At 47.2% G+C, this 72,089-nt stretch overlaps 1 protein-coding gene across 2 annotated transcripts; it reads left to right on the top strand.

The window, feature by feature from the left end:
- Nucleotides 1–31,448: 31,448 nt before the first annotated feature.
- LOC144592856 (desmocollin-1-like) lies at nucleotides 31,449–69,723 on the top strand. 2 transcript variants are annotated; one of them, XM_078398024.1, is made up of 16 exons: nucleotides 31,449–31,799; nucleotides 39,304–39,397; nucleotides 43,247–43,452; nucleotides 46,484–46,600; nucleotides 48,986–49,141; nucleotides 49,779–49,923; nucleotides 51,487–51,659; nucleotides 53,938–54,072; nucleotides 54,679–54,864; nucleotides 56,441–56,688; nucleotides 57,211–57,353; nucleotides 58,108–58,341; nucleotides 58,928–59,152; nucleotides 61,075–61,205; nucleotides 62,350–62,649; nucleotides 65,537–69,723. In XM_078398024.1, exons 1-16 carry the CDS (start codon nucleotides 31,752–31,754, stop codon nucleotides 65,726–65,728), a joined length of 2,733 nt encoding a protein of 910 aa, XP_078254150.1. In that variant the 5' UTR covers nucleotides 31,449–31,751; the 3' UTR covers nucleotides 65,729–69,723. The 2 variants fall into 2 exon arrangements, with proteins under 2 accessions (XP_078254150.1, XP_078254151.1); XM_078398025.1 differs by lacking the exon at nucleotides 58,108–58,341.
- The last annotated feature ends 2,366 nt before the right edge of the window (nucleotides 69,724–72,089 follow it).

Raw genomic sequence — 72,089 nt, 5'->3', positions numbered from 1 at the left:
ACCGATCCATGTTCTTCAGAGATGCTGCCTGACCTGCTGAGTTCCTCCAGCACTTTATGTCTTTTTTTTAATCAACCAGCATCTGCAGAAGTTTGTATCTCCACCTATATTCCTTCCTCTGGCTTCCCATTTCATACTTCATTGGAGACCCTGAAACTATCTTTGATCAGACTTTACTGGCTTTATCTTATCATTATTCACGTTATTCCCTTGATCACATATCTGTACACTGTGGATGGCTTGATTATAATCATGTATTGTCTTTCTGCATTCTGGTTAGCACGTAACAAAAGCTTTTCACTGTACCTTGGAACATGTGACAATAAACTAATGAACGAACGAACGAACAAACTAACTAACTAACTAACTAACCAACTAACTAACTAACAAACAAACTAACTAACTAACTAACTAACTAATTCCTCTATCTACACCGTATCTTCACCCAGGATGAGGTGTTCCATACTAGGGCATCGGATATGTCCTTATTCTTTAGGAAATGGGGGTTCCCTTCTTCCATTATAGATGAGGCTCTCACTAGGGTCTCCTCAATATCCTGCAGCTCCACTCTTGCTCCCCCTCCCCCCATTCGTAACAAGGATAGAGTCCCCCTTGTCCTCACCTTCCACCCCATCAGCCGTCACATACAACAAATTTCCTCCAACATTTCTGCCACCTCCAACGGGATCCCAACACTGGCCACATCTTTCCATCTCCACCCATTTCTGCTTTCTGCAGAGACCGTTCCCTCCAAAAACTCCTTGGTCCACTCGTCCCTTCCTACCCAAACCACCCCCTCCCCAGGTACTTTCCCCTGCAACCGCAGGATATGCAACACCTGTCCCTTTACCTCCCCCCCTCGACTCCATCCAAGGACTCAAAGTCTTTCCAGGTGAGGCAAAGGTTCACCTGCACCTTCTCCAACCTCATCTATGGTATCCACTGTTCCAGGTGTCAACTTCTCTACATCGGCAAGACCAAGCGCAGGCTTGGTGATCGTTTCACTGAACACCTCCGCTCAGTCTGTCTCAACCAACCTGATCTCCCGGTGGCTCAGCAATTCAACTCCCCCTCCCATTCCCAATCTGACCTTTCTGTCCTGGGCCGCCTCCATTGTCAGAGCAAATTGGAGGAACAGCCCTCATATTTCACTGGGGCAATTTACACCCCAGCGGTATGAAAATTGACTTCTCCCACTTCAGGTAGTCCCTGCTTCCCCTCTCTATCCCCTCCCCTTCCCAGTTCTCCCACTAGTCTTCCTGTTTCCGACTACATCCTTTCTTTGTCCCGCCCCCTCACCCTCACCCTCCATCAGTCTGAAGAAGGGTCTCGAACTGAAATGTCACCCATTCCTTCTCTCCTGAGATGCTGCCTGACCCGCCGAGTTACTCCAGCATTTTGTGTCTACCTTCGATTTAAACCAGCATCTGCAGTTTTTTTTCCTCCTTATCTACAAACCTGTGCATCTTTGGAGTGCGAGAGGAAACCGGAGCACCCGGAGTAAACCTACATGGTCACAGGGAGAACGTACAAACTCTGTACAGACAGCACCCGTTGTCAGGATCGAACCCGGATCTCTGGCGCTGTGAGGCAGCAACTCTACGGCTGTGCCGCCCATGTCGTCTGAAGTGTCAACAGGCCACAGTTGACATAAATGGCTGCAGAAGGGGTCGTGAAGCAAAACGTCACCTATTCCTTGGAGTTACTCCAGCACTTTGTGCCTATCTTCAGTTTGACATATGCTTGCTGCCTCGACACTGATCCATTCTGTCCCATTCAGCTCATGTGCCCATTCTGCTTCCGTGATTACACACAGCGCACAACCTATAGAGAATTGTTCAGACCTGTGAGAAACGAGGTGTTGCTTCATCGGCATCCTTCCCCCTTTCCGTGCATGGAACAGAGTTATGGAAAGGTTTTTGCCTTTTGCTCTGCGATTAGTGTTAATTTGTTTACTTAAAATCACGAGTGTTTAATTGTCTTGTGGGGCATGAAATTCTGGGACGTGAAGTTCTTACTTGCTGCAGCTTTGCGCACATTAAAAACAACAATACGGCAAATAAATATACAAGAAATCACTGTTCCCGATATTCTGGTTATGTGATACGCGATATTCTGGGTAATGTGATAGTGCAAACCAAAGTACAGAATACAACTGTAGTAGTTCAAATTGTTGAAACAAGGAACTGCAGATGCTGCTTTAGAAAAGAGGACACGAAGTACTGGATTAACTCAGCGGGTCAGGCAGCATCTGTGGAGAACAAGGATAGGTGATGTTTTGGGTCCCCATGCATGGGGCTGCTATCAGGCAACTGAACCGAGTATGGAACGAGCTGCCGGAGGAGGTAGTTGAGGCAGGGACTATCGCAACGTTTAAGAAACTATTAGACAGGTACATGGATAGGACAGGTTTGGAGGTATATGGGCCAAACGTAGACTAGTGTAGATCGGACATGCTAGTCAGTGTGGACAAGTTGGGCCAAAGGGCTTGTTTCCACACTGCGTGACTTTATGACTCTACCAACACCAGTATGTTTTTTTTAATTTTTTTTTTAAAAATATTTTTATTAAAAGTACGGTAAATTACAATAATACAACAGATATATCTTAATACATTTTTTATACCGCTTCATTTTTTTGAGCTTTAAGAAAAAGATAGAAGTAAAGAAGTAAGGAAAGAAAGTGCGCAAGAGTCGTGAAGTGCAAGAGAGTGTTGGGAAAAGAAAGCCCCTTGGAAAAGAAGTAGAGAAGGAAGTAAAGTAAGAAAGTAGACCCTAGAAAAGAAAGAAAAAAAAAAAAAAAAAAGGGGTAGAAACAATCGCTCTATTATAACATTAAACTCCGCAGGAAGGGGACTACCAACCAAGTCTGTTTTGTTGTTTTACCTCCCGTTACCAGGTCCTGATACCATTTATTTATTTATTTCTTTGTAAAATTACTATTGCACCTCATGCTTGTAATAGGTCCAAAAACGTAGACCACGTCTTTTGGAATTGGTCTGCTTTACCTGCTAAGAGGAATCTCATCTCTTCCAAATGTAGTGTTTCAAACACATTTGATATCCACATTTTTATTGTTGGTGTGGGCACATTTTTCCAGAATTTCAGTATGAGCTTTTTTCCCATTATTAGCCCGTAATTAAATAAATTCTTCTGAAACACATTTAATTCAGGGTTACCTTCCGATATTCCAAAAATGATCCATTCTGGTTTTGGTACCAGTTTTATTTTGATTAATTTTGAAAAAATATCAAATATTTCATACCAGAATTTTTGGATTTTTGTACAAAAAACAAAAGAATGCGCTATAGTAGCTTCTTGACACAGACATTTATCACAAATTGGTGAAACATTCGGGAAGATTTTATTTAATTTAGTTTTTGAATAATATAATCTATGTAATGTTTTGAATTGGATGAGCGTATGTCGTACGTTGATCGAACATTTATGCACCTGTAGTAAATGATTATCCCAACTCTCTTTTGAAATTTTTATAGCTAAATCTTGTTCCCAGTCTCTTCTAATTCCATCTGTTGTGGGTATTGCTATGTTTAAAATGATATTATATAAATACGATATTAGATTAGCTGATTCCGCCTTTGTCTTCATTGCTTCATCCAGTAAGTCGGAAGGCATATTATAATAATCTTTTGTATATTTTTTCAGATAATCACGAATTTGAAGATATTTAAAATATTGGTTATTTTTCAAATTATATTTCAGTTGTATTTGTTGAAATGATAGTAATTTTCCCAATTCATACAAATCTTCGAGCGATTTGATTCCCATTCTTTCCCATTGTATAAATGATTTGTCTATAATTGATGGTTTAAACGATGGATTATTGACTATTGGTATTAAAAGAGATAAGTTTCTTAATTTTAGATTCTGTTTTATTTGTTTCCATGTTCTAATTGTGCTATGTATAATTGGATTTTTATTATAATTTTTATTATTCAGATTTATTGGTGAGAGGATAGTCGCTCCTATATTACTCGGGGAGCAGTCCCCTTTTTCCATTAAGATCCAAGCTGCCTGATGGGCAGAATTGTCCAGCAGGTGAATCATATTTTTAATATTTACTGCCCAATTATAATACATAAAGTTAGGGAGCGCTAGACCCCCCAACTCTTTTCGTTTATTAAGGTGTGCTATTTGTATTCTATGGGATTTATAATCCCATATAAAATTTGTAATGTCTGAGTCCAATTTTTTGAAAAACCTTTTAGGGAGATATATAGGTATTGATTGAAATAGGTATAGGATTTGTGGTAAGAAAATCATTTTTATAGCATTTATTCTGCCTATTAAGGACATCGGAAGTGTTTTCCAGAATTTAATCAAATTATTTAATTTCTTAAGTAAGGGATTATAATTGGCTTTAAACATATCCTGGTAATTTCTAGTAATTTCAATTCCCAAATATTTGAATTTTTCTGTAGCTATTTTAAAAGGGAATTTCCGGAGGTGTGTTGAGTCTTTTGGATTTATCGACATAATTTCACTTTTGTTCCAATTTATTCTATATCCTGAAAAGGATCCAAAATCCTCAATTAAATTTAATATGTTTGGTATACTAATTTGTGGTTTTGTGATGTACAGTAGTACATCATCGGCATATAGGGATATTTTGTTATTCGTATATTTTGTGTTATAACCATAAATATCCGAGTGTGTTCTTATTTTTTCAGCAAGGGGTTCAATTACCAAAGCGAATAACAACGGTGATAATGAGCATCCTTGTCTATTGCCCCTTGATAGTTCAAATTTCGAGGATAATATATTATTCGTTAATATTCTAGCCGTAGGTTTGTTATATAATAATTTTATCCATGCGATAAAGTTCTCTCCCAATTGAAATTTTTGCAATACTTTAATCATATAATCCCATTCTACTTGATCAAACGCTTTTTCTGCATCCAGTGAGATGATAGAGATAACTCTTGGTCATGAGGTTTATGTGAGTGCATTATGTTAAGCAAACGTCTCAAATTATTGAATGAGTGTCTCTTAGATATAAATCCTGTTTGATCCTCATTTATTAGTCTACTAACGTACCTGCTTAGTCTACTGGCTAGTGTTTTCGCTATTATTTTTTGATCCGTATTTAACAAAGCAATAGCTCTATATGATCCTGGTTCTTCTATATTTTTATCTTTTTTAAGTATTAATATAATCGTTGATTCTGCTAGTGTTTCAGGTAAGCTTTGCTCTTTAAAAGCATATGTATACATTTTCTGTAATCGTGGAATAACTATGTCGTAAAATGCTTTATAAAATTCATTGCTGAATCCGTCTGGTCCTGGTGTTTTTCCATTCTTTCGTGTTTTTATTGTGTCTTCTATCTCCTCAACACCAGTATGTAAAGGTGGGTGTTTCGTACAAACAATATGTAGAGACAAGGAACTGCAGATGCTGGTTAATACTCAAAAGGACACAAAGTGCTGGAGTAACTCAGCGGGTCACTCAGCATCTCTGGAGTACAAGGATAGGTGATGTTTCAGGTCAGGACCCTTTGTCAGACTGACTAGAGGAGGGGGGGGGGGGGGGGGGGGAGCTGGAAGAGTGGTGAGGGCGGGACAGAGCCCAGCAAGTGATAGGTGGAGATGGACACAAATGCTGGAGTAACTCAGTGGGTCAGGCAGCATCTCTGGGGAAAAGGAATAGGTGACGTTTCGAGTCAAGACCATTCATCAGACTGGTGGATAGGTGGATACAGGTGAGGGGGGGGGGGAGGAGTTGAATAGCAGTGTCAAGAAGGGTTCCAACCTAAAATGTCACCTATCCATGTTCTCCATGGATGCTGCCTGACATGCTGAGTTACTCCAGCACTGTGTGTCCTTTTTGGCACAGACATTGTGGGCACAGACATTGTTCTATGCTCTATGCTATGTTGAAATGGGAAGATATTTTTGGGGGATTCAGCAATAATTGTGTGTCAGGGTGTGGCGGTAATTACAATATGCTTTCACCATCATTTTATTTTGAAACTGGACACACCCTTTAACTAACTAATTTCTGCACAAAAATTACTTCAATCGCTTCAGAGCAGGTTTTTGCATTAAATCTACTAACATTAAGTTGTTCATGTAAATGATTTACCTTTTTTTAGTTTAGAGATACAGTGCGGATTTTTCCATCTCAAACCTATTCTCCTGCCTTCTCCCCCTTACAAATAAGAAATAGATCAGATTGTGTATAAGCAACATCTCTGGAAGACATGGTGACATTTTGGGTTAGATTAAAGAAGGGTCCCAACCCGATGTCTTCTCTCCACGTCTTTTAGAGATGTTGCCTGACCTGCTGAGTTGCTTCAGCATTTTGTGTCTATCTCGATTGGAAAAGTTGCCTGACCATTCCCTCTACAGACGCTGCCTGACTCGCTGAGTTCCTCCAGCACTTTGTGTTTTGTTCTAGGTCCCAGAATCTGCAGTTCCATGTGCCTATATCTTGTTTAGTTTTAGTTTAGAGATACAGCATGGGAAATAGGCCTTTTGACCCTCTGAATCCGTGCCGACCAGCAATCCCCGCACACTAACACAGTCTTGCACACACTCGGGACAATTTACAATTTTACCAAGCCTACAGAACTGTGCGTCTTGGGAGTGTGGGAGGAAACCAGAACACCCGGAGAAAACCCACGCAGGTCATGGGGAGAATGACCAAGTTCCGTACAAATAGCGCCCGTAGTCAGGGTCGAACCCGGATGTCTGGCGCTGTACGGCAGCAATTCTCCCGCTGCGCTACCAAGTCGCCGCCTGTTCTGGTGTTTGTATTGGTTTAATATTTGTAAAGTATACTGAGATACAGAGGGGTATGAGGCAATTAAAGGCAAATGGGATTGGTTGGCATAGGGATTGTATCCGTATGGTATAAAGCTTGGATAGAGTGGATGTGGAGGGGATGTTTCCACTAGTGGGAGAGTCTAGGACCAGAGGCCACAGCCTCAGAATAAAAGGACGTACCTTTAGAAAGGAGATGAGGAGGAATTTCTTTAGTCAGAGGGTGGTGAATCTGTTGAATTCATTGCCATAGACGGCTGTGGAAGCCAATAGGCATTTTTAAGACGGAGATTGACAGATTATTGATTAGTTCGGGTGTCAGGGGTTCTGGGGAGAAGGCAGGAGAATGGGGCTGGGAGGGAAAGATAGAACAGCCATGAATGAATTGATGGGCCGAATGACCTAATTCTGCACCAAGAACTTATGAATTTATGAACATAAATCTGAATCTCTGAATATCTGCACATTTACATTGAATTCAGACTGCTTGTAGAAACTTAAGTATAATTATCTAAATCCAGTTTCGACAATTTTGAAAGGCATCTCCACCCTAAAAACTCTTTATGCCCTGAATCTAAATTAATCACCATCCTAAATTCACAATAGGACAATCTATTGTCCTAAAATAATATTTAGACTCAAAGTCATATTTTGAAAATATTTGAATTTTTTAAGAAAATGACGGATGAATTAACAGTGTCGTGAAACTCTTGGATAGTTCAGTGTAGTTTTTACACGATATTTTTAGCAACTGAAAGTCACATTCCACATAATGAGATGAATGAGACTCGTATTTGGAATGCTGACTTCTGACATTGCAAACTTGAGCTAGATTACCGGAAAGTCTCGACTGACCTGTTAAAAGCTCGTCTTATGGCGAGTCCGAAAACTTGTTGGTTGTAGAAGAAGTTTATTGCAGCCGCAATATTCGAATACAGAGTTAAACAACAAGGTAAAGGACAACCATCAAAAACTTACTGTCTTCTTCGAAGACTTCGCCGAACTGAACATTTCGGGCGCCAAAAGCGCACATGACCACACTGGCCAATCAGCGATGTCGCTCTCTGGACCAATCCCCATGGTCGCGTTCACACGTGACCTCGCTGGCCAATCTGAGGGTTCGACGACCCGGACCATTCTCTATGGTCGCTACATGACCCCCCCCAGAACCCGAGGTACGGAACCTAGCAGGGAGCCGGATTTCGCGACCATAACGAGTACGGAGAGGGGCAGCCTGAACCACAGGAGCCGGGGGTTCCGGACTTGGAGGAACTGCCGGAACGGGGGGTCCTGGAGGAACTGCCGGAACGGGGGGTCCTAGAGGAACTGCTGGAATGAGGGGTCCTGGACTGAGCGGAACTAACGGAGGTCGGCCTCTCCTAGGGGTTTGGCCGACCAGGACTGGTTGATCCGGATCCAAGTGTGCAGGTTTGAGCCGGGACACCGAGACGAGCTCACTCTTGCCGCACATGTCTAAGGTGAAGGTAGCCGTTCCCTTACGCAAAACCCGGAACGGCCCTTGATAGACCCTCTGCAACGGGGCGCGATGGGAATCTTTTCGCAGAAACACAAACTCACAGTCCTTCAGGGAAGGCGGTTCATGTACCATGGGACACCCATGACGTGAAGTCGGAACTGGAGCCAGGGAACCCACCCGTGCCCGGAGAGATGCTAAAACTGATGGGACTGTAGGCAGCTGGTCTGAAGGGTCCGGAAACAAATCTCCGGGTACTCGAAGTGTCGAGCCAAATACTAGCTCCGCGGACGACGCACCGAGATCTAGCTTAGGAGCAGTCCGGATGCCCAGAAGAACCCAGGGGAGCTGGTCTACCCAGTCCGGGCCTTCAAGCCTTGCACTGAGGGACGCCTTAAGTTGACGGTGGAACCTTTCTACAAGTCCATTTGCCTGGGGGTGATATGCAGTAGTGGGTTGTAACTTGGAACCGTACAGTTCTGCGAGCGCGGCCCAGAGGGACGAAGTGAACTGCGGCCCCCTGTCAGTGGTAATAACTGCCGGGACCCCGAAACGAGCTACCCAATGGAGGGCCAAAGTCCTGGCACAAGACGCTGACGAAATATCAGACAATGGGAAAGCCTCTGGCCACCGGGTGAACCGATCCACCACCGTGAGGAGGTGGGTGTAGCCCCGGGAGGAAGGCAAAGGCCCGACTAAATCCACGTGGATGTGGAAAAAAACGAACTGCTGGTACCTCGAACTCCTGTACGGGGGGCGGGACATGGCGCTGGACTTTATCGGTCTGACAGGGAACGCAGGAACGCGCCCAACCCGCTACCTGTTTCCGTAGGCCATGCCAGACAAACCGAGCTGCTACCAAAGCAGAGGTGGAGCGGATGGACGGGTGCGCCAGCCCGTGAATGGCATCAAAAACCCGGCGCTGAAGGGAGGGTGGTACTACCGGCCTGGGACGGGGAAGAGAAACATCACACCAGACTTTCGTGCCTTCCGACCCACAGGCTACCTGAGCAAACTTCAATCCCGAAGTGGTGGACTGGTATGCCGAAGCGGTATCCGCTAGAAGCTGTGCCTCCGCAAGCTCCTGGGGATCCACCTCGCAGTCCACCGCCGAAATAGGGGAAAAAGCAGGTCGAGACAGGGCGTCAGCAACGGCATTAAGCTTACCCGCGACATGACGGACATCGGTGGTAAATTCGGAGATAGCAGTCAGGTGCCGCTGCTGGCGGGCCGACCATGGGTCAGACAATTTGAAAAATGCAAATGTTAATGGTTTGTGGTCCGTAAAGGCCACAAATGGGCGGCCCTCAAGGAAATACCTGAAATGACGAACAGCTAAATAGAGGGCCAGAAGCTCTCGGTCAAATGCGCTATACTTCAGCTCAGCCGAATTTAGTTGCCGGCTGAAAAACGCCAAGGGCTGCCAACGGCCACCGACCTGATGCTCCAAGACCCCGCCCACCGCCACGTCAGAGGCGTCAACCGTCAGGGCCGTGGGGGCGGAGGGGCTCGGGTGGACCAACATGGTGGCGTCTGCTAATGCTGCCTTAGCTGCTGTAAAAGCCGACTCTGCGGTCGGGGACCATATCAACTCTACCGGATTCCCTGCAAGGCACTGGAAGAGCGGGCGCATGACCCGCGCAGCTGCCGGAATGAACCTATGGTAGAAGTTAACCATGCCTACGAACTCCTGTAGTCCTTTTACTGTGGTGGGCCTGGGAAATGCCCGGATAGCCTCCACCTTCTCGGGCAAAGGGGAGGCGCCGGCAGGGGTAATTCTGTGCCCTAGAAAATCAAGAGAAGGAAGGCCGAATTGACACTTGGAGGGTTGGATAATGAGCCCGTCGTCTTGGAGCCGCTGGAACACAGTCCGCAAGTGGACCTGGTGTTCCTGCACTGAGGGGCTGGCGACCAGGATGTCGTCTAAGTAAATAAACAAAAAGGGTAAGCCCCGACCCACACGGTCCATCAGTCGTTGGAAAGCCTGTGCCGCGTTCTTTAAACCGAAAGGCATACGCAACCATTCAAACAACCCGAACGGAGTAATCGTGGCGGTTTTCTGTATGTCCTCCGGACGCACCGGAATCTGGTGGTATCCTCGCACCAAATCGATTTTGGAGAACACCACCGCTCCTTCCAGCCCAGACGAAAAGTCCTGTAGGTGCGGTATGGGGTAGCGATCAGCCGTGGTGACAGTATTGAGACGCCGATAATCGCCACATGGTCTCCACCCCCCAGATGCCTTGGAGACCATATGCAACGGCGAGGCCCACGGGCTGTCGGACTGACGGACAATCCCCATTTCCTCCATCTTCCTAAATTCCGCCCGTGCCACCACCAGTTTGTCTGGCGGTAGTCTCCTGGCCCGAGCGAAAACGGGAGGGCCCTCGGTGCGGATGTGATGGACCACGCCGTGCTTGGCCGAAGGCGTGTCAAAACGTTGAATGAGCAGCTCTGGAAACTCCGCCAGTATCTCAGCATACGAGTCAGGGGCCGCGACGACGGCCTGGACAGTAGGGCTGGGCGGGGAGGCGATTGTCGGAGCGACGGGCTCCTTGCCGGCGGAGGGTCGGAGGTCGTTACCGCAGACATCAGGGACCAGTGAAAAAGCCCAGAGAAAATCTGCGCCCAGGATCGCTTGTCTGACGTCTGCTATGATGAATGGCCATTCGTACGTGCGGAGGCCTAACACAAGGGACATCTTCCGTATCCCGAAAGTGCGAATGGGGCTGCCATTAACCGCGATGAGGGTGGGACCTGTCTTACCCGTTCTGGTTTCGAGGTCGGTCGGCGGCACTATACTGACGATGGCTCCCGTGTCCACCAAAAATTCTGTGTCCGTGAATCGATCGTGGACGTAGAGGCGTCGGTTCTGGCCAATCGTAACTGCCCCTATGTACGATCGGCCGAGGCATTTCCCGCGAAGGTACAAGGTGAGCGGCAGTTGCGGGATTCGCTACCCCATCGTAGGTGATAATAGCACCAGCCGCGCTTGTGCGGATCTTTTTGGCGGGCTTTCGGAGAACTGGCGGGAGACGCGGCGTCATCTTGCTGTCGCTGTGGCGTGGTCACTGATGTCGAGACCTTGTTGATCGAACCGCTTGCCTTGTTTTTAGCCGCTATGAGTGCGTCCGCTTTCGCTGCATATGCTTCGGGGTCCTTAAAAGAACAATCCGTGAGCAGCAGTCGGACATCCTCAGGAAGCTTCTCTCGGAATGCCTGTTCGAACATAAGGCAATCCGTATGCTCACCGGCTAGCATCATCATTTCGGCCATGAGAACGGACGGCCGTCGATCTCCGAGGTCCGGTAGGTGCAGAAGTCTTGCAGCGCAATCATGCCTATTAAACCCGAAGGTTCGCAGTAACACTTTCTTCATGGCCTCGTACTTGTTTTCCGCAGGCGGATTAACGATGAACCGCATCACGCGTGTGGTCGTCTCCGGTGATAGAGCGCTGACGAGGTAGTAGTACATCGTCGAGTCGTCCGATATCTTCTTAATATGAAATTGAGCTTCGGTGTGGACAAACCAAGATTGCGGTGAATGTGTCCAAAACAACGGAAGGTGAACGCTTACCGCGCTTAACTCCGGTGTGCCAGGCGCGGCAATCAACAACGAGGCGTCGTGTCCCTGCATAGTCGGTGATCGTGCAGATCACGTCGGGGTCACCAATATGGCGAGTCCGAAAACTTGTTGGTTGTAGAAGAAGTTTATTGCAGCCGCAATATTCGAATACAGAGTTAAACAACAAGGTAAAGGACAACCATCAAAAACTTACTGTCTTCTTCGAAGACTTCGCCGAACTGAACATTTCGGGCGCCAAAAGCGCACATGACCACGCTGGCCAATCAGCGATGTCGCTCTCTGGACCAATCCCCATGGTTGCGTTCACACGTGACCTCGCTGGCCAATCTGAGGGTTCGACGACCTGGACCATTCTCTATGGTCGCTACAGTCTCACCCCGGCCATGCTGCCTCGGCAAGGCCACCAGCATAATCAAGGATCACTCTCACCCTGGTCACTTCCTCTTCTCCCCTCTCCCATCAGGCAAGAGGTACAGAAGTGTGAAAACACACACCTCCAGATTCAGGGACTTTCTTCCCAGCTGTAATCAGGCAACTGAACCATCCTCTCACCAACTAGAGAGCAGTCCTGACCTCCCATCTACCTCATTGGAGACCTTTGAACTATCTTTAATCGGACTTTATCGATCTTTATCTTGTACTTAACATCATGCCCTTTATCTTTTCACTGTATAGGGAGAGCTATAGGCTATAGGGAGCTACAGGGAGAGGTTGAATAGACTGGGACTCTTCCTTTGAGCGCAGGAGGATGAACGGTGATCTTAGTGAGGTGTACAAAATCATGAGAGGAATAGATCGGGTAGATGCACAGAGTGTCTTGCCCAGAGTAGGCGGAACGAGGATCAGAGGACATAGATTTAAGGTGACCACAAAATGCTGGAGTGACTCAGTGGGACAGGCAGGAGTTGCTGCCTGACCCGCTGAGTTACTCCAGCATTTTGTGTCTTCCTTCGATTTAAACCAGCATTTGCAGTTCTTTCCTATAGGTTTAAGGTGGATACGGATAGGACAGGGATACGGGCCAAATGTTGGCAGATGGGACTAGTGTAGCTGGGACATTTTGGACGGTGTGGGCAAGTTGGGGCGAAGAGCCTGTTTCCAAGCCGTATTACTCTACAGCTCTATGGCTGTACCTCAGTACATGTGATAACAAACTAAGCTGAACTTAACTAAACTAAACTAGGTTTTTTTCTTACTTTTATTAATTAGTTTACTTTAGTTTAGAGGTACAGTATGTAAACAGGCCCTTCGACCCACCGAGTCCACGCCGACCATCAATCACCCGTTCACATTAGTTCTACGTTATCCCACTTTCTCATCCACTCCCTACACACAAGGGGCAATTTACAGAGGACCAATAAACCTACAAACCCACATGTCTTTGGAAACCGGAGCACCCGGAGGAAACCCACGTGGTCACAGGGAGAGTGTGCAAACTCCACACAAACACTTGAGGTCAGGATTGAAACAGGGTCTCTGGCGCTGCAAGGCAGCAGCTCTACCAGCTGTGTCACTGCACCACAAAGTGTGCATTTTACAATGATTTTACAGTATTCCCCTTTGAAAACAGTAATTCTCAATCTAAACAAATGTTCCCTCAATGTATCAAAGTACGAGTCACTAACTTGTCTGTGACTCAGCTTCCAATGTCATTCATGTCCCTTTTTGTCTGATTCACTCCTTCCTGTTACTTGTTTTTACTGCTGTCAAGGAGACATAGGTAAACATTTATATAATTTAGAATGAAGAATAAAGCTTATCAGTGAACTACGCATCAGGGAATAATTATTACAAATTTTTAAAAGGGAAAGTCACTCTTGATCAACTTTATTGTTAAATCAACAGAAAGGGTAGACAAAGGGAATAATATGGATGTGTAAACACACGCGCATGCACACAGACGCACCCACACACACCAGACCACGCTCACACACACACTCACCCACACCAGACCACATACACACACACACACACACTAGACCACACATACTCACACACATCCTCACACACCAGACCACATACACACACACACACACACACACTAGACCACACATACACTTACACACATCCTCACACACACCAGACCACACACACACCCACACACACACACTAGACCACACATACTCACACACATCCTCACACACACCAGACCACATACACACACACACTAGACCACACATACACTTACACACATCCTCACACACACCAGACCACATACACACACACTAGACCACACATACACTCACACAGATCCTCACACACACCAGATCACCCACACACACACTAGACCACACATACTTACACACATCCTCACACACGTATAAACACAACACCATTCTCTCTCACACACACACACACACACATACAAGTCAACACATGTACACACACCCACACACCCACAAACACACACACACCCACAAACACACACACTCACATACATTTGATTTGACACCACATTTCTATGGAATGGGTCTAGGTACCTGAAGGCTAATATCTAATGGACGATCTGTGGCCTGAAGAACATACAGTGAGTAAAAGGAGGTCCAATAATTTAGGGTGGCACGGTGGCGAAGCTGGTAGAGCTGCTGCCTCACTACACCAGGGATCAAGGTTTGATCCTGACCTTGGGTGCTGTCTGTGTGTGGAGTTTGCACATTTTCCCTGTGACTGTGTGGGTTTCCTCCAAGTGCTGCAGTTATCCTCCCACATCCCAAAGATGTGCGGGTCTGTAAATTGCCCCAAATGTGTAGGGAGTGGATGAGAAAGTGGGATTTCATAGAACCAGTGTGAACGGGTGATCAATGGTTGACAAGGTCTCGGTGGGTCTGTTTCTGAACCGTATCTTGCAATCGGTCAATTTGCAGATAAGCTTGATATGTGTGCATTCTTTGGCACTGACAAGACCACCCGCCACCCAAACATTCAAGGGCTCCTCCACTGCCGAGCCTGGGATCGAGGGGATAGTCACCTCTGGAAGAAACACTTTGGTGAATCCCACAACTGTGCCTCAAGTGTGTTTTATATGTCCCAAACAGAACAAGACATGCCTAGTTGCAACCGCACAATAGAACATGTAAACATAGTAGACACAAAAAGATGGAGTAATTCAATGGGTCAGACAGCATCTCTGGAGAAAAAGAATAGGTGATGTTTCAGATCTTCAGACTGAGAGTCAGGGGAAAGGGAAAGGAGAGGCATAGAGGGTGATGTAGAGAGGTATAGAACAAATGAATGAAAGATACGCAAAAAAGTAACAATGATAAAGGTAACAGGCCATTGTTAGCTGTGAGCTAGGAGAAAATGAGTTATAAACAATGAGACTCAACAAGACGACTTTGAAACTAGTACAACGGCTTGGGTGGGGGAGGGTTGGAGAGCCAGCGCTGCCGTCGCAGCTGCGGCTTGCCTGCAGTCCGTCTGTCTTTTGTGTTTTTTGTTGTTTTTGTCTCAATTGTAGTGTTAATATGATGTAGTGTTGTATGTTATGTTTTGGGGGGGGTGGGAGGGAACGGGAACTGTAACTGTAACATTCTCTCTCCAGAACGGAGACGCGACCTTTGTTCTGTATCGTGTCTCCGTTCCCGTTGCGGCCTACCACCGGCCATGCACCTGGGACCACCTGGGTCTCTGGTTCGCAGAGCCCGCGGTCCGGACTCACCACCTGCCGCGCTGGCTGCCTGCGAATGCTGCGGGAACGGCTGCGACTCGTCTCCGGAGGCTCCGGCGCGGGCCGCGTGGACGTCGGAAGCCCGCAGGCCCCTGGATGGGGGCCGACATCGGGAGCTCCGGCAGCGGCAGAGGCAACGTGTTCGCCCGCCCCGAATCGCGGGGCTTGGGTCGGCCCGCCACGGACCTTTCACCATCCGGCGCGGCCTGAAATAGGCCGCGGGATTTTTTTTCACCGCCCAGCGGGGGCTTCAATATCGGGAGCCCCGACCGCCCCGACGTGGCAACTCCAACAGCCTGACCGCGGGACAAGACGGCAGGGAAGAGAAAAAGACATTCTGGCCTTCCATCACAGTGAGGAGGGACTGGAGGAGACTCACTGTGATGGATGTTTCTTTTTGTTTGGTGTTAGTTGTGATTGTATGTGTTATTGCATTTTTATTGATTAATCTTATTGGTCTTATTGTTCAACTGCGGGTAATGTTTCATTTTACTACACATTTATGTGTATGTGACAAATAAACGACTATTGAGAGGAGATGCAGGAGTTACTTGAAGTTAGAGAAATCTATACTCAGACCACTGGGTTGTAAACTGCCCAAGTGAAATATGAAATGGTGTTCCTCCAATTTTCATTTGGCCTCACTCTGATAATGGAAGTGGCCCAGGACAGAAAGGTCAGTGTGGGAATGGGAAGGGCAATTAAACTGTTTGGCAACCTGGAGATCAGGTATGTTCAGGCAGATTGAGCGAAGGTGTTCAGCGAAACAATTGCCCAGTCTACGTTTGGTCTCGCTGACATATAAGAGTCCACATCTTGAACAACGGATACAGTAGATGAAGTTGGAGGAGGTGCAAGTGAACCTCTGCCTAACCTGAAAGGACTGTCGGGCTCCCTGGACAGAGTTGAGGGAGGAGGTATAGGGACAAGTGTTGCATCTCCAGCGGTTTCAGGGGAAGGTACCCGGGGAGGGGGTGGTTTGGGTGGGAAGGGATGAGTTAACCAGGGAGTTGCGGAGGGAACGGTCTCTGCAGAAGGTGGAAGGGGTGAAGATGGGAAGATGTGACCTGTGGTAGGATCCCGTTGGTGGCAGTGGAAATGTCGGCGGATTACGTGTTGTATGTGACGGCTGATGAAGTCACAACATAACATCAGTACCAACTAGCGATCACACGTTCACACTAATTCCATGTTATTCCACTTTTACATCCACTCCCTCCACACACTAGGGTCAATTTACAGAGAGCCAATTAAGCTACAAACCCGCACGTCTTTAGGCGGTGGGAGGAAACCAAAGTACCAGGTACTTTGTACAGGGAGAACGTGCAAACTCTGTACAGACAGCACCCGAGGTCAGGATCGAACCGGGTCTCTGGCGCTGTGAGGCAGCAACTCTACCAGCTGCACCATTGGGTCATGATTGATTTTTGGCTACTCCTAAAGCTCTAACACACATTGGGGACCGTAGGACCTGTTCCTTCTTCAAGCCTCTCCTTTGTTCTCCCTCTTGTCCTGGTCATGGGACCGGGGGTCAAATGAGATGGAGGAACTGAGTGAAATCCAGGTTAGTCGGGAAGTGGTGTTAGGTAAATTGAATGGATTAAAGGGCGATAAACCCCCAGGGCCAGGTAGGCTGCATCCCAGAGTGCTTAAGGAGGTAGCCCCAGAAATAGTGGATGCATTAGTGATAATTTTTCAAAACTCTTTAAATTCTGGAGTAGTTCCTGAGGATTGGAGGGTAGCTAATGTAACCCCACTTTTCAAAAAGGGAGGGAGAGAGAAAACGGGGAATTACAGACCAGTTAGTCTAACATCGGTAGTGGGGAAATGCTAGAGTCAGTTATTAAAGATCGGATAGCAGCACATTTGGAAAATGGTGAAATCATTGGACAAAGTCAGCATGGATTTATGAAAGGTAAATAATGTCTGACGAATCTTATAGAATTTTTCGAGGATGTAACTAGTAGAGTGGATAAGGGAGAACCAGTGGATGTGTTATATCTGGACTTCCAGAAGGCTTTCGACAAGGTCCCACAGGCAGTGACTAGTGGGGTACCGCAAGGCTCAGTGCTGGGACCTCAGCTATTTACAATATATATTAATGATTTGGACGAGGGAATTGAATACAACATCTCCAAGTTTGCGGATGACACGAAGCTGGGGGGCAGTGTTAGCTGTGAGGAGGATGCTAGGAGGCTGCAACGTGACTTGGATAGGTTAGGTGAGTGGGCAAATGCATGGCAGATGCAGTATAATGTGGATAAATGTGAGGTTATCCACTTTGGTGGCAAGAACAGGAAAGCAGACTATTATCTGAATGTGGCCGATTAGGAGAAGGGGAGATGCAACGAGACTTGGGTGTCGTGGTACACCAGTCATTGAAAGTAGGCATGTAGGTGCAGCAGGCAGTGAAGAAAGCGAATGGTATGTTGGCATTCATAGCGAGGGGATTTGAGTATAGGAGCAGGTTCTGCTGCAGTTGTACAGGGCATTGGTGAGACTACACCTGGAGTATTGCGTACAGTTTTGGTCTCCTAATCTGAGGAAAGACATTCTTGCCATAGAGGGAGTACAGAGAAGGTTTACCAGATTCCTGGGATGGCAGGACTTTCATATGAAGAAAGACTGGATAGACTCGGCTTGTACTCGCTGGAATTTAGAAGATTGAGGGGGGATCTTATAGAAACTTACAAAATTCTTAAGGGGTTGGACAGGCTAGATGCAGGAAGATTGTTCCCGATGTTGGGGAAGTCCAGAACAAGGGCTCACAGTTTAAGGATAAGGGGAAAGTCTTTTGGGACCGAGATGAGAAAGTTTTTTTTCACACAGAGAGTGGTGAATCTGTGGAATTCTCTGCCACAGAAGGTAGTTGAGGCCAGTTCATTGGCGATATTTAAGAGGGAGTTATGGCCCTTGTGGCTAAAGGGATCAGGGGGTATGGAGAAGGCAGGTACGGGATACTGAGTTGGATGATCAGCCATGATGATATTGAATGGCGTTGCAGGCTCGAAGGGCCGAATGGCCTACTCCTGCACCTATTTTCTGTTTTCTATGTCTTATGTCTATGTTCACTGATTTTCTCATTTCTTTCCCTGTTATTGCTGCTCAACCTTTGGCATGTTCGCTGTTTTGAAAAGAACCAGGATTTAGTGGCTCTTTGTTCCCCTTTGATAACTGTGGAGCACAGCCCACACACACCCAACTGTGGAACACAGCCCAAACACACCCAATGTAGATGATGATGAGGCATCTACAGTCACTGATTCAATGGGACATTGCTGTCATTTTAATAATCGAATACTGGTTGTGTATGGAAATAACTGCTGATGCTGGTATTTATTCACAAAAATGCTGGAGTAACTCAGCAGGTCAGGCAGCATCTCAATCGAATACTGATTTGTTGTTTCAACATCTTGCTTTGAAAATCATCTTCCCCTTTGCTCTACCTATAGTGCTTGAGTTTGATTTGAATGATTGATTTGATTGTATCAACGTGCTGTGTTATCAGGTCTGATTTGGATAGCATGCAAAACAAAGCTTTTCAATGTACCTCAGTGCATGTGACAAAAATAAACCTAAACGTCCAGCACAGAAGCAAGCCCTTCGGCCCAATTCATCCATGCCGACCAAGTTGCCTAGCCAAGCTAGTCCCACTTGCCTGCGTCTTGCCCACATTCCTTTAAATTTTTTAGAAATACAGTGTGGAAACAGGCCCTTTGGTCCACCGAGTTTGTGCCAACCAGTGCTCATCCCATACACAAGCACTATCCTGCACACTAGGGACAATTTACAATTTTTACTGAAGCCAATTAGCCTACAAATCTGCACGTCTTTGGAGTGTGGGAGGAAATCGGAGCATTTGGAGAAAACTATAACATGGTGTCGAAAGCCATAGAGGAGTCCTCTATATCTGGACTCCTCCACTTTGGGATAAAGGCTGTGCAATCAGTTTAATAGATCACCATCAAGTAAGCTCATGTTCTACACATTAATCCTTCCCTTACTCCCGAGCCTCTCTCTGAGTGGAGCTCGAACAATAGAATGTAATGGAGATATCTATTATTCAGCTTTTGTCACCAAGCTTTAGTTTCAGTGTGTAATCTGATACTAATGGATTACCTTTAAATGGTCAAATTCCCACCACGCGGTCACAGAGAGAACATACAAACTTCGCACATAAAGCACCCAGTCAGAATTGAACCCGGGTCTCTGGCACTGTAAGGCAGCAACTCTATCGCTACACCACCGGGATAGTGTGTACTTTACTTCCAATCCTTTACTGTTCATGAACCTGTCTTAGGGTGGACGAAATGGAGAGATTGCAAAAAAAGAGATGGAATCCCTAAAGGTTGTGGGGAGATGGGGAGAGAGAGAGAGAGAGAGACCCATAGGAGGAGGAGAAGTGTCAGAGAGGTACAAAACGATGAGGTCAGCACCAGTGCAGGAGGCGGCACAATGCAGGCCTTGATGTAGTGGAGAACAGGTCTGGTGTGTGGTGGTGCAAACTTGAAACAAGGACTGTTCCACATAACAAAAATAACGTGGTAGCTTTAGACTTTAGAGATACAGCGTGGAAACAGGCCCTTCGGCCCACCGAGTTCGCGCCGACCTGCTATCAATCCGTAAACAAGCACTGGGCACATTTTACAGAAGCCAAATAACCTACAACCCTTGTTCAGGGTCCCGACCCGAAGCGTCACCCATCCTTTTACTCCAGAGATGCTGCCTGAGCCGCTGAGTTCCTCCAGCGCATTGTGTTTTGCTCAAGATTGCAGCACCTGCAGTCTCCGATGTCCCTCCTGCAGCATGAACCTGGCGGATTAATTGACTGTTGGGAGGACATTTCAAGGTGGGAATTTGACCATTAAAAGGCAATCCATTAGAATCAGATTACACGCTGAAACTAAAGCTTGGTGACAAAAGCTGAATAATAGATATCTCCATTACATTCTATTGTTCGAGCTCCACTCAGAGAGAGGCTCGGGAGTAAGGGAAGGATTAATGTGTAGAACATGAGCTTGCTTGATGGCGATCTATTAAACTGATTGCGCAGCCTTTACCCCAAAGTGGAGGAGTCCAGAAATAGAGGACTCCTCTATTGCTTTCGACACCATGTTATAGGTTTGGTCACCGTGTTATAGGAAAGATGTTGTCAAGCTAGAATGGGTGCAGAGAAGTGTGTAGGAAGGAACTGCAGATGCTGGTTTACACTGAAGATGGACGTAAAATTCTGGAGTAACTCAGCGGGACAGGCAGCATCGCTGGAGAGAAAGAATGGGTGACGTTTCGGTTCGAGCCTGAAGAAAGGTCTCGACCCAAACCGTCAACCATTCCAGAGATGCTGCCTGGTCCGCAGTTACGCCAGCATTTTGAGTTTATCTAAGGGTGCAGAGAAGATTTACGAAGATATTGCTAGGACTCAAGGGCCTGAGCTATAAGGAGAGGTTGGCAGGCTAGGACGAGAGGAGATCTTATCGAAAAAGGATGAGAGGGGATCTTATCGAAACATATAAGATTATTAAGGGGTTGGACACGTTAGAGGCAGGAAACATGTTCCCAATGTTGGGGGAGTCCAGAACCAGGGGCCACAGTTTAAGAATAAGGGGTAGGCCATTTAGAACGAAGAGGAGGAAAAAAAAATTCACTCAGAGAGTTGTAAATCTGTGGAATTCTCTGCCTCAGAAGGCAGTGGAGACCAATTCTCTGAATGCATTCAAGAGAGAGCTAGATAGAGCTCTTAAGGATAGCGGAGTCAGGGGGTATGGGGAGAAGGCAGGAACGGAGTACTGATTGAGAATGATCAGCCATGATCACATTGAATATGGCATAGCAAGACACAAAGTTCTGAATGAACTCAGCGGGTCAGGCAGCGTCTGCAGTGGGAATGGACAGAGGATGTTTCAGAATGGCACCCTTCTTCAGGAGTCGGGAGGAGAAAGCTGGAAAAAAGAGGAGGGGCTGGGACATCGCCTGGCAAGTGATAGGTGGATGCAGATGAGGGGGATTTGATCGTGATATGGGTGACAATGGTTAGAGGTGAAAAGGAGATAAAAGGGTGTCAGATAAGGATAGAGTGAAATGTACTGTCAGAGGGAGAGATGTGGGTGGACAGGGACGGGGTAAGGGATGGGCGATGAGTGTATGAAGGAGGGAAATGGAGCAGGATGACAGGACATGCGCTCCCAGGCCGCGCAACCTCTTCCTATAGGTCAGACCCTCGCATCCTGACAACATCCTCGCAAATCATCTCCGCACCCTTTCCAGATGGACAACATCTTTCCGATAACATGGTGCCCAGACCTTTTAGGTACGTGAAGAGAAAAAAAATAGTCAAGGCAAATGTGGGTCCCTTGAAGACAGAAGCAGGGGAATTTATTATGGGGAACAAAGAAATGGCAGACGAGTTAAACCGTTACTTTGGATCTGTCTTCACTGAGGAAGATACACACAATCTCCCAAATGTTCTAGGGGCCGGAGAACCTAGGGTGATGGAGGAACTGAAGGAAATCCACATTAGGCAGGAAATGGTTTTGGGTAGACTGATGGGACTGAAGGCTGATAAATCCCCAGGGCCTGATGGTCTGCATCCCAGGGTACTTAAGGAGGTGGCTCTAGAAATAGTGGAAGCATTGGAGATCATTTTTCAATGTTCTATAGATTCAGGATCAGTTCCTGTGAATTGGAGGATAGCAAATGTTATCCCACTTTTTAAGAAAGGAGGGAGAGAGAAAACGGGTAATTATAGACCAGTTAGTCTGACATCAGTGGTGGGGAAGATGCTGGAGTCAATTATAAAAGACGAAATTGCTGAGCATTTGGATAGCAGTAACAGGATCATTCCGAGTCAGCATGGATTTACGAAGGGGAAATCATGCTTGACAAATCTACTGGAATTTTTTGAGGATGTAACTAGGAAAATTGACAGGGGAGAGTCAGTAGATGTGGTGTACCTCGACTTTCAGAAAGCCTTCGACAAGGTCCCACATAGGAGATTAGTGGGCAAAATTAGAGCACATGGTATTGGGGGTAGGTACTGACATGGATAGAAAATTGGTTGACATGTAGGGACATACGGATTAGCGGGGGGGTCTCGAACCCTCGGTTGGGCTAACGAGTCACGAGATGCGGGAGCGCGAGGTATAGTTGTGTCTGGCGCCCAGCTGGAGAGATGAGATTAGATTGTATTGGCTAGTTAAGTAGTGTGTGTCCAAAGTAAGCAGCTGCCGTTTGTTACGGTTACCTACGAATAAAGACCTTTGAACAATAACGCTCGTTTTGGACTCACTACATTGGTGACCCGAACGCGAAGAACACGCAGAATGTCGCAAGTGGGAGCGAGCGCGGGCGAGGTGCACCTACCGCCGTTCTGGGCCCATCAGCCGCACCTGTGGTTTGTACAGGCGGAGTTGCAGTTCCATATTAAAAAGGTGGATAGCGAACTGGAGAAGTTCCACCACCTCGTGAGCTGTCTGCAGGCGGAGGTGGCGGTGAGGGTCAGTCAATATCTGACCAGTCCACCCCAAACGGAGCAGTACGTGGGGCTCAAGAGGCTCCTACTGAAGAAATTCGGCTGGAGCCAGAACCAGCGGGCTCTGAGGCTGCTCCATCTACCAGCGCTGGGGCAGTGGCTGCCGTCCGAGTTGATGACGGAAATGCTGACCTTGGTGGGTGACCATCAGCCATGCATGATGTTCGAGGCGGCATTTCGAGAGAAGCTACCCCAGGACGTCTCGTTTGATGACCCGGAAACATTCGCCGAGAAAGCCGACGTGCTCGTCAGGGAGCGGCACACCCGGGACGACTCGGTCAATCGTGTCTCGAGGCCCAGCGGCAGTCGGGGGAGCGGCCGGGAGAGCGACGGCTCGGCCGCTATTTCGCAGTCTGCCAGGCAAGAGGGGGCTGCAGAACATGTTTATTGGTCGCGGGCACGACCAGCACGGCAGAATAAAAGCGGCTGGTGTTTCTTCCATCGGCGGTGGGGCAGTGACGCCCGAAGTTGCAGAGCCCCGTGTACGTTTCCGGGAAATGCCTGGGCCGATCGAACGTAGAGGCAGTTTCGATTGGCCGTAAGTGCCGCCTCTACGTGACGGACCAAGAGACCGGGATCGTGTTTCTGGTGGATACGGGAGCGGTTGTGAGTATTGTGCCTCCCTACGGCTGTGAAGTTCAAGCGGGGGGGAAGAAGCCGCCCCTTATTGCAGTGAACGGTAGCGCCATCCGCACTTACGGTAAGAGAACTATGTCCCTGTCCTTCGAGTCCAGGACCTACCGTTGGAATTTCATCGTGGCGGATGTGGGCCAGGCCATTTTGGGTGCAGACTTCCTATGGGCGTTCTCGTTGGTCGTAGACGTCCGCGGTAGCGGCCTGCAGCCCTCGGCCGACGTACGGCCCCGAAGTACGGGGCCTGCGGCCCCTCCAAGCGCCGCCCCACCCAGTTCAGCGATCCAGGCCATCACGGCCCCCGGTCAGTTCGATGCGGTCCTAGCGGAGTTCCCGCAGCTCCTCGTTCAGCGGTTCGATGCACCTTCCGAGAAGCATGGGGTGGTGCATTTCATTCCGACCGAGGGCCCGCCGGTTTTTGCCCGGGCACGGCGCCTCCCACCCGAAAAGCTGGCCATGGCTCGAGAGGAGTTCTTGAACTTGGAGAGGCTGGGAATTGGGCGGCCTTCAAGTAGTCCGTGGGCCTCACCCTTGCACATGGTTTCCAAAGCATCTGGGGGGTGGAGACCATGTGGGGATTTCTGACGACTTAACGCGGCAACACGGCCGGACCGCTACCCAATTCCGCACATACAGGACTTCTCAGCTAGCCTGGAGGGGGCTACAATTTTTTCGAAGGTCGATCTGGTGCGGGGGTATCATCAGATCCCGGTCCATCCGCCGAACATCCCAAAGACGGCTACCATTACTCCGTTCAGATTGTTTGAGTGGTTGCGCATGCCTTTCGGCCTTAAAAACGCAACTCAGGCATTTCAGCGTCTCATGGACCGTGTGGGTCGAGGTTTGCCGTTCGTGTTTATTTATCTCGATGACATTTTGATTGCCAGCCGTTCGGTCCAGGAGCACTTAGTCCACCTCCGCACTATATTCCAGGGGTTATATTCATCTCCTGACGGTGGTGGATCGGTTTACACGTTGGCCGGCGGCGCTCCTATTGTCGGACACCTCGGCGGCCTCCTGTGCACGGGTCCTGGCGTTGCATTGGGTGGCCCGTTTCGGCGTACCGGCTATCATCACCACAGATCGGGGAGCCCAGTTCACCTCCTCCCTCTGGGCCGCGCTGGCACAGTTGTATGGGTCTCACTTACAGCAGACCACCGCCTACCATCCCCAATCCAACGGGATGGTGGAGCGTTTCCATCGGCAGCTTAAGGCATCCCTCTGTGCCTGACTGACCGACCACGATTGGGCTGACCAGCTGCCTTGGGTCCTCCTCGGCATTCGTACGGCCCCAAAGGCCGAGCTAGGCACATCCTCGGCCGAGCCCGTCTACGGTTCGCCCCTGCGGGTACCAGGTGACAATCTCCCTTCCGCCCCCGCTTTGCCACCACCCGTTACGTCGGTGTTGGGTTCCCTCCGGGCACGGGTAGGTTCTCTGGCTCCAGTCCCGACCTCCTGGCACGGAAGCGCGGCGGTCCACGTCCAGTCGGACTTGCGGGACTGTGATTTTGTGTTCCTGCGGAAAGATTCCCACCGCCCCCCTCTTCAGCCGGTTTATCAGGGCCCGTTTCAGGTACTGAAGAGAGGGGCTGTCACTTTTACCTTACAGGTGGGTAATCGCCAGGAACTCGTTTCCATATCCCGGCTCAAGCCGGCCCATTTGGATCAGGACCTCCCTGTGTCGGTGGCCCAGCCGCCGCGCAGGTGCCGGCCTATGGCCGCCCCCCTTGTGCCGCCAGCGACGCCTTGTTTGCCACCCCTCAGCCCCCCGCCGCCAATGGTTGGGCCCGGGCCCCTGTTCCCGATCAAGCGCTCTCCGTCGCCTACGCCCTCCGCTTCCGTGGCCCCTCCATCGCCTCCGGCGGCGGCGACCTCCCCGCCTCCCGTCACATTGGCGGTATCGGTTTCCCCCCTCCGTACGCGTTCCGGGAGGGAGTTCCGGGCACCCGTGAGGTACGGTTTCGAGGGTTCTGGGGTGGGTCATGTAGGGACATACGGATTAGCGGGGGGGTCTCGAACCCTCGGTTGGGCTAACGAGTCACGGGATGCGGGAGCGCGAGGTATAGTTGTGTCTGGCGCCCAGCTGGAGAGATGAGATTAGATTGTATTGGCTAGTTAAGTAGTGTGTGTCCAAAGTAAGCAGCTGCAGTTTGTTACGGTTACCTACGAATAAAGACCTTTGAACAATAACGCTCGTTTTGGACTCACTACAGACAGACAGAAAGCAAAGAGTGGGGATAAATGGGTCCCTTTCGGAATGGCAGGCAGTGACCAGTGGGGTACCGCAAGGTTCGGTGCTGGGACCCCAGCTATTTACGATATACATTAATGACTTAGATGAAGGGATTAAAAGTACCATTAGCAAATTTGCAGATGATACTAAGCTGGGGGGTAGTGTGAATTGTGAGGAAGATGCAATAAGGCTGCAGGGTGACTTGGACAGGTTGTGTGAGTGGGCGGATACATGGCAGATGCAGTTTAATGTAGATAAGTGTGAGGTTATTCACTTTGGAAGTAAGAATAGAAAGGCAGATTATTATCTGAATGGTGTCAAGTTAGGAAGAGGGGATGTTCAACAAGATCTGGGTGTCCTAGTGCATCAGTCACTGAAAGGAAGCATGCAGGTACAGCAGGCAGTGAAGAAAGCCAATGGAATGTTGGCCTTCATAACAAGAGGAGTTGAGTATAGGAGCAAAGAGGTCCTTCTACAGTTGTACCGGGCCCTGGTAAGACCGCACCTGGAGTACTGTGTGCAGTTTTGGTCTCCAAATTTGAGGAAGGATATTCTTGCTATTGAGGGCGTGCAGCGTAGGTTCACTAGGTTAATTCCCGGAATGGCGGGACTGTCGTATGTTGAAAGGCTGGAGCAATTAGGCTTGTATACACTGGAATTTAGAAGGATGAGGGGGGATCTTATTGAAACATATAAGATAATTAGGGGATTGGACACATTAGAGGCAGGAAACATGTTCCCAATGTTGGGGGAGTCCAGAACAAGGGGCCACAGTTTAAGAATAAGGGGTAGGCCATTTAGAACGGAGATGAGGAAGAACTTTTTCAGTCAGAGAGTGGTGAAGGTGTGGAATTCTCTGCCTCAGAAGGCAGTGGAGGCCAGTTCGTTGGATGCTTTCAAGAGAGAGCTGGATAGAGCTCTTAAGGATAGCGGAGTGAGGGGGTATGGGGAGAAGGCAGGAACGGGGTACTGATTGAGAGTGATCAGCCATGATCGCATTGAATGGCGGTGCTGGCTCGAAGGGCTGAATGGCCTACTCCTGCACCTATTGCTATTGTCTATTGAACACAATACTCTAAATGCGGCCTCACCAATGTCTTACGTAACCGCAAAATGACCTCCCAACTTCTCCCAACTCAATACTGACGAAGGCCAATGTGCCAAAGGCCTTTTTGACCACCCTCTCTACCTGTGACCCCATCATAACCAGTGAGATGTTGCAATATCTCTCGTTGTAACATGAGAAACATGAGTCAACAATACTGGATTTTAGCCTGAGCACATCAGGATTAAATTTCAGAAATTGTGGGGCTATATCTTTCACATCATTCAGATGGGATCTCAATTTAATATCAGTTGAAATGTAAAAGCAACCACACCCTAATCCCTTCCCACATTCCTTTCATCCACCACGCTGATAAACATTGATCTCACCTCAGATTGGGTAACTGTGGTGGGGATAAGTGAAAGACCAGGTTTTATGTGGCAAACTCGAACAGGGAACTGTGGACATACTGCCCTGGACTTTCTTGCAATAATCTGCAAGTGAAAGGCCTGAATAGAGTGGATGTAGAGAAGTTGTTTCCACTAGCGGGAGTGTCTAGGACCAGAGAGCCACAGTCCGTTTAGAAAGGAGATCAGGAGGAATTTCTTTAGTCGGAGGGTGGTGAATCTGTGGAATTCACAGACGGCTGTGGAGGCCAAGTCAATGGTTATTTTTAAGACAGAGATTGACAGGTTCTTGATTAGTAAGGGTGTCAAGGGTTACAGGGAGAAGGCAGGAGAATTGGGGTTGAGTGGGAAAGATAGATCAGCCATGACTGAATGGTGGAGTGGACTCGATCAACTGAATGGCCTACTTCTGCTCCTATGACTGACTTATGGTCTGAAGAAGGATCTTGACCCAAAACGACACCTATCTGTTTTCTCCCGAGATGCTGTCTGACCCACTGAGTCCAGCTTTTTGTGTCTATCCTATAACTTATGAAGTTTTGTTAAGAACAAAAAGTGCTGGAGTAAATCGGTGGGTCAGATAACATCCCTGAAGGACATGGGTGGGTAATGCATCAGGCCAGGATCCTTCTTCAGACAGAAGACTATTTGCTAACCATGGAGACACAGGGAACTGCAGATGCTGGAATCCCGAGCAAAAAAAGAAAGTGCTGGAGGAACACGACGGGTCAGGAAGCATTGCCGGAGGCTGATAGAAGTCTATAAAATTATGAGAGTCATAGTTAGGGTAGACAGAACCTTTTTGTCCAGAATGGGAAAGTCAAAGACCAGAGGGCACAGCTTGAAGCTGAGAGGGGCATTTTTTTTTTTACACAGAGTGTTGTGGATGCTTGAAACATGCTACCAGGTGTGGTGGTGGAGATAAATTTAGTTTAGTTTAGAGATACATTGTGTAAACAGGCCCTTCGGCCCACCGGGTCCAGACTGACCAGTGATCACCGATACACGAGTTCTATCCTACGCACAAGGGGCAATATACAGAAGCCAATTAACCTACAAAAATGCATGGCATTAGAGTGGGAGGAAACCAGAGCACCCTGAGGAAACCCATGCGGTCGCAGGGAGAACATACAGACTCCTTACAGACAGCACCCTGGACAGGATTGAATGCATATCTCTGGTGCTGTGAGGCAACAACTCTACCCCTGCCCAGCCTTGTTTGGAAATTGGAAAGTGGCATTTAAAAGGGTTTTAGAGAGACACGTGGAAATGGAGGGTGATGGACCACAAGCAGGCAGAAGAGATTAAATTAAGATGCAGATGCCAGTTGACCTGAGATGAGGAAAAACTTTTTCAGTCAGAGAGTTGTGAATCTGTGGAATTCTCTGCCTCAGAAGGCAGTGGAGGCCAATTCTCTGAATGCATTCAAGAGAGAGCTGGATAGAGCTCTTAAGGATAGCGGAGTCAGGGGGTATGGGGAGAAGGCAGGAACGGGGTACTGATTGAGAATGATCAGCCATGATCACATTGAATGGCGGTGCTGGCTCAAAGGGCCGAATGGCCTCCTCCTGCACCTATTGTCTATTGTCTATTGCATCTATTGTCTATTGCATCCTCCTGCATCTATTGTCTATTGTCTATTGACAAAAAAGAAGACACAATGTGCTGGAGTAACTCTGTGGACCAGGCAGCATCCCTGTAGAACATGAATAGGTAAGGTTTGGAATCGGGACCCCTCTGCAGACTGATTAATTTAACTTGGCAACATGTTCGGCACAGACATTGTTGGCTGAAGGGCCTGTTCCTGTGCTGTGTACTTCTGTGTTTGTTGTAAACAGATAAGGGTGTGTGAGATCTCGTTAAATCACTGCTCTTGGTTTCATTCCGACACACACGGGAACCACCCAGGGGCACGGCTGCGTCACCAGTCATCAGCTTGTCACTGTGACTCATACACTCACACCAAAACCATGGAGACTGGATTTCTATGACCACTGGCCAGCGCTCCACCTACACCTGATACAAGGTCGAGGGGGGGGAGGCGGAGGGGGAGGAGGAGGAGGCAAGGCATACAGATAAGTGTGGCTATGCGAGGGAGGCCCAGTTAAGGAAGGACGTGGGTGAAAAAAATAAACTGCTACTAGAACTCAGCAGGTCAAGCAGTACTTAGGGGAGGGGGAGGGTGGACAATGTTTTGAGTCAGGACCCTTCTCTGAGATACAATGGGGTCTCGGCTGGTAGGGGTGGGGCCTGGACAGGTGAGGGGGGTGGGGTGTGGACAGGTGAGAGTGAGGGCGTGGGGTGTGGACAGGTGAGGATGAGGGGTGTGGACAGGTGAGGGGGTGGGGTGTGGACAGGTGAGGATGAGGGGTATGGACAGGTGAGGGTGAGTGGGGGGTGTGGTGTGGACAGGTGAGGGGTGTGGACAGGTGAGGGGCGTGGACAGGTGAGGGGGTCTGGTGTGGACAGGTGAGGGTGAGGGGGTGGGGCGTGGACAGGTGAGGATGAGGGGTGTTCGCAGGTGAGGGTGAAGGGGTGGGGTGTGGAGAGGCGAGGGTGAGGGGTGTGGACAGGTGAGGGTGAGTGGGTGGGGTTTGGACAAGTGAGGGTGAAGGGGGTGGGGTGTGGACATGTGTGTGAGGGGGTGGGGTGTGGACAGGTGAGGGGAGGGTGTGGTGTGGACAGGTGAGGGGTGTGGACAGGTGAGGGGTGTGGACAGGTGAGGGTGAGGTGTGGACAGGTGAGGGTGAGGTGTGGTGTGGACAGGTGAGGGGCATGGACAGGTGAGGGTGAGGGGTGTGGACAGGTGAGGGAGAGGGGGTCTGGTGTGGACAGGTGAGGGTGAGGGGTGGGGCGTGGACAGGTGAGGGTGAGGGGGTGGGGCGTGGACAGGTGAGGTGAGAGGTGTTCGCGGGTGAGGGTGTGGGGTGTGGAGAGGTGAGGGTGAGGGGTGTGGACAGGTGAGGGGGTGGGGTGTGGACAAGTGAGGGTGAAGGGGGTGGGGTGTGGACAGGTGTGTGAGGGGGTGGGGTGTGGACAGGTGAGAATGAGGGTGAGGGGTATGGACATGTGAGGGTGGGTAGGGTGTGGACTGGTGAGGGTGAGGGGGATGGGGTGTGGACAGGTGAGGGGTGTGGACAGGTGAGGGTGAGTGGGGTGTGGACAGGTGAGGATGAGGGGTGTGGAAAGGTGAGGGTGAGAGGGGTGTGGGGTGTGGGGTGTGGACAGGTGAGGGTGAGAGGGGGTGGGGTGTGGACAGGTGAGGGGGTAGGGTGTGGACAGGTGAGGGGGTGGGGTGTGGACAGGTGAGGGGGTGGGGTGTGGACAGGTGAGGGTGAGAGGGGTGTAGCCTGGTTCAGAAAGTGTCAGGGGGTGGGTCTTGGGATAGGTAAGTGTCATGGGCGGTGCTTGTGAGAGGTAAAGGTGAGAGGGGTGTCCAGGTGAGAGTCAGGTGGTGCAATGCTAGCATTTATTTTAATTTACTTTATTGTCACGTGTACTGAGATACAGTGAAATGCTTTTGTTGTGTGCTCTGCAGTCAGCTGAAAGACAATACATAATTACAATTGAGTCATTTACAGTGCATAGATACATGACAAGGGAGTAATGTTTAGTGCATGGCAAAGCCAGCAAACTCTGATCAAGGAACTCATTGCCACAAGAGGTTGTGGAGGCCAAGTCAATGGATATTTTTAAGGCAGAGATTCTTGATTAGTATAGGTGTCAGTGGTTATGGGGGGAAGACAAGAGAATGGGGTTAGGAGGGAGAGATGGATCAACCATGATTGAATGGCATAGGCGACCTGAATAACCTAATTTTGCTCCTATAATTGATGAATTTATGTCTGGGACAGGTGAGTGTCAGGGGGTGGGGGCCTAGTGCAGGTGAGGCAATTACAGGGCAGGGCGGCGTGACGTTGAGCCCAGGTGAATGTATTACAGGGCGGGGAGGTGTGGTTGCGTGCCAGGTAAGGGCGGGGAGAGCTGGGCTGTCTTGGGTTGTCTTGGGTGGAGTACACTTTGTAAACCCAGAGACTGCGGTGGGACCGGCCAGTGCAGAAGTGTGAGGAAACTGTCTGTGGAACAGCGAGAGCAGAAAGCGGTTGTAACCTCAGGCTGGGCACGTTCTTTCCACACACCTCTCTCTGTCTCTCTCACACACACTCGTCTCCAAGCTTTTCCACGCAAACTTTACACACTCGGAGACTTTTGCAAGCATTGGGTTTTGTTTTTTTTGGGGGGGTTTTTTGTGCACAGAATCCACCCTCAGAGACTTTGCAAGCGAGTTTTGTTTTCACACACGCACACAGCAAGGGGGGCAAGTTTAGACGCTTTTCTCTCTAGACCGGCTGCAGGAGACCGGGGAGCCGCTAGCCGAGCCGCGGGACTCTGGGGACGATGTGTGGGCACGCCGGGCGGATCGCTGCCCTTGCCTCGCTGTTTCTGGTAAGACTGAACACCCCTCCCTCCCTCCCTCCCTCTCCGTTACACCCGCACCTTGTGTGAGATGTGGTTCCTTCTGTGTTGGTTGGGGGTTGTGTAATTTGCTTATTTTTATTGCTCTTATTGTTGGACTGTGGGTGACTAAATTTCGTCCAAAAAAACTTGTTTTTTGGATGACAAATAAAGATATCCTGATCCTCCTTCGGGAACAAGCACCGAGCAGCAATTCCTTAAGTTACAGAGGCAGATATTTGCTCCGATAAGGTAGAAGCAAGGAACTAGTGTTTAACAAAACAAAAGACACAAAATGCTGGAGTAACTCAGCAGACTTGGGGAGGCTCTTTAGAGAACGTGGATAGGAACTGTAACAGGGAAACGAGGATTGCAGAAACAAGGAACTGAAGATGCTGGCTTGTAAAAATAACAAGCCAGCAATCTTCAGTTCCTTGTTTCTGCAATCTTCGTTTCCCTGTTACAGTTCCTATCCACGTTCTCTAAAGAGCCTCCCCAAGTCTGCTGAGTTACTCCAGCATTTTGTGTCTTTTGTTTTGTTAAACACTAGTTCCTTGCTTCTACCTTATCGGAGCAAAAAAAAAAAAAAAAAGACAGAGTGTTGGATTAACTCGTCTGGTCTTGGAGTGACTCTGGCCCGCAGAGTCACTCCACGAGTCCGTGTCTTTTTATTTGCACATATTTGTCCAGATGCCCAATTTAATAGTCATACAGCACGGGCAGGCCCTTCGGCCCCACACGTCCATACCGACCAAGATGCTTCATCTACACTAGCCCCGCCTGTCCGTGTTTGGCCCATATCCCTCCAATCCTTTCCTATTCGGGTACCTATCCAAATTTATTTTTAATGTTGTTACAGTACCTGCCTCCACTACCTCCTCTGGCATCTTGTTCCTACACCCACCATTCTCTGTGTGGCAAAAGTTGGCCCTCGAGTTCCTCTTCAATCTTTTCCCCTCTTGCCTTAAACATATATCTTGTTCTTGATTTCCCTACCCTGGGTAAAATAGTTTCATCAAACAGCAAACAGTTAACATTTTCTTTGAAACGATTACCTTCTAATTTATGATTATCTTCTGAAAAAGAATCTCTGCTCAAAACATCTCCCCATGTTCACCAGAGATACTGCCTGACCTGCTAAGTTACTCCAGTACCTTGTGTCCTTTTATGTATTAACCAGCCTCTCTAGCTCCTTGTTTCTAGCTTCTACTGTTAGGTTAGCCCCCCCCCCCCCTGCATTAAAGGTGCAATTTTATCATTGTTTTGAACATTCCTTTTAAACAAAGATCAAGTTTCGCAGGAACTGTGTTCCAAAATTCATTCCGTGGGCAGTTAAAAAAGTTACTCATTTGGCTGACTTGCAGTTAATAATTGTACAGTCCTTGCTGGTCTGGATCCCAACATGTTTTCGGAACTTGAGATCAGTCTTAGAATCATACTGCATGGAAGCAGGCCCATCGGCCCAACTTGGCCGCACTGACCAACATGCCCCCTCTACACTAGTCCCACCTGCCTGCGCTTGGCCCATATCCCTCTAAACCTGTCCTATCCATGTACCCGTCTAAATGTTTCTTAAATGTTGCCGAAGGGCCCGTTTCCACATTGTATAACTCTGTCGTGATGACTCTTAAACAATTTTTACCGGAGGAGTGGTGGGTGTCAGAGGTGGTGGTGGAGGCAGATACGATAGTGGTACTTTGGAGGTTTTCAGATAGGCACATGGACATGCAGAGATTGAGGGGTATGGATCACGTGCAGGTAGAGGAGATTCGTTTAACTTGGCACCATGTTTGGTATGGATGTTGTTGGCCGTAGTGCTTGTTCCTGTGCTGTATTGATCTATGGACATGGAGGGATATGGATCATGTGCAGGCAGATGAGATTAGACAATAGGTGCAGGACGAGGCCATTCGGCCCTTCGAGCCAGCACTGCCATTCAATATGATCATGGCTGATCATTCTCAATCAGTACCCCGTTCCTGCCTTCTCCCCATACCCCCTGACTCCGCTATCCTTAAGAGCTCTATCCAGCGCTCTCTTGAATGCATTCAGAGAATTGGCCTCCACTGCCTTCTGAGGCAGAGAATTCCACAGATTCACAGCTCTGACTGAAAAAGTTTTTCCTCATCTCCGTTCTAAATGGCCTATCCCTAATTCTTAAACTGTGGCCCCTTGTTCTGGACTCCCCCAATATTGGGAACATGTTTCCTGCCTCTAACGTGTCCAACCCCTTAATAATCTTATACTTTTCGATAAGATCTTCTCTCATCCTTCTACATTCCAGTGTACACAAGCCTAGTATAAAGCCTTGCTTTATCTTGGCATCATGTTCGGCATGGACATTGTGGGCTGAAGGGCCTGTGCTGTACAATTGTATAGTTGCACAATAATAATCGTTTCATAATCCGCATCCCATTTTAATTTACTGTTGCCTTTTGTTAATATTATTTGATTATATTTTAATCTTTTTGTTTAAGCACTGCAAATAACAAACCTTTATTTTTATCGGCTACGAATGTTCTTAAAAATTCAGTTTGAATTTGTTGACTTGGTTGTGCGGGTAGATTAATGTGGCTTCCAAACAATGCTTAATCTTTTGGAATTGAAGAAGGACCTGAAACGTCACCTATCCATGAGATGGTGCTGACCCACTGAGTTACTCCAGAACTTTGTATATTCTTTTGTCAACCATCATCTGCACTTCCTTGTATCCACATTTAATCTGTTTAATGGATAACACCATTGTCTGATTCATAACATTTAGATATTAACTTGATACTGGGATTCTACAGAACTATTTGCAACATAGAACTTCATATTCTCAACATGAACCTTTCCCACACATTCTCTGAGTTACAGTTTAGTTTTACTTTGAGAGAGAGAGAGCGTTGAAAGATTACCTTCGGCCCACCGAGTCCATGCAGAATCAACGATCACACATACACTAGTTCTATCCTGCACACCAAGGTCAATTTACAGAAGCCAATTAAGCTACAAATCTGCACGTCTTTGGAATATGGGAGGAAACCGGAGCACCCGGAGAAGCCCATGCAGTCGCGGGGGAAACGTACAAACTCCATAAGATAGCACCAATGGTCAGGATCAAACCTGGGTCTTCATAAATGATAGGAGCTGAGTCGGGCATTTTGGCTCATCAAGTCTGCTCTGCGATTCAATCATGGCTGATCTATCTTTCTCATTCTCCTGCCTTCTCCCCATAAGCCCATTCTCCTGCCTTCTCCCCATAACCCCCTGCCTGACACCTGGAGTTGGGACCTATTCTCTGGTGCTCTAAGGCAGTAACACTGCTACCACTCCCCCCTATCGCAGGTGAAGAGTTTAGTTTAGTTTAACGATACAACATGGAAACAGGCCCTTCAGTCCACCGTATCTACGCCAATCATTGGTCACCCATTCACACTAGCTCTATGTTATCCTACTTTCTCGCCCACTCCCTACACACAAGGGGCAATTTTACAGAGGGCCAATTAACCTGCAAACCAGCACGTCTTTGGGATGTGGGAAGAAATCGCCGCACCAGGAGGAAACCCACGTGGTCACTGGGAGAACATGCCTACTCTCTTGTATACCGACAGTACCTGTAGTCAGGATTGAACCTGGGTTTCCAGCACTGAGGGGCAGCAACTCTGCCGCTGTGCCACCCAGTCAATCAATCAAACGTTTTAAAATTTAACTTAGTTATAATGCTTTGTTGTCAAGGCTCAAGAGTGTTTAAGTGTCATATATGTCGCAAAGGAACGAGGAAGTTCGTACTTCTCACAGCTTAACACGTCTTTAAGCATAATTACAGAGAAATATAATAATCACAAATTCAATGAATTAATAACCGTAACCCGTTCAAAAGCAAAACCCCAAATCTGTAGTTAAAGCAAAATACAAAGTCCATGGTAGCTCTTAGTCGAGGTAGAAGAGTATAGCACAGGAATGTGCCCTTCGGCCCACAATGTTTGTGCTGAACATGATGGCAGAAAGCATTTAAACATTTTATCGGATGCATTACAGCGTGGTTTGTGAACATTGCCATCCAAACCTTCTGTGGCAGAGAATTCCACAGATTCACCACTCTCTGTGTGGAAAAAAACGTTCTCATCTCAGTCCTAAAAGACTTCCCCCTTATCCTTAAACTGTGACCCCCTTGTTCTGGACTTCCCCAACATTGGGAACAATCTTCCTGCATCTAGCCTGTCCAACCCCTTAAGAAGTTTGTAAGTTTCTATAAGATCCCCCCCTCAATCTTCTAAATTCCAGCGAGTACAAGCCGAGTCTATCCAGTCTTTCTTCATATGAAAGTCCTGCCATCCCAGGAATCAATCTGATGAACCTTCTCTGTACTCCCTCTATCGCAAGAATGTCTTTCCTCAGATTAGGAGACCAAAACTGTACGCAATACTCCAGGTGTGGTCTCACCAAGGTGAGGTAGCCCCAGAACCTCCCTGCTCCTATACTCAAATCCCCTCGCTATGAATGCCAACATACCATTCGCTTTCTTCACTGTCTGCTGCACCTGCATGCCTACTTTCAATGACTGGTGTACCACGACACCCCGGTCTCGTTGCATTCCCCCTTTTCCTAATCGGCTACCATTCAGATAATAGTCTGCTTTCCTGTTCTTGCCACCAAAGTGGATAACTTCACATTTATCCACATTATACTGTCGTGTCATCCGCAAACATGGAGATGTTGCATTCAATTCCCTCGTCCAAATCATTAATATATATTGTAAATAGCTGAGGTCCCAGCACTGAGCCTTGCGGTACCCCACTACATTCGTCAGACATGATTTACCTTTCATAAATCCATGCTGACTTTGTCCAATGATTTCACCACTTTCCAAATGTGCTGCTATCCCATCTTTAATAACTGACTCTAGCATTTTCCCCACTACCGATGTTAGACTAACTGGTCTGTAATTCCCCGTTTTCTCTCTCCCTCCCTTTTTGAAAAGTGGGGTTACATTAGCTACCCTCCAATCCTCGGGAACTACTCCAGAATTTAAAGAGTTTTGAAAAATCATCACTAATGCATCCACTATTTCTGGGGCTACCTCTTTAAGCACTCTGGGATGCAACCTATCTGGCCCTGGGGATTTATCGGCCTTTAATCCATTCAATTTACCTAAAACCACTTCCCGACTAACCTGGATTTCACTCAGTTCTTCCATCTCATTTGACCCCCGGTCCCCTGCTATTTCCGGCAGATTATTCATGTCTTCCTTAGTGAAGACAGAACCAAAGTAGTTATTCAATTGGTCTGCCATGTCCTTGTTCCCCATGATCAATTCACCTGTTTCTGACTGCAAGGGACCTACATTTGTCTTAACTAATCTTTTTCTCTTCACATATCTATAAAAGCTTTTGCAGTCAGTTTTTATGTTCCCTGCCAGTTTTCTTTCATAATCTATTTTCCCTTTCCTAATTAAGCCCTTTGTCCTCCTCTGCTGGACTCTGAATTTCTCCCAGTCCTCTGGTAGGCTGCTTTTTCTTGCTAATTGCAGAGAATTGTGGACGCAGCCCAGACCATCACACAAACCAACCTCCCTTTCATTGACTCCATCTATACCTCATGCTGCCTCGTCAAGGCCACCAGCATAATCACAGACCAGTCTCACCCCAGTCACTCCCTCTTCTCCCCCTCCCATCAGGCAAGAGGCACAAAGTTGTGAAAATGCACATCTCCAGATTCAGGGACAGTTTCTTTCCAGCTGTTATCAGGCAACTGAACCATCCTATCAACAACTAGAGAGCGGTCCTGAGCTATTATCTACCTCACTAGAGACCTTCAAACTATCTTTACTGCGATTTATTGTGCACCAATCATTAATCCTTCCATCCTGTATCAATACACTGTGGACGGCTCGATTATAATCATGTATTGTCTTTTTGCAGACTGGTTAGCACGCAACAATAGCTTTTCACTGTACCTTAGAACACATAACAATATACTCAACTAAAAAAGATGGTTAGAACAATTCTACATCTGTTCTGCCACACCGCTCTTCTTGCTTTCTTCCTGTTCTCCCCTGCAATCGGCCTGACCCGAAACGGCACCTATCCATGTTCTCCAGTGATGCTGCCTGACCCACTGAGTTACTCCAGCACTCTGTGAAACGGCACCTATCCATGTTCTCCAGTGATGCTGCCTGACCCACTGAGTTACTCCAGCACTTTGCTTTTTTTATTCGGTTGATCTACTTGATTTATTATGCCTGTGCAGAGGATTCAATGCCATTTGTATCTCTATTATACAATACATACTTAGAAAATAAATTTAGTTTAGTTTTGATAACTTTATAGACAGAGCATGGAAACAGGCCCATCTGCCCACCTAGTCCACGGCGATCAGCAATCAATCCCCATACGCTAGGACTAGCCTACATATGTGGGACAATTTACAATTTTTACCAATGCCAATTAACCTACGTGTTTGGAGTGTTGGAGGAAACTGGAGTAGCTGGGGAAAACCCATGTAGTCACAGGGAGAACGTACAAACTCCGTACAGGCAGCACCCATAATCAGGATCAAACAGGTTCTCTACCGCTACGTCACTGAGCTGCCACCGTTCTGTAGGCAAAGTTCAATGTCCACAATGGGGTAGAGGTGAATCGAACATGACCCTAGGTTATGGAAGGACTGTTCAGAAGCCTGATGATGTTATATTTTGTATATTAGTTTGTTACATTGTAACTGCTGTAATCATTATCAGCCATTTAAATTTAACAGCGTAGGCATTCTTTATACTTTAGTACATTGCAACTGTCTAACCTTGTTACATTTGGATGAAAGATAATGGTGGCGAGATAAGGAAAGATATTGGCCTTGGGGTGATGGGTGGATGTGAGGGATGGACTAGCAGGGAAATAAGGGTGGCGAAGTATGAAGGGATGTGAGCATTGAGATAAGGATATATTACTGAATGGGATTTAATGGTGGCAGGGACAGACGGGTGACTGCAAAGAAATGAATGACTGAAGAAAGGAGTGTGGGTATGAGGTAATGTAAAGAAGATAAGGTTTGGAATAATCCTATAAACATAGACTGCCCGATGTACTAAGTGGGCAGTCAGGTGGTTGGCTTCCTGATTGTTCCAGCCGTTGTTTGCAAATAATGGCTTTTAACTTCTCGAAGAATTCTCCGTGTCGCCTGTCTTAATTTCGAGGATCAGGGAACCACAACAATGACAGAGGGAAAAAAAGCTGTTTGAGTCTGGTGTGTGCGCGCTTCAAGCATCTGTATCTTCTACAGCTTCCTCTGGCAGCTCATTCCAGATATGGACTGCCCTCAGAGGAAAATGTCCCTGATGTCCCTCTCCTTATGAATTAATTTGGAGCAAGATCTTTTTCTAATTAAATGATTTTTTTCGAACATTATTGCAAAATAGTATGCCAGAACGCTGCACTTGTACATTATTTCAAAGTTTACTTTCTGCTAGTTATTAGTTTATTTGTGGAACTACAACTATCTGCTACAATTTTAGGTGTTTGCACGACTTGAATGCGCATGTGTCGACGATTCATTGGAGGTGGCTTTACCGAGTCGTACAATTAAAGCGGAACATCTGATTTCAAAAGGTAATTTGCCTCTACTTTTAATGGTGGATCGGTTGGTTTTTGTTCAGGTCTTGTCCATCTTGGGGTTGTAGAGAACTGCAGTTGCTGGTTAATATGTGAAAGAACACACAGTGCTGGAGTCAATGGCAATAATAAATCTGAACTAGTAGCAGGTTCCACAGTCCTCTAGGTCTGAGAATTCCAAGGATTCACGAGCCTCTGGATAAATATTTTCCTTCTCATTTCGGTCCTGTACCAACCGTTGATGTAAAATTCTATTTTATTACAAACATTGTGGGCAGCAGAATGGCATGTGGTAGTGGTGCTGCCTTGCAGCACCAGGGACCTGGGTTCGATCCTGACTGCACGTGCTGTTTGTACGTTCTCCCTGTGAGCGCGAGGGTTTTCTCCGGGTGCTCCAGTTTCCTCCCACATCTGCACGGTAGCGCAGCGGTAGAGTTGCTGCTTTACAGCGAATGCAGCGCCGGAGACTCGGGTTCGATCCTGACTACGGGTGCTGCACTGTAAGGAGTTTGTACGTTCTCCCCGTGACCTGCGTGGGTTTTCCCCGAGATCTTCGGTTTCCTCCCACACTCCAAAGACGTACAGGTATGTAGGTTAATTGGCTGGGTAAATGTAAAAATTGTCCCTAATGGGTGTAGGATAGTGTTAATGTGCGGGGATCGCTGGGCGGCACGGACTTGGAGGGCCGAAAAGGCCTGTTTCCGGCTGTATATATATGATATGATATGATAAAGACATGCAGGTTTAGAAGTTACAGCAGCAGATTTGGCCCATCAAGTCTAATTCATTCAATCATGGCTGATCTATGTTTCCCTCTCAACCCCATTCTCCTGATTTCTCCCCATGACCCCTGACGCCCTTAGTAATCAAGTATCTATCAATCTCCGCCTTAAAAATAACCGTTGATGGCCACCGCAACCGTCTGGGGCAATGAATTCCACAGATTCACCACCCTCTGACTAAAGAAATTCATCCTCATCTCCTTTGTAAAGGTGCATCCTTTTCTTCTGAGGCTGTGCCCTCTGGTCCTAGACTCTCCCACAAGTGGGAACATCCTCTCCACATCCACTCTATCCAGGCATTTCACTGCTCGTTGTTGCAATGAGGTCCCGCCTCATCCTTCTAAACTTGGGTGATTGCTGGTCAGTGTGTACACGGTGGGCCAAAGGGCCTGTTTCCAAGCTGTAACTCGATCCTAAACTCTTGGAAGTCCGGACAAAAATAATCATCTGCGATCATTATCCTAGGTGGAATGTTGCCCGCAGGTTGTCCAATTCTCTGCAGGTTAGCACACATCAAGGTTTGCCATGAAATGGAGAAGTGGGTTGGGTTGGAATTCTTTTCCGAGAGTGTTTTTGAAAGTAAACCTGTGCAGGGGGAAAAAAAGCAGATACAAAGAACTGCAGATGCTGGTTTATACCAAAGATGGACTCAAAATGCCGGAGTATCTCAGCGGGTCATGGCGATTTTTTTTTGCAAGGGTCCCATTGTTTGTTTTGCATACAACCCAGTAAAATCATACAGGAGACCTCACCTGGGCAGTACACAAAGAGCCGTTATGTTTCTATTGCGACAAAGATGCTACCTGAACCTCTGAGTTATGCCAAAATGTTGTTATATATCAACACTTTAGGCACGCTTAGTTAATGTTTAGTTTAGAGATACAACATGGAAGCAGGTCCTTCGGCCCATTGAATCCATGTTGATCACGAGTTCTATCCAACACACCAGGAATAATTTACAGAAGCCAATTAATTTTTACCTGCGCGTCTTTGGAGTGTGGGAGGAAACCGGAGCACCCGGAGAAAACCCCCAGTCACATGGAGAACGTTCAAACACTGCAGACAGCACCCAAGCTCAATATAAAACCTTGGTCTCTAACGCTTCACCGCTGTCGCCTTTTTCTACGTTAGGCTACTTGGGACTGTTCAACTAGAACATAGGACATATAACAGTACAACGCAAGAGCAAGCCCTTCGGCCCACAATGTGCGTGACGAACAAACCTCATCTACCAGTATATTATCCATATCCCTCCATCTCCTGTTATCCATCTAAATGCTTCAGCAATGCCACTATCGTTTCCATCTCCTCCATTACGTAGAGAATATAGTACTATGCTGAGTATATCCACTCTACACTCTATCTTCTCCTTTGCTTTACCTATTATGCCTGAGTTTGAACTGCTTGTATTTATGCACAGTATACGGGGTGGCACAGTAGTGCAGTTGTAGAGCTGCCTCCTTACTGCACCAGTGACCCGAGTTCGATCCCGACCACAGGTTCGGTCTTGATGGCCATCTTGGCCAGGCCCAGGAGCAGACCGACAGGGAGACCTCCCCCTCCTCCATCCCGACCCTCCCGCCTCTGCACCGGGTGCCCAAAAATCAGGAGCGTAGGTCTAAAATGGCTTGTATACACTGGAATTTAGAAGGATGAGAGGAGATCTTATCGAAACGTATAAGATTATTAAGGGGTTGGATACGTTAGAGGCAGGAAACATGTTCCCAAGGTTGGGGGAGTCCAGAACAAGGGGCCACAGTTTAAGAATAAGGGGTAGGCCATTTAGAACGGAGATGAGGAAGAACTTTTTCAGTCAGAGAATGGTGAAGGTGTGGAATTCTCTGCCTCAGAAGGCAGTGGGGGCCAATTCTCTGAATGCATTCAAGAGAGAGAATGGATAGAGCTCTTAAGGATAGCGGAGTCGGGGGGTATGGGGAGAAGGCAGGAACGGGGTACTGATTGAGAATGATCAGCCATGATCACATTGAATGGCGGTGCTGGCTCAAAGGACCGAATGGCCTCCTCCTGCACCTATTGTCTATAAAAATGGAGCCAAAACTTGAGGAGCAGCCCCTTCAGATACTCGAACAGGGGCTGCATCCTCACGCACTGTGAATACAAATGGTACACGGTCTCTTCCTCGCCGCAGAAGTGACAGGCGGCAGAAGAGTCCGTGAACCGGCTCAAGTACCTGTTGCAGGCCACAGCTCTCCAACTCTCCACCCCAGGTACCCGATGTAAAGGGGGAGGACTCCCTTGTAGAGAGACCTCCACTGGGGACCGCTCCCGCTGCACGGTGGTAACACGGGCGTGTCTGGACGGAAGGGCGTGTCCAGACGGAAGGCGAGGGCGAGGAAGTGAAGAGTGTGCAGGAGCAGCCTGTACAATACGCGCCTCTCCGTGTCATGGAACGGCACGCTGGGCATCTTGGATAGGCGCTCATGTTGTGTGGGGCCGGCTCTCGGGAAGCGACCGGGGCCGTGGGTCCTATGAGCAATTCCGACTGAGCGGGGGTAAGCCCGTCCAGAATCACTCCACACACAAGCCTCTCCTCGACACCCACCATGACAGGGTGAGGACTGGCCACCCTCGCAGCCACAACACCCCTTCCCCCTGAGGAGCAGCGCCTTGGCTGAAGATGAGCAGATTCCTGGGTGCCCTGGTTTCCTCTCTCACTCAAGACTTGCAGGTTTGTAGGTTAATTGGCTTAGTATAAATTGTAAATTGTCCCTAGTGTGTGTAGGATTGTGTTAGTGTGTACGGATCGCTGGTCGGCATGGACCCGGTGGGTCGAAGGACCTGTTTCTGTGCTGTATTTGGACGGTTCAATTGTATCATGTGTTATCTTTCTGCTGACAAGCTTTTCACTACCTCAGTGCACATGATAATAAACTAAATTCAATAAAAGTCTAATGTGCTTTGTTTAGATAGTATGCAAAACAATGCTTTTCACTGTACCTAAGCCTAATGAATCTCCATGTGAGTTGCTGTTCGGTATACTTCAGTGTTACAGTTTTGGGGAGTGTCTGCTTTTACTGACCTGCTCCTTTGCTTGTGTCTCCAGTGGATTTGGATGGCTGCCATCAAGGGACATTGCAGATCAGTGCTACTGATTCAAATTTCGTCATGGAGTCTGATGGCTCTTTGTATGTCGTTCATGACCTTAATGCCACCGCTGATCAGATGACCTTTGACGTCGACCTCAAAGATTCTGTGACCTCGGACACGTGGAAAATTCACATTCGCCTACTATTCCCAGCCAATCTACAGGTTGGTAACCAGCTCCAAATGCACTCATAGTCATACAGCATGCAAACAGGCCCTTCGGCTCACCTAGTTCATGCTGACCAATATGCCCCCATCGATACTAGTCCCACCTGCTGCCATTTGGTACAACTTTCCTATCCCTGTACTGTTCTATATCTTGTGTTTCTATGACTCCAGCGATGTCACAGAGGGATATGGATAGATTTAGTGAGAGGGCAAAGATGCGGGTAAATGAGGTGCATTGGAGGTAGATTTACTGGTTCTTGGGTAGGCTTTTCTGGAGTATTGCATGCAGTTCTGGTTGCCCCTTTACAGGAAGGATTGGAGGCTTTGGAGAGGCGGTTTACTAGAAAGTTTAGGAAGGAACTGCGGATGCTGGTTTAAACCGAAGACCGACACAAAAAGCTGGAGTAACTCAGCAGGACGGGGTGAAGGGGTGGGTGATGTTTCGGGTCAAGACCCTTCTTCAGACTGGTTTGGGATAAGGGAAATGAGATAGAGACTATAATGTAGAGAGATAAAGAACAATAAATGAAAGATATGCAAAAAAGTGACAATGATAAGGGCAAAGGCTATCGTTAGCTGTTTGTTGGGTGAAAACGAGAAGCTGGTGTGACTTGGGTGGGGGAGGGATATATAGAGAGAGAGAGACCTGCGTTCGATCCTAACTATAGGTGCTGTATGTATGGATTTTGTATATTCTCCCTGTGACAGAATGGGGTTTCTCCAGATGTTTTTAGGTTCCAGATGTACAGGTTTGTAGGTTAATTGGCTTCTGTAAGTTGTAAAATGTCCCCAGTGTATAGGATAATATTAGTGTGCAGGGGGATTGCTGGTTGACATGCAATTGGTGGGCTGAAAGGCCTGTTTCCAAGCAATATTTCCAAAGTCCAAAGGATATAGAAAAGTACATGGATAGGAAAGGTTTAGTGGGATATCGGCCAAACGACAGCAAGTGGGACTAATTTACATGGGGCACATTGGCCTGCACGAGCTAGTTGGGCCAAAGGGCCTGTTTACACGCTCTTTGACTCTAACCTTGATTGATATCTCTGGAACTTTAAAGGGAATTGAATATTACCCAGTCCTTCAGAGGGGTGGTGGTGGTGTACCTGGTAGAGTTGCTACCTCAAAGCTCCAGTGAGCCAGGTTCAATCCTGACCTCTGGTGCTTTCCTGTGAGGGGTGAATATAACTGAGTGCCAGAACGTGGGATAGAGCTGATGGGGAAGTTGACAAGAAGAGATTCCAGAATAAAATAGGTGAGGAATGGGAATTGGTTGGGGGTGCTGTGGGCGTCTGAGTGGGAGGAGGGAGCTGTCGGAGAGAGATGAGGGCCACCGAGGGGGGGGGGGGGGGGGGGAGGGGAGGTGCTCACGATGAAGCAGGGGATCCAGCAGGTTCGGTGGCCAAGGGTAGGTGGGTGGGGGACAGTTGCCACGTGTGGCAGCAGGCAGTGGATAGGAATGTTCAGTAGACTTTTGTATCTTTGTCGGCGTCAGAAAAGTGGCAGCACTTGTGTGCTGCCTAGGTGAGGTCTGCTGTATTGTTTTTACCGGGCTGTATGCACAACCAAGCATTCCACTGCACCTAGAGCACCTACATGTGAAATAATAGTATGTCATATAGAAATGTGGTCTTTGCATGACTCGGGGCTACAGCAGTAAAATTCATTATTACCAGCCTGAGATTGACCAACATTGATTTGTTATTAGGTGAAGGGCTGGCTTGGGTTTATTATTGCCACGTGTACTGAGGTATGGTGAAAAGCTTTGTTTTGCATGCTGTCCCATCAGATCAGATAATGCTGTACATAAATACAATCAAATCAAACTCGCGTACAATGGGTATAGCAAAAGCGAAGATACAGAGTGCAGAATACAGTTCTCAGCATTGTAAACCTGCTGTAATAGTGTTAGATACATCCCGGGATGGAAATACCAAGTACTGCAGGGTGTAACTCTTGGGTGAGAGGGGCAAAGTTGGAAGGTCATGTGCGGGGCAAGTTTTATTTTTTACACGAGGGTGGCAAGTGGCTGGAACCCAGTGTCATGGGTAGTGGTGGAGGCAGATATCACAGTGGCATTTAAGAAAATTATGGATGGGCCCATGGAAATGAGGGGATATGGATCATGTGCGGGCAGATAAGAATTTGTCCTGGCATTATGTATGCACAGACATTGTGGGCTGCAGGACCTTTTCCTGTGCTGTACTAGTTCTTTATTCTAAATACTAATGAAACTATCACTAGAACATTTGGAAATGCTGAAAGATTTCTGGGTAGAGGTTTAGAAGAGTAGAGCGATTGTATCAGATGATAGTAGGTCCATCTCTGGGATCTACTCTCCATGAGAGTGTAGATCCTTCTCTGGGAAGATCTGTTCACCATGAGATTGTAGGTCCCCCTGTAGATCTATCGCTGGGGTGGTTGGTTCCTCTTTGAGTAGATCTACTTTTTCTGGAATAGCTGTCCCTTCTTTTTTTTTTTTAAATTTATTTTTTTTTTTTTTTGAAAAGCATATGTACAAATCGAAATAAGAAAAAACACATTTGTTACAACGTTCTTACATAGCTTCAATTTTTAAATTTTTAAAGAGAGAAAGTAAAAATAAAAATATAAAACTATAAACTTGGGGAGAGAGAGTAAGAGGGTTAAAAAAAAAAAAGAAAAAAGGATCTAACAATAAAAATTAACGGGAGTAGATCCGGGAGACAAAAACCACAGCTGTACATCCAACCCCCTGTCCCTTCTCTGGGAAGATCTACCTCTCCCCTGTGGTGGTAGGTACTTGTCTGTGAAGATCTATCTCCGGAATAGTTGTTCCTTTGATGGAATGAATCGCCACACACCTAAGTAGCATGTTAGACCTGTCGGTGATATTCCATGGACAAACAATCGAGAACAGAATGCACGATCACCAGACGAACTGAGTTGGCTTCTTGTGGTTATGGAGGACAATGTATAAACATCTCTCCCCATTCAAACAGAAAAACTGTTACCTGACATGTGTTTTCTGTACTTCCGACTGTTGCAGGAATCGGGTCGGAAGCGGAGAGCTGTTCTTCTGAGCCGGCAGAAGAGGCGTTGGAGACCTTTTCCTTTCACCATCACCGAGAAATCTCTTGGTCCTTTCCCCGAGTACGTTGGAACAGTAAGTTGCAGTGTTGACTTTTGTTTGAATTAATCTTAATTTAAGGAGAGAAAAATGTCCTTGATAGTTCGGTGCCATCCTTGGAGGGTCACCTATGCATGTGCTCCAGATATAGGAAATGGACCCATCGGCCCAACTTGCCCACACCAGCCAACATATTCCATGTATACTTGTCCCACCTTACCTGCGTTTGGCCCATATCCCTCTAAACCTGTCCTTTCCATGTACCTGTCTAAATGTTTCTTAAGCATTGCAAAAGTATCTGCATCTACATGGAGGAGTTTGATTGAACGATACAGCATGGAAACAGTCCATGCTGATCATCGATCGCCCATTCATGCTAGTTCCATGTTATCTAACTCCGTATCCGCTGCCTACACGCTTGGGGGAATTTTACAGAGGCCAATTAACCTACAAACCCACACGTCTTTGGGATATGGGAAGAATACAGAGCTTTATTTGTCATTCGGTACCAAGGTACCGAACGAAATTACATAGCAGTCACACAAAAAAAAAGAACACAAGGCACATGACCCCAACACAAACGTCCATCACAGTGACTCCAAACACCCCTTCACTCTGATGGAGGCAACAAAACTTCCACTCTCTTCCCCACGCCCACGGACAGACAGCTCGTCCCCGACCGACCCGCACAGTCCCCGTAAGGGGATGGGAGTCCCCGCGGCAGAGCCGCACCGGGCGCTGAAACGTCCCGCGGCCGAGCCGGGCGATTGAAGGCCCCGCGGCCGAGCCGGGCGATGGAAGGCCCCGCGGCCGTACCGTGCGCTGCTAAGTCCCGCGGTCGAGCCGCACCGGGCGATGTTACGTCCCGCGGCCGAGCCGCGCCGGGCGATGTTAGGTCCCGCGGCCGAGCCGCGCCGGGCGATGTTAGGTCCCGCGGCCGAGCCGCACCAGCGATATAAAGTCCCGCGGCCGAGCCGCGCGATGGAAGGCCCCGCGGCCGAGCCGCACCGGGCACTGTTAAGTCCAGCGGCCGAGCCGCACCGGGCGATGGAAGGCCCCACGGGCGATGGAAGGCCGAGCCGCACCCCGCGCCGTGAGGAAGAGACCTAAAAAAGAAAGGTTTCCCCCACCCCACCCCCCCCCCCCCCACACATACACAGCCAAAAAAAACAAAACAAAAACCATCCCAACACTGACACACACAAAAAAACAAAAAACGGAGCACCCTGAGGAAACCCACGCAGTTACAGGGAGAACGTGCAAACTCCACACAGACAGCATCCGAGGTCAGGATTGGACCCAGATCTCTGGAGCTGTGAGGCAGTAGGTCTACTAGCTGCACCACTGTGCTTTTGTATCCAATCAAATCAGTACAATAGATAGAGCAAAGGGGAAGATACAGAGTGCAGAATATAGTTCTCAGCATTGTAGCGCATCGGTTCCAGAGACAAAGTCCAATGCCCCAAATGGGGTAGAGGTGAATCGGACAGTACCGCAGCTTATGGAAGGACTGTTCATAAACGTGATAACAGAGGGGAAGTAGCTGTTCCTGGGTGCGGTAAACTACAAAGGGCATTACTTGCACTCGGACCTTTGGGATTTGTATTTTGCATAAATTGGGATATCTAAAAAAAAAAAGTTTGTTTATTATCTATCGGGTACTGTGTTTACAGAACTATTGTGCTACCGCAAGTAAGACTCTTTATTCTGTTTTGTTGCAAATTATTACAAATCTCTCTTGCATCTTGATTCTGATGGTGTGCTCTTTCAAGCTTCTGTACCTTCTGCCCAATGGGAGTGGGGAGAAGAAGGAATGGGTGGGACAAGTCTTGCCTTGTAGAAAGAATGAATGGCAGATGTTGGTTTACAAAAAAACCTACAAAGTGTCATGGAGGCACACAGTGTGGAAACGGGCCCTTCAGCCGAACCTGCCCACACTGACCACCATGTCCCGTCTATGCTAGTCCCAACTGCCTGCGTTTGGTCCATATCCCTCTAAACCTATTCTATCTATTTACCTGTCTAATTATTTCTTAAACCTGCCACAACTACCTCCCCTGGCAGCTTGTTACAGCCACCCATCAACCTTTGTGTGAAAATGTTATCCCTCAGATTCCTCTTAAATATTTATCCAATCTATTCCCCTCATGATTTTATACACCTCTATAAGATCACTCCTCAACATTTTGCACTCCAAGGAATAGAATACCAAGTGCTGGAGTTACTCAGCAGGTTGGGCGATTGTTTTGAGTCGGGACCCTTCTTCAGTCTGTTTGTAGTTCAGACAGTCTTTAGTTATGTTGGCTGCCTTTCCCAAGGCAGCGCGAGGTGTATTTCAGTTTCACCGCATCCGCAGTAGTTTGCTGTGAAGGGTGTTTTAATTTTTTTTTAATTCACGAGAACCTTTTGTATTCTTTTCAGATAAGGTCGGACGATGAACAGGATTATAAAATTTTATACGAAATAACTGGTGCAGGAGTTAATGAACCTCCGGTCAATTTGTTCACGGTAGAGCCTGAAACTGGGAAAATCTTTGTGCATAGGCCTGTGGATCGAGAGATATATCCGGTGTTTAGAGTAAGTCCCTGGAGAGTTCTTTTCTTGGTATTCCGAAGGCTGAATTATATTCTGGAAGCTGACTTCTGCTGACTGGATAGCATTGAATAAAAAAGATTTTCACTGTACCTCTGTACAAGCAACAACAATAATAAAGCATGCTCCCTCAAGTCCATGTATTTACTGTCATTAAATGATTATCTATTTAATTAATCATAGAGTGTGGATACAGGCCCCTCAGCCCAACTTGCCTACACCAGCCAACAAGCTCCATCCACACTAGTCCCACCTACCTGTCTTTGGCCCACATCCCTTTAAACCTATCCTATCCATATACCCGTCTAAATGCTTCTTATATATTGCAGTACTACCTGTCTCAACGACCTCCTCTGGCACTTGTTCCATATACCCACTACCCTTTGTGTAACCAAAAATTACCCCTCGGGTTACTATTAAATCGTTTCCCCCTCACCTTAAACCTATGTCCTCGATTCCCCTACTCTGAGCAAAAGACCATATGTTTACCCGATCTATTCCTCATGGTTTTGTACACCTTTATAAGATCACTCCTTATCCTCCTGTGTTCCAGGGAATAAAGTCTTAGCCTGCGCATTTGTGAATAAATATTAAACCTAACTTTGGCTTCTCAATTCCACAGCTGACTGGGAATGCAAGGAGAATGGGAGGCGAAATCTATGAGAGGCCTCTCGATCTGACCATTAAAGTCCAAGATGTTAATGACAATATCCCTAGGTTTACTGAAGAAGAGTTTGTTGTGAACCTTCCTGAACGTTCAGCAACTGGTGAGGATACATTGATTTTTGCCCCTCTGATGGGACTGATTGATAGAATAATGTGACTGATTAAGATGATTGGGATGTAGGAGAATAAAAAGAGCCAGTGGATGTAGGGTATCTGGACTTTCAGAAAGCCTTTGATAAGGTCCCACACAGGAGATTAGTGGGCAAAATTAGAGTACATGGTATTGGGGGTAGAGTATTGACAAGGATAGAGAATTGGTTGCAAACAGGAAACAAAAAGTAGGTATAAACTGGCCCCTGTCAGAATAACGGGCAGTGGCGAGTGGAGTGCCGCAAGGCTCGGTTCAGGGGCCGCAACTATTTACAATATGTATTAATGATTTTGATGATGGAATTAAAAGTAACATTAGCAAATTTGCAGATGAGACAAAGCTGGGTGGCAGTGTGAACTGCAAAGAGGATGCTTGGAGGCTGCAGGGTGACTTGGACAGGCTGAGTGAGTGGGCAGGTGCATGGCAGATACAGTATAATGTAGATAAATATGAGGTTATCCACTTTGGCGGCAAGAACAAGGACGCAGATCATTACCTCAATGGTGTCAGATTAGGAAAAAGACAAGTGCAACGAGACCTGGGTGTCCTTGTACACCAGTCACTGAAAGTAAACATGCAGGGACACCAGGCAGTGAAGAAAGGCATGTTGGCCTTCATGACGAGAGGAATTGAGTATAGGAGTAAAGGGGTCCTTCTGCACTTGTACAGGGCCCTGGTGAGACCACATCTGGACTATTGTGTGCAGTTTTGGTCTCCTAATTTGAGGAAGGACATCCTTGCTACTGAGGCAGTGCAGGATAGGTTCACAAGGTTAACCCCTGGGATGGCGGGACTATCGTATGAGGAAAGATTGGGCCTGTATTCACTGGAATTTAGAAGGATGAAAGGGGATCTTATAGAGAAGTATAAAATTATAAAATAACTGGACAAGCTAAATGCAGGAAAAAAAATTCCAATGTTGGGGGAGTCCAGAACCAGGGGGCACAGTCCAAGAATAAAGGGGAGGCGATTTAAAACTGGGGTGAGAAAAAACATTTTCACCCAGAGATGTGAATTTGTGGAATTCTCTGCCACAGAAGGCGAAGAGAGTTAGATAGAGCTCTAGGGGCTAGTGGAATCAAGGGATGTGGGGAGAAGGCAGGCACAGGTTACTGACTGGATGATCAGCCATGATCACAATGAATGGTGGTGCTGGCTCGTAGGGCCAAATGGCGGCCTCCTGCAACTATTTTCTATGTTTCTAACCGTTCACTCTAGTTCCATGTTATCCCATGTTCTCACCCACTCCCTACACATTGGGGCGATTTACAAAGGGCCAATTAACGTACAAACCTGTATGTGTTTGCGATATGGGATGAAACCGGAGGAGTCCCACATGGTCACATGGAAAACGTGCAAACTCTGCACGCAGACAACACCCGATGTCATGATTGTACCTGGGCCTATGGCGCTGTGAGGCAGCAGCTCTACCAGCTGTGCCACTGTGCTGGATTTGACGGGACAAAGGGCCTGTCAGCTTGCTGTTTGATAACTTGGTGCTTGTAATTTTCAGGTACGTCATTGTTGAACCTGACTGCCACCGACAAAGACCAAGCCAAAACGTTAAACACTTTGCTGGCTTATCGGATTCTGTCCCAGGTACCACTTTCCAGGCATGGTTCACTCTTTTCCATTGATGGAAAGACCGGCGAGATCAAAACCAACAGCGATAAACTCGATCGAGAGGTACGTTGTCTTCCATCCCACCCGTGTTTCAGGCCAAAGGGTTGAGTGACCTGGATTACTGCCAATGCTTGGCTGTGCTAATTTTTAGTTTAGAGATGCAGCCCACTGTGTCCACCCTGCACTGTCACTAACACAGAAACCTGCACGTCTTTGGAGTGTGGGAGGAGCCCCTGGTACCCGAAGAAAACCCATGCAGATCATGAGGGAACGTACAAAATCCATACAGACAGTCCCCATAGTCGGGATCGAACCCGGGTCTCTCTGCTACCTGCTGTTGGAATAATTCCCATGAGATGACATAGTCAAACAGTGTGGTATTTGCCCCAGCTTCACTCGACCCATTTACCTGTGTTTGGCCCATATAGCTTGAAACGTATCCTATCCATGTACCTGTTTAAGTGTTTCTTAAACATTGCGAAAGTGGCTGTCAAACCGTAATTACTTTATTTGCCATAAGCAAGCAATACTCGTCAGACAAAGGAAGTAGTCAATCACGAGAGCATGCAGTATGTTTATATCATTATTGCTGGCATAAAAGCAAGGTTAGTCACATACACTTGTTCACAGGGTTAACTATTGTGATCCAGCATTCTGTAATTTCCCATTGAGAAACGGGCCTCTTTATGTATGATTAGGGTGTCTAGGTGTAACCTTGAGTTCACAAGCTCTTTGTTCAGCAGACCTATTTTGACTCTATGGGCCACCTGTAGCAGACACGTTTAGCCTAGCTCTGAAGGGTACGTTCACTGCAATAAAGTTCGATTCCCATGAAATGAATTGCTGCCCATGTCAAAAGATTTTGGGCGGCACGGTGGTGCAGCAGTAGAGCTGCTGCCTTTCAGTGACAAAGGCCTGGGTTCATCCTGACTACGGATACTATTTGTTTGGTGTTTACACGTTCTCCTCGTGACCATGTGGGTGTTCTCCGTGTGCTCTGGTTTCCTCCTGCATTCCATAGATGTACAGGTTTGTGGGTTAATTGGCTTTGGTAAAGATTGTAAATTGTCCCTAACATGTAGGATAGTGCGGGGATTGGTGGGCCGAAGGGCTTGTTTCCACTCTCTCTCTAAACTAAACTGACCTAAACTAAATTAGTGCAAAAATGCACAATTGGATGACCTGGCCAACAAAATCGAAGGACAGCTCAGTTCTTTCACAATTCCCACACTACCTCTGCCATCATTGATGCTGTGAAAGGCTTTGGTTCTAGCAATCTCGGGGGTAATGCAGCAGAGTGGTCACATCTCTAGGTTGGGGGGGGGGGGGGGGGTGAATTATAATCTGCTTAACTGCCAGAACAACAATCTTATTCTCAAGACTAGAAAAATCAAGAGTAGACACGCAGTGCCGAAGGAGTTTTGGGTTGGGGCCTCTTCTTCAGACTCCAAGCCTATTGCACCTATGTTCCCAGTCAGACTCCCATCCAAGTACTAACCAGACCTAAGCCTGCTTAGCTTCCATCATCAGACAAGATCAGATATTCTGCTAATTATGACCCAACTTGGTGGGTAAAGCAGCAAGAAATTGGATAGATGGTGTTTTGAGTCGGGACCTTTCTTCAAACTGATTGTGGTCGGGGGCCGGGGGTGGTCAGCGAGGATGCTGGAAGGGAGGCGAGGACTAGGCAACAGCTGACAAATAATAGGTGAATACATGCGAGGGGATTGATGGTTGGACAAAGGCCAGAGATGAAAAGACAATGTGTGAGATAAAGTTAGAAGAGGCATGAAAGGAGACGTATATTTTTTGTCTGTTCATCCCTGGCCTTTGTACAACCACCTGTGTGAAAGGCTTTTATTTTGCATGCTATCCAATCAGTTCAGATAATGATTCACATAATGCAATCAAGCCAAACTCGAGTACAATAGGTAGAGCAAAGGGGAAAATACAGAGTGCAGAATATAGTTCTCAGCATTGTAGCGCATCAGTTCCAGAGACAATCCAATGTTCGCTATGGGGTAGAGGGTGAATCAAACAGTACCAGAGCCTATGGAAGGACTGTTCAGATGTCTGATAACAGAGGGGAAGAAGCTGTTCCTGAGTCTGGTGGTGCATGTTTTCAAGCATCTGTACCTTTTGCTGGACGGGGAGCGGGGAGAAGAAGGAATGATCGGGGTGGGGCAGGTTTTCGTTACGTCGGCTGCTTTTCCAAGGCAGCATGAAGTGTAGGGGGAGTCTGAGCTTCTAGGTTGTTAATGGGCTGTAAGTATGGTTATGCATTGGTGGACTAAACACACATTGTGCTCTTATTAAAATTTGGAATGCTTAATACATTCAGGAACAAGACATATACACCCTCGAGGTCGAAGTTCGAGATTTGCAAGGAAAATCGTATGGATTATCGTCTAAAGGGAAGGTAGTCATCCACATCACTGATATGAATGATCACCCACCAACTTTCAAAGAATCCAGAGTAAGTCCGAGAACTTTGCAAATTCATTTACAGCGAGAATGATCCCTGGAATGATTGGGTTAACACATGATGAGCCTGTACTCGCTGGAGTTTAGAGGAACAAGGGGGGACCTCATTGAAACGTACCGAATAGTGAAAGGCCTGGATAGAGTGGATGTGGAGAGGATATTTCCACTGGTGGGAGAGTCTAGGACCAGAGGGCACATCCTCCGAATAAAAGAATGCACTTTTAGAAAGGAGATGAGGAGGAATTTCTTTAGTCAGAGGTTGGTGAATCTGTGGAATTCATTGCCACAGACGGCTGTTGAGGCCGTCAATGGATATTTTTAAGGTTCTTGATTAGTACGGGTGTCGGGGGTTATGGGGAGAAGGCAGGAGAATGGGGTTGGGAGAGAAACATAGATCACCCATTATTGAATGGCGGAGTAGACTTGATGGGACAAATGGCCTCCTAGAACTTATGAACTACAGCCATTTTATTGGGGGGGGGAATACGTTCTTGAAGAATGTTACCGGAATGTCCTCGGTCCATGCGTGAGAATTGCTGTCACTAGTTATCAGTTTGAGGAATGATCTGAACATGAATATTTCACTTGCCTCGTGCAGTACACCATTGAAGTCAAGGAGAATGAGAACAACATCATGGTCCTCCGGATGCCTATAGAAGATCAAGATGTAGCTGGCACTGAGGCAAGCAGAGCGGTGTTCAAAATCGTCAAGGGCAACGAGAATGGCAACTTCAACATATCTACCGATCCCAAAACTAACGAAGGTCTCTTGTATCTTGTCAAGGTAATCAGGTCAAACAGTTTAAGAGGCTTTTTAGATAGGCACATGGATATTGAGGGATATGAATCGCGTGCAGGCAGGGGGGAATCAGTTTAACTTGGCATTGTGTTTGCCACTCGTGTATCCTTTTAAAATCCCCATTAAAACTTGCCGAATACTTAAAGGTCTAGATAATGAGAGAGTCTCACACCGGAAACCATAACCTCTGAATAAAAGGACATACTTTTAGAAAGGAGATGTGGAGGAATTGCTTTAATCAGAGGGTGATGATCTGTGGAATTCATTGGCACAGATGACTTGGAGGCCAAGTCAATGCACATTTGTAAGACGGCGATTGACAAATTCTTGATTAGTGCGGGTGTCAGGGCTTATGGAGGGAATGGGGTTGAGGGGGAAAGATAGATCAGCCATGGTTGAATGGCAGAGTAGACTTGCCTAATAGGTAGAATAACCCAATTCTGCTTATTAACATGAACAATACAGGAATAAACCATTTGGCCCACAATATCTATGCTGTTGTGCAAATACAGGATAACGGGAAATAATGATTAGTGCAAGGTAAAGTCCGATTAAAGATAGTACGAGTCTCCAATGAGGTAGATGGGAGGTCAGGGCCACACTAGTTGGTCTTGGGAGTCAGAGAATCAACAGATGTGACAGGAGATTGTGAAGAGCATCGTTTAGTTTATTGTCGCGTGCACCAAGATACGCTGTAAGGCTTTTGTCGCGTGCTATCCAGTGCAGATGTACAGATACATGATTACAGTGTACAGATACATGATTACAGTGTACAGATACATGATTACAGTGTACAGATACATGATTACAGTGTACAGATACATGATTACAGTGCACAGATACATGATTACAGTGCACAGATACATGATTACAGTGCACAGATACATGATTACAGTGTACAGATACATGATTACAGTGTACAGATACATGATTACAGTGTACAGATACATGATTACAGTGTACAGATACATGATTACAGTGTACAGATACATGATTACAGTGTACAGATACATGATTACAGTGTACAGATACATGATAAAGGGAATAATGTGAATAACGTTTCGTGCAAGACAAAGTCCGATCAAAGATAGTCCGAGGGGTTTCCAATGAGGTAGATTGCAACTCGGGTTAGAGCTCATAGAGTAAGAAATGCTGCTGTTGGAGTAGAGGTTTAAAAGAGTGGAGCGATTGTAATGAGTGGTTGCAGATATTCAGAGGGTCATCTGGCTTGGGCACCACCTTGCTTCCCCACGAGGTATCAGTGTTGCACGAAGAAAATGCTTTATGATTGGGACTGATTTATTATTGTCACATGTACCGCGGTACTGTGAAGAGCATTGATTGATACTTTATTATCACATGTCACAGTGCAATTCTTTGTTTTGCAAACCATGCACAAAGAGTCGCCACATAGGGTGCTAACAAGGTTACAAAGTCCCCCACGCCAGGTCCCTCTTTGTTCTCAGCCCTCCCCCTCGTCTCCAATGCCAGGTCCCTCTTTGTACTTTGTTGCCGTGCACGCTGGCTGTTTCACGCATCCCCTGTCTCCTCTGCTGTTTAGCCGCTGGACGCCGAGGAGACCAGCTCGCTGCAGTTGGACGTTGCGGTGGAGAACGAGATGCCGCTGATCAGGAAGTCCACCAAGCAGCAGGTGGCCGTAGTCACGGTCAAAGTGCTGGACGTGGATGAAGGGCCGGAGTTTGTCCCCCCCGTCATGCAACTGTGGACGAAGGAGAATGTTGCTCTGGGCACCGTCCTGGGCTCGTACACGGCCAAAGACCCAGAGACACAGAGCAGCAGCGGCATCAGGTGAGATCTTCCGTCCTCCGGCAGATGGAGATACGAGCAACTGCAGTGCTGGAAACTTTCATGGAAAGCAAAGTGCTGGAATAACTGAGGGTCGGGCAACATCCCAGGAGAACATGGATAGGTGACGTTTCAGAAATCCATAAGTCATAGGAGCAGAATAAGGCCATTTGGCCCATCGAGTCTATTCCGCCATTCAATCATGGCTGACTTACCTTTCCCTCTCAGCCCCAATCTCCTGCCTTCCCCCTGTAACCTTTTACTAAATAAGAACCTCAAGTCTAAACCCTTGATCCAGGGTCTCAACCTAAGATAGTGACTTGCTTGTCCTCTGTAAATTCCACTTGACCCTCTGAGTTCCTCCAGCAGTTAGTGTTTTGCTCTGGGTTCCAGCTTTTCCCAGTCTCTTATGCCTCTTGTCGTCTTACGACAAGACTAAGCTAATTTAAACTCGTAAGCGTCCATTGAATTTGAAGCCTTAATGACCCAGTGTTGAATTGCTCCATATCTTGTTTGGTTGGTCAGGTATCGCAAGCTAACTGACCTTGCGGACTGGGTGTCCATTGATTCTATGACTGGGCAGATCCGAACGACTGCCGTACTCGACAGGGAGTCCAGGCACGTGAAGCACAACAAGTACAATGTCACAGTCGTGGCCATGGAAGAAAGTGAGTTCTGGTTATCTGTGGAGGGCTTTTGGATGGGGTTGGGAGGGCTGTTGGAGGAGACGGGGTCCATGGCAGTGGGGGGGGGATTTGGTGGGGAAGGGAGCGGACACTCTGGGAAGGGGGTGGGGGCTATGTGGACGGGATGAGGGAGGGGCTGTGGGATGGAGGGTGGGATTGTTGTGGGGTGGGGAAGGGTCGGGCGGAGGGTTGCGGAACAGGGTGGGATTGTTGTGAGACAGGGTTGAAAGTGGGAGGGGGCTGTGGGATAGGGACAAGAGACGGGGGGGGGGATAGGGGAAGGGGTTGGTCGATGGGGTGAGGGGATAGGGGAGGGAGGGGGCTGTGGGACGGAGGGTGGTATTGTTGGGCAGGAAGGTGAAACTGGGGTGCGTGGGTGGGCTGAGGGACAAGTGTAGTGAATGGAGCAGCAGGTAGAGCTGATAACAAGGGACCAGATGCTGGTTAATGCCAAAGACAGACACAGTGCTGGGGTAACTCAGTGGGTCAGGCAGCATCTCTGGAGAATATGGATGGGTGACGTTTCGGGTCTGGATTCTGGCTGAAGAAGATTTCCGACCGGCAACAACATCACCTATCCATATTCTCCAGAGATGCTGCCTGACCCACTGAGTTATCCATCACTTTGTGTCCTTCACAGTGATTTACCTGCTGTACTCCCTATGCGGTGTACAGCTTGTATTGACGGGGGCTGAGGTATTGCATATTCCAACCTGGCCTCTTTTGTGTATATTAGAAAACCATTTGAGATCGTCCACTGGGACGGTGGTGATAAACCTGAGCGACGTCAACGATAACCACCCGGTGATTTTAAAAAAAGACCTGCACATTTGCGAGAATGGGGACCAGCACTTTGTGAATATCTCAGCTGAGGATCTCGACGCATTGCCCAATGCTGCTCCCTTCACCTTCCTCCTCCCAAGTGACCCCCCCGAGATTAAAAAGAAGTGGGAAATATTCCACCATATGGGTACGATTTTATTGAAGTCTGCATTCTGGTGTCATAGGGTCTTGGTGTCGTACAGTGTGGAAACAGGCCCATCGATCCGACTCTGGGTAAAAGACTCCTAGTTCGACTAAATTGTAATTAAAACACAAAGTACTTGTGCTTTTACTCCAGGATAAGAGCACTACTACGAAAACCAAGCCCAAAGCCAAAGTATTATTATGCTCTGGTTATCTGGTCTAATAGATAATTTATAGTTTTATTGGTGGTGCAGCAGTAGATTGGCTGCCCTACCAAAGATAGACATAAAGTGCTGGCATACTCGGAGGGGCAGGCAGTATATCTGGAGAAGGATGGGTCATTTTTCGGGTCGGAACCCTTCTTCAAACGATCCTTCCAAAGAGTCCCGCCCAAAATGTCACCCATTCTTTTTTCTCTAGAGATGTTGCCTGACCTGAGTTATGCCAGCACTTTGTGTCGATAAATTGTTGATTTATTTCTCCTATATTCTTCCTGTTAAACTTCAGTAAGTAAGCCTTTCACTGTTCCCCTCCTGTTGCGTACGAAAATGAAACACTTTTGACTGAACTCAACATTTCTCTCCCTCCAGGGACCTATGCGTTCATGAAACCGAAGGGCAGTGTTATCCCTGGGCATTTTAAGGTTCCCATCATCATTCAGGATCAGCAACACCAAGAGACCAAAGATACTCTGAACATCGACATCTGCGAGTGTCCCGGCCTGTTGAGCTGTGCTAGCAGACTCTCTTCTAAAAAGGCCGTTCTGGGTGGACTGGGCATTCTCGTTATGTTACTGGCTGCTTTGTGTCTGCTTTGTAAGTTGCCAATGATGATTGTGGACCTTAGACTTTAGACATCCACTTTGGCCCACATATCCATGTTTTAAAACGTTCCTTCTAGGGATGTGTTCAGAAGAGAATAAGAGTGAAGTCACAGACTCCCGCACCTGGAGTACTGTGTGCAGTTTTGGTCTCCAAATTTGAGGAAGGATATTCTTGCTATTGAGGGCGTGCAGCGTAGGTTTACTAGGTTAATTCCCGGAATGGCGGGACTGTCATATGTTGAAAGACTGGAGCGACTAGGCTTGTATACACTGGAATTTAGAAGGATGAGAGGAGATCTTATCGAAACGTATAAGATTATTAAGGGGTTGGACACATTAGAGGCAGGAAACATATTCCCAATGTTAGGGGAGTCCAGAACAAGGGGCCACAGTTTAAGAATAAGGGGTAGGCCATTTAGAACTGAGATGAGGAAAAACATTTTCAGTCAGAGTTGTGAATCTGTGGAATTCTCTGCCTCAGAAGGCAGTGGAGGCCAATTCTCTGAATGCATTCAAGAGAGAGCTGGATAGAGCTCTTAAGGATAGCGGAGTCAGGGGGTATGGGGAGAAAGCAGGAACGGAGTACTGATTGAGAATGATCAGCCATGATCACATTGAATGGCGGTGCTGGCTCGAAGGGCCGAATGGGCTCCTCCCGATCCTATTGTCTATCATGGGAGAGGAACAGGCCCTTCGGCCCACGATATCCATACTGAACATGAATCCAAGTTAATCTAAACTCCTCCGTCTGCATGTGGTCCCAATCCCTGCATATCCATGCACCTATCTAAAAGTCTCTTAAATATCACTATCGTATCTGCCTCCACCACCAAATCCCCGTGTACCAAATAGAGAGCGGTCCTGACTTTTCGTTATCTCATTGGAGACGCTTGGACGGTCTTTAATCAGACTTTACTGGACTTTATCTTGCACTAAACATTGTTCCTTTTTATCCTGTACACTGTGGACGGCTTGATTATAATCTTGTTGAGTCTTTCCGCTGACTGGATAGCATGCAACAAAAAAGCTTTTCACTGTACCTCGATACGTGTGATGACAATAAAGTAAAAAACAAACTGTTTAAAAACAACGCTTGCCCCATACCTTAAAGCTAAGCCCTCTAGTTTTCACATTTCCACCCTCAGTGGGGGTGGGGAATATTCTTAATTCATTGTACGTACAAATACAGGTTGTCCTTACACACGGCCATTTGGCCAAAGATTAGAAAATGCGCAAAGAAAATCACTCCATGTTGGTCTTCAACCATGGTCTTCAACCAAATTCATGTGCCAATTCATTTGGGAATGGGATCTTGCTAAGTGAAAAGCAACTACTCTCAAATTGGTATCATCAAAATTTTATAAACTGATTCCTCCAACCAGCGTGGAAATGGGCCCTTCGGCCCACTGACTCCGCGCTGACCACCCCGTACACTAGTTCTACCCTACAGACCAAGGACAGTTAACAGAAGCCAATTAACCTCCAAACCTGTGTAGAAAGGAGCTGCCGATGCTTCTATATACTGACATTAGACAACAAGCACTGGATTAACTCAACAGGTTAGACAGCATCTCGGGAGGAAAAGGATGGGTGACATTTCGGGTCAGGACCCTTCTTCAGAGCCGAAACATCACCCATCCCTTTTCTCCCGAGAAGCTGTCTGACCCGCTGAATTACTCCAGCACTTTGTAACCATAGAAACCAGTACGTCTTTATTAGGTGGAAGGAACCCCACGCGCTCACAGGTGGAATGTACAAACTCCGCACAGACGGCGCCCCTAGTCAGGATCGAACCTGGGAATATGGCGCTGTGAGGTAGCAACTCTATCGCTGCATCTTCTGTTGAATTAGTTGGATGGCATGCTTTACACATGAATGAATGTACCAACAATCCTTTACTTTTAATCTTCACAGGTTTGCTCTTGGCTACGGTTGCCTTGTATTGTGGTGGAGGTCGTAAGACAAAGCTTCCCTTAAGTTCCCAAGGCCAATATCAGCAGACTCTTATAAGGTCCAATGTAGAGGGAGGTGGCCAGCAAGATATGGTAGGTTTTTCTCCAATCCAGTACCTTGTGCCAGACATCTTGAACTTTACTTTGGAGTATTACCTTGTGGCTACAGTGTGGAAACAGGCCCTTCCCAGGTTAGAAATATCAAATACCAGTGGGCATAGCTCTGCAGCGAGAGGGGCAATGTTTAGAGGAGGTGTGCGGGGCACGTGTTTTATACGGAGGTGGTGAGTAGCTGGACCGTGCTGCCGGGGGTGATGGAGGCCGATACTGTATGACAATCAAACTGATCTCCCGGTGGCCGAGCACTTCAACTCCCCCTCCCATTCCCAGTCTGGCCTTTCTGTCATGGGCCTCCTCCAGTGCCATAGTGAGGTCCACTGGAAATTGGAGGAACAGCACCTCATATTTCGCCTGGGCAGCTTGCAGCCCAGTGGTATGAACATCGACTTCTCCAACTTTAGATAGTTCCTCTGTTCCTCCCATCCCCTTCCCAGATCTCCCTCTATCTTCCTGTCTCCACCTATATCCTTCCTTTGTCCCGCCCCCCTGACATCAGTCTGAAGAAGGGTCTCGACCCGAAACGTCACCCATTCCTTCTCTCCCGAGATGCTGCCTGACCCGAGTTACTCCAGCATTTTGTGAATAAAAACCTTCGATTTGTACCAGCATCTGCAGTTATTTTCTTATACTGTATGACAGTGGTATTTGAGAAATTTGGACTAGCACATGGAAATGCAGGGATATGGATTATGTGCAGGCAGCGAAGAGTTGGTCTTGGAATCATGTTCGGCACAGACATTGTGGGCCGAAGGCTCTGTCATGCTGTACTGTTCCGTGTTCCAAATACCAAAGAAAATATCATTAAAACAGTTAGAAATGATGACAGATCTGCGTGATGGACTGGGCTGCACCGACAACGCTCTGCAAGTTCTGGCGGTCTTGGGCGGAGCAGTTCTTGAACCGTGCTGTGATACAACCCGAGTATGCTTCCCATGGTGCATTTGCACTGTGTTTCCATAGCGATTTGCGTGCAGGCAAGAGGGGAGGATTACCACGTCCTCCCGGAGATGCTGCCTGGCCCGTTGTGTTACTCCAGCACTTTATGTCTATCTTTGGAACAGACCAGCACCTGCAGTTCCTTGTTATCACATTGTGAATTCCGTGACTTCTTTTGCAGAACCTCTCGTCTCTGGATGTCCCCGTGAATCATGGTGAAAACATTGGGCAAATGCCTACCAGGTTTGACGAGAGTGGAGTCAAATGTACATCCAGCAGCTTCGGAGGCGTTGGGACTGCGATGGGCATGGGTCAACAGATGGTGGATGGATCCAGTGGCGCCTTTTATGATCACACTGGCACGTTGATAGTGGATCGCACCGATTATGTTGATGGTGGGACCACCGTGGGTGACACCCACACCTTCGGACATAGGAGGAGTCATGGCCTGATGGAACTCCTTCGCTCTCAAGTTGACCAGGTGAGTTTTTCCAAAATGCTGGTTTACCACAAAAGATGCGAAATGCAGTGGTCGAGTTGCTGCCTCATTGTGCCAGAGTCCCAGCTTCGGTCCTGACAGTATGGGGTTTGCACCTTGGCCCTAAGACTGCATGGGCTTTCCCCAGGTGCTCCGGTTTCCTCCCATACTCCAAAGACGTGCAAGTTTTGTAGGTTAATTGGCTTTGGTAAATTGTCCTTATTGTGTTGGGTAGAACTAGTGTATGGGTTTGCTGGTCGGTGCGGACTCAGTTGGCCATAGGGCCTGTTTCCACGCTGTATCTCTAAACTAAACTATGAAAAAACAAACCGCAGTGCTGAAGTAAGTCAGGAAGCATCTCTGGAGAACCTGGATGAGTGACGTTTTGGGTCAGGGCGTGAAGAAGGGTCTTTACAACACAACACACACTCAAATTAAGTGTAATGTGTGGCCAGGTGCCCATGACCCATTTGGTCTAATCCTTTCAGATCCTTGTCGTGATTCTTGTTTCTGATCCTTGTTCTGCCCATCCCTCCTCCACCAGTTGTAGAATTGGGAAACAGGCCCTTCAAGCCAACCATTGGTCACCCGTTCACACAAGTTCTACGTTTCACATCCACTCCCTACTTTGGGGCAATTTTACAGAAGTCAATTAACCTACAAATCCACCAATTTTTATGATGAAAAGGGGGTAGGCCATTTAGGACAGAGATGAGGAAAAACTTTTTCACCCAGTGATTTGTGAATCTGTGGAATTCTCTACCACACAAGGCAGTGGAGGCCAATTCACTGGATGTTTTCAAGAGAGTTAGATTTAGCTCTTGGGGCTAAGGGAATCAAGGGGTATGACCACATTGAATGTCGGTGCTGGCTCGAAGGGCCGAATAGCCTACTCCTGCACCTTTTGTCTATTGATATGGGGATAAAGCCAGAACGGGGTGCTGATTTTGGTCTGAAGAAGGGTCTCGACCCGAAACGTCACCCATTCCTTCTCGCCAGAGATGCATAGAAACATAGAAAATAGGTGCAGGAGGAGGCTATTTGGCCCTTCCAGTCAGCACCAATATTCATTGTGATCATAATAATAATAATAATAATGCATTACATTTATATAGCGCTTTTCAAACACTCAAAGACGCTTTACAGGGATTTCTAGAACATAGAGAAGTGAATAAATAGATAAATAAGTAAACGAACAGAGAAAGGAGACAGAAGGTGAGGTGACCTTCAGTGGTTGAAGGCAGCGCTGAACAGGTGAGACTTCAGTGATGTTTTGAATGGTGAGTGAGGAGGAGTCTGACGGTTTGGGGTAGTGAGTTCCATAGGGTGGGAGCAGCGATGGAGAAATCCCTGTCCCCCCAGGATCTGAGTTTGGACCGGATGGGGGGGGGGAGACAGGAGATTGGCAGCAGCAGAGCGGAGGGTGCAGGTGGGAGTGTGCCTGTGGAGGAGGTCAGTCAGGTAGGATGGGGCCAGGTTATGGAGGGCTTTGTAGGTCATGAGGAGGATTTTGTACTGGATTCTCTGGGGGATGGGGAGCCAGTGGAGTTTGTAAAGGACGGGGTGATATGGTCACGGATCGGCGAGTGGGTGAGTAGACGGGCAGCGGAGTTTTGAATGTATTGAAGTTTACTGATGATTTTTGAGGGTGAGCCATAGAGGAGGCGGTTGCAGTAGTCCAGACGGGAGGTGATGACGGCGTGGATGAGGGTTTCTGCAGCTGTGGAGGAGAGGGATGGACGGAGACGGGCAATGTTTTTGAGGTGGAAGAAGGCTGTCTTTGTGATGTGTTTGATGTGTTTGTCTGATCATGACTGATCATCCACAATTAGTGACATGTGCCTGCCTTCCCTTATCCTTTGATTCCACCAGCCCCTAGATCTCTATCTCACTCTGCCTGCTGCGGCAGAGAATTCCACAAATTCACAACTCTCTGGGTGAAAAAGTTTCTTATCAAAGTTTTAAATGGCCTCCCCATTACTTTTAGACTGTGGCCCCTGGTTCTAGACTCCCCTAACATTAGGAACATTTTTCCTGCATCTAGCTTGTCCAGTCCTTTTATAATTTTATGTTTCTAAGATTCCTTCTCATCCTTCTAAACTCCAGTGAATACAAGCCCAATCTTTCCTCGTATGACAGTCCTGCCATCCCGGGGATTAATCTCGTGACCAGCCTGTGCCGCTGAGTTACTCCAGCATTTTGTGTCTACCTACTGATTTTGGATGATCAGTCATGATCATATTGAATGGCGGTGTTGGCTCGAAGGGCCAAGTTGCCTACTCCTGCACCTATTTTCTGTTTCTATGTGGGAGGAAACCGGAGCACCTGCAGGAAACCCATGGTGTCACAGGGAGAATGTGCAAACTCCGCCAGCAATCACCCATACACTAACTCAATCTTGCACACTCAGGATATAGTTATAGAAGTCAATTAACCTAGAAACCTGTGGAAACAAAGAACTGCAGGTGCTGGTTCATAACAAAGTGCTGGAGTAACTCGAGGTCAGGCAGCATCTCTGTGGAGCACGGATAGGTGATGTTTCAAGTTTCCTGACCCGGAATGTCTCGTATCCATGTTCTTCAGAGATGCTGCCTGACCTGCTAAGTTACTCCAGCACTCTGTCTAATTTGCAAACCTGCCGCCTTTGCAGTGTGGGAGGAAACTGGAGCGCCCGGAGAAAACCCACACAGTCACGGGTAAATCGTGCAAATGCCGTATGGCCAGCACCTGAGATCAGTCTCTGACGCTGTGAGGCAGCAACTCTACCACTATGCTGCCTGTGGAAGAACACAGTGTGTTTTAAGTTGCAGGGCGAGTAAGACGGAGATGGGTGAATGGGTTCCAGTGTTTGCTAAGAGATTGTTAACTGGTGGTTTGCTTTTGCCTCCAGGTTTACGAGGATGAACAGGATGATAATGAGATGCCGTTTGAATACGTGCGTGGGTACCCGCATGATGGGGAGAATTCAGTTCAAGGGTCTATTGGTTATGACAGTGATAGGGTCAACATCAACAGAGTGGACTACATGAACGGTGTGGGAAACACATTCGGTACATTGACCAACATTTCACTGAAGAAATAATGGACACGTGATCCTCAACTGCGTTACTTTTGTAAAATATCTTTGGAGCGTTACATGGGAAGTTTGGTGCAAGTGGATAGAACATAGAGCAGTACAGCACAGGAGCAGGCCCTTCGACCCATATTGCCTGTGCCGAGCATGATGCCAAGACCAGCTCGTATCTGCCTGCACATAATCCATATCCCACCATTCCCTGCTTATCCATGTATGTGCCTAACCAAAAGTCCCTTAAACGCCGCTATCGTATCTGCCTCCACCACTACCCCTGGCAGTGTGTTCCAGGCACCTGCCACCCTCTGCTTTTTAAAACAAATGTAAACACTTGCCCTGCACATCTGCTCTGAACTTTTCCCCCCTCACCTTAAAGCTATGCCCTCTCTGATCATCGATGCTTCTATCTGGTCTCCCACAATCTCCAGCAATGCAGAGAGGCGCAGTTTAAGGTGATGGGCAGGAAGTCTTGACATAATTTTTTTTTTTTTGTCAGAATCTTCATTCAGAAGATTTGCTAGCCGAGGTGTTGTCTGGATTCCTTCCACACCTTCACTGTAGTCAAATAGAATGCCAAATTATTCAATCACTTGCAGTGTGTGTGTTTTAAAAAAAATAATCCTGCAGCAATGATGCATCCCTCGATTATATTCTTGACTAGTGCAAAAGAAGATAGGTGCCCAATGCTGGAGTAACTCAGTGGGTCAGGCAGCATATCTGGAGAAAATGGAAAGGTGACGTTTTGGGTCTGGGCACTGCTTCAGATCTGAATAAAAGGACACGCCTTTAGGAAGGAGACGAGGAGGAATTTCTTTAATCAGTGGGTGGTGAATCTGGAATTTATTGCCACTGACGGCTGTGAATGGATATTTCTTCGGCAGAGATTTGACAGGTTTGTGATTAGTGCAGGTGTGGGGGCTATGGGGAGAAGGCAGGAGAATGAGGTTTTGAGGGAAAGATAGATCAGCCATGATTAAATGGCGAAGTAGACTTGATAGGCCGAACGGCCTAATACTGTTTCTAGAGCTTATGAAACGTCACCTTCTCTCCAGAGATGCTGCCTGACCCACTGAGTTACTCCAGCATACTGTGTCCACCTTTGGTACAAACCAGCATCTGCAGCTCATTTTTATTACTGCGCAAAAGGAGGCTTGGTACACTTCAGCTTGAATTTACAAAATATATCTTAAGTTGTAAAACTATTGTAAAATATTATTCCTGTCAGACAAATTCTTTATGGGGACGGAAGGCAAGCTTGCCCTATTTCCTTGGAATGTAAGTGGCTTATTTGATGTATAAAGTTACAAGAGAAATGGGTAATATTTGATAGTGACTAACTTATCAATATCGCAGACATAGTTCTGCCTCACAGCGCCGGAGAGCTGGGTTCAATACTGATTATTAGTAATAGTTTTCCATGCCTAAACTGGGTTTATGTCAGTAACCCTAATTGCTTTTCAGTATTGACTGAAAGATGCAACACACAGACGGGCCCTTCATTCCACTGATCATCGATCACCCGTTCACACTAGTTCTGTGTTATCCCACTTTCTCATCCACTCCCTGCACACTAAGGGAATTTTGCAGAGGCCGATTAACCTCCAAACCCGCACGTCTTCAGGGTATGGGAGGAGTCTGGAGCACCCGGAGGAAACCCACGCGGTCACGGGGAGAATGGGGTTGAGAGGGAAAGATAGATCAGCCATGATTGAATGGCGGAGTAGACTCGATGCGCCAAATGGCCTAATTCTGCTCCAACAACTATGGACGTGAACGCCACACAGACAGCACCAGATATCAGGATCGTATGAGTTTATCTGGGGTTCGGGCTGAAGAACGGGTAATGAGAAGTGGGGACACTGTTGGTTGCACGTGCTGGTGGCTCAGTGAGTTCATGTCGGGTGAGATGCTGTGTGTTTGTTGATCCTTCCTGTATGCAGGGCCTGGATAGTGGATGTGGAGAAGGTTTTCACTATGGGAGAGTCGAGGGCCGGAGGGCACACCCTCGGAGCAAAAGCACATACCTTTCAGAAAGGAGATGAGGGGGAATTTCTTTAGTCGGAGGGTGGTGAACCTGTGGAATTCATTGCCACGGGCGGCTGTGGAGACTAATCATTGGGTATTTTTATGGCGGAGATTGACAGATTCTTGATTAGTACGGGTGTCGGGGGTTATGGGGAGAAGGCAGGAGAATGGGATTGAGAGGGAAAGATAGATTGGCCATGATTGAATGGCAGAGTAGACCTTGTGGGCCGAATGGCCTATTTCTGCTCTTACGACTTATGAATTTGCCAGGAGCACTAATCTGTCAGTCCTTATGGCTGTGGTATCTCTCCCACTCCCATTCCCAAACGCGCAGAGTCTGTGATCATCCAGTGGGGTTTAGTGTTGATTGAGGTACACGCCCGGATGCCAGCTTTGTCTGTTATCTACTTGTTCTTAAAGTGGATGCCTCTCTCTCATCATTTGTGTCAACTGTCCTAAGCAGGTGGTGCTGAGTTCCTCCAGTACTTTGAGTTTTCTGCTTAAGATTCCAATATCTGCTGTTCCTTGTGCTGAGGCTCTATAAGGTGCTGGTGAGGCCACATTTGGAACATTGTGAGCTGTTTTGGGCCCCATATCTGAGGAAGGATGTTCTGGCTTTGGCGAGAGACCAGAGGAGGTTTACGAGAATGATCCCGGGGATGACTGGGTTAATGGCTCTGGGCCTTTATTCCAGTTCATGTAAGCATAAAGACTCGGGAACAGCTTCTTCCCCTCTGTTGTCAGAATGGTCCTTCTGTAATCAAGTGTAGTGTCCGATTCACCTCTACCCCATTGCGGACATTGGACTTTGTCTCTGGAACTGATGCACTACAATGCTGAGAACTATTCTGCACTCTATCTTCCCTTTGGCTCTGCCTATCGTACTTGCGTTTGGCTCGATTGTATTTACGGTATATCTGATCTGTTTGGATAGCATGCAAAACAAAGCTTTTCACTGTACCTCGGTACATGTAACAATAATAAAACTAAACCGAAAGGCAATGAATGTAGTCATTTGTATTTTCTGATTGTAACTTGCATATACTTTTAGTGTGTGCTGTTCTTGAAAAACAAGGCAAGTACATTTTGTGCTTCTGTGGTTTACTTTGCAAACTACTTCATGTGAAATTTGTTTCTTATAGTACATAATGTGGTATAAATTGTTATGGCATCTGAATGACTTATAGAAAATGTGGGATTGGATAGGCATGGGGTGAGGGGTTTACAAAGCTACTTTAAACAAATGGAGAAGAATAATTATGGGAATGCATTACAGTGGGCAGGCATAGACTACAGGCTGAATGACCTCCATTATACATTGCCAGGTACTTTAAACTTTGTAATAGCCAGAGCTACCACAGAAAGTTTGCACGATGTCATTCTGATGCTATGTTAGTTCACTATGGTGTTTATCTCGATGGAATAGATATTTGATATTTGTTTTGTATACGTGAAATAAAATTGCCTTTGTACATAAAGATAGGGTTCTTGGCGCAAGAGCTGTAGTCTATGCTGTTTATTTTTAAACACCAAATTGGTTTATGGAGCATAGAACAGTACAGCATGAGAACAGGCCTTTTGGCCCACAAGGTGTGGACTAAACATGATGCCAAGACCAACTCTTATCTGCCTGCATGTGATCCATATCCCTCAATTCCCTGCATATCCAAGTGCCTATCCAAAGTCTTAAATGCTACTATCGTATCTGCCTCCACCATCACCCCTGCAAACTCCACGCAGGCAGCTCTGGGCCACTGGCTCTGGGCTGTTGCAGCTCTACCAGTTGTACCTTTGTGCTGCCGTTATTATCAATGTGTTGCCCACTCTGTACCTGCAGATAATAAATTATTCGCTATGACTGGCTGTTTTTCCATCTTAATCCCATTAGGAGGTATTCGCTACAGGGAGAGGTTGGGGAGACTCGGATTGTTTTCCCTGGAATACCATGTCAGTGTAGACAAGTTGGGTTGAAGGGCCTGTCTCCACACTGTATAACTCTTTGACTCTATCTGACCTTGCAGTGATCAGACTCCTGTACCTTCTTCTCGATGGTAGGAGTGAAATGAGACTGTGGCCAAGGTGGTGTGGGTTTCTGATGATGCTGCCTGCCTTTTTGAGGCAGCGACTCCTGTAGATCCCTTTGATGGTAGGGAGATTAGAAACCGCGATGGACCGGGCAGTGTTCACCACTTTTTGTAATCTGCTTTGCTCCTGGGCGTTTGAGTGGCTGAACCAGACTGATACAACTGATTAATCTACTGTAGAGTGACGAGTGAAGAATAAGTGGGCAAATCTGAACGGTCCTTCCGTAAGCTAGGGTAGTGTCCAATTCACCTCTACACCATTGCGGACATTGGACTTTGTCTATGAAACTGATGCGCTACAATGCTGAGAACTATATTCTGCATTTTGTATCTTCCCCTTTGCTCTACCAACTGTACTTGAGTTTATTTTCTTTATATAGGGTATTATCTGATCTGTTTGGACAGCAAAGCTTTGCAGGTGACAGTAATAAACTTAAACCTAAACTTAATAGACTCTTGTGTGTCATAATGAAATTTAAGTTGTGCGCCAAGTTAAGGCCCATAGTTCGGTCAAGAGAAATCAAAATACAGATGATTATCTAAATTAAGAGATTGCAAATGTATGGAGAGTGTCTGTGCATGAGTTACACAAAGACATCAGGCAGATGCTGCAAGTAGTTTAGAGAAACTACGTGGAAACAGGCCCTTCGGCCCAATGAGTCAGTACTGACCACTGATCACAAGTACACTAGTTCTATCCTACACACTATGGACACATTACAGAAGCTGTAAACAAACACAAAAAAAGGAATCAAAGTGCTGGAGTGACTCAGCAGGTCAGGCAGCATCTCTGGAGAACATAGCTAGGTGACGTTTCAGGTCAGGGCCCTTCTTCAGAGTGATCAAATTGCCCAAATAAACATAGCACAAAAAGTAAGGAAATTTGTGTTTGGTAGATTATTTCTTTGTTGTAACAATGCTTCTTGGCAATAAATCTTATACTGTTGGAAAGCCTGTTTATTTCCCTTTTAAATAGTGCCACATTTGTAAGGAACATGCATTTGTGGGATGAGCAGCAGAGCTGAGTATATGGGATGCGCCCATGAAAAATTTGCCAAATCTTCTCTGCCAATGCCAAAAAGATACTTGGGGACAATATATATAATTATTTGGATAATCAAGGCCTGATTAGAAACAGTCAACATGGATTTGTGCCTGGAAGGTCATGTTTGACTAATCTTCTTGAATTTTTTGAAGAGGTTACCAGGGAAATTGATAAGGGCAAGGCTGTGGATGTTGTCTATATGGACTTCAGTAAGGCATTTGACAAGGTTCCACATGGAAGGTTGATTAAGAAGGTTAAATCGTTGGGTATTAATAGTGAGGTTGCAAGATGGATTCAACAATGGCTGAATGGGAGATACCAGAGGGTAACGGTTGACAATTGTATGTCAGGTTGGAGGCCAGTGTCTAGTGGAGTGCCCCAAGGATCTGTGTTGGGTCCACTGTTGTTTGTCATTTACATTAATGATCTGGATGATGGTGTGGCAAATTGGATTAGTAAATATGCAGATGATTCTAAGATAGGTGGAGTAGTTGATAGTGAGGTAGATTTTCAAAGTCTACAGAGAGACTTGGGCCTTTTGGAAGGGTGGGCTGAGGGATGGCAGATGGAGTTTAATGCTGATAAGTGTGAGGTGCTGCATTTTGGTAGGACAAATCAAAATAGGACGTACAGGGTAAATGGTAGGGAATTGAGGAATGCAGTGGAACAGAGGGATCTGGGAATAACTGTGCATTGTTCCCTGAAGGTGGAATCTCATGTGGATAGGGTGGTGAAGAAGGCGTTTGGTATGCTTGCCTTTATAAATCAGAGCATCGAGTATAGAAGTTGGGATGTAATGTTGAAATTGTATAGGGCATTGGTGAGGCCGAATCTGGAGTATGGTGTGCAGTTCTGGTCGCCAAATTATAGGAAGGATGTCGACAAAATGGAGAGGGTACAGAGGAGATTTACTAGAATGTTGCCTGGGTTTCAGCACTTAGGCTACAGAGGGAGGTTGAACAGGTTGGGTCTTTATTCTTTGGAGCGTAGAAGGTTGAGGGGGGACTTGATAGAGGTTTTTAAAATTTTGAGAGGGACGGACAGAGTTGACGTGGGTAGGCTTTTCCCTTTGAGAGTGGGGAAGATTCCAACAAGGGGACATAGCTTCAGAATTGAGGGACAAAGGTTTAGGGGTAACATGAGGGGGAATTTCTTTACTCAGAGGGTTGTGGCTGTATGGAATGGACTTCCGGTGGAAGTGGTGGAGGCTGGCTCG

This window comes from Rhinoraja longicauda, chromosome 4 (genome assembly GCF_053455715.1).
Source record: "Rhinoraja longicauda isolate Sanriku21f chromosome 4, sRhiLon1.1, whole genome shotgun sequence".
NCBI lineage: Eukaryota > Metazoa > Chordata > Chondrichthyes > Rajiformes > Arhynchobatidae > Rhinoraja > Rhinoraja longicauda.
This window is presented reverse-complemented; position numbering and strand designations above follow the sequence as displayed.

Excerpts from the sequence above, each read along its gene's own strand:
- LOC144592856 (XM_078398024.1), top strand. The coding sequence starts at position 31,752 with ATGTGTGGGCACGCCGGGCGGATCGCTGCCCTTGCCTCGCTGTTTCTG. Across the intron at positions 54,865-56,440 it reads GTCTCTTGTATCTTGTCAAG|CCGCTGGACGCCGAGGAGAC; the intron begins GTAATCAGGTCA and ends TCTGCTGTTTAG. Across the intron at positions 59,153-61,074 it reads GGCTGCTTTGTGTCTGCTTT|GTTTGCTCTTGGCTACGGTT; the intron begins GTAAGTTGCCAA and ends TAATCTTCACAG.